This window comes from Phyllobates terribilis, unplaced genomic scaffold, assembly GCF_046119375.1.
Source record: "Phyllobates terribilis strain yellow unplaced genomic scaffold, ASM4611937v1 Scaffold_3__8_contigs__length_932513732, whole genome shotgun sequence".
Classification (NCBI taxonomy): Eukaryota; Metazoa; Chordata; class Amphibia; order Anura; family Dendrobatidae; genus Phyllobates; species Phyllobates terribilis.
Genome location: NW_027362763.1, coordinates 293,688,834 through 293,749,781, shown reverse-complemented (window position 1 = coordinate 293,749,781; position 60,948 = coordinate 293,688,834). Strand labels below are relative to the sequence as shown.

At 43.6% G+C, this 60,948-nt stretch overlaps 1 protein-coding gene across 1 annotated transcript; it reads left to right on the top strand.

Moving 5' to 3' along the window:
- The first annotated feature begins 508 nt into the window (after positions 1-508).
- NCEH1 (neutral cholesterol ester hydrolase 1) lies at positions 509-48,128 on the top strand. Its single transcript, XM_073674908.1, has 5 exons — positions 509-851; positions 29,474-29,702; positions 31,140-31,209; positions 38,074-38,245; positions 42,859-48,128. Exons 1-5 carry the CDS (start codon positions 693-695, stop codon positions 43,474-43,476), a joined length of 1,248 nt encoding a protein of 415 aa, XP_073531009.1. The 5' UTR covers positions 509-692; the 3' UTR covers positions 43,477-48,128.
- Positions 48,129-60,948: the final 12,820 nt, after the last annotated feature.

Genomic DNA, 60,948 nt, shown 5'->3' with positions numbered 1-60,948 from the left:
TGTCTAATAGTGGAAACACGTTATCTCCTATCCATAGGACAGGTCCTACTGATTGGTTCTCCCTAATTAAGCACTTTTCTCCCCTTTCTACAGAGGCGTGGCAGGTCTGACACCCGACCACCGCTCCATGTATAGGGCTGTCAGAAAATGCCAAGCGCAGCGCTCTGCAGCCCCATAGGGAATGAGTGGGGGTGTTCGGGCATGCGCACTGATCAGGAATTCAGGGTAGCAGTGCCCCGTTCTGCTGATCAGGATCCCACTGATCAGCACGTTATCATCTGTGCTGCGGACAGGGGATAACGGGTTTCTGTTGTGTTCCTCACATGCTGATCTTGTATGTTCCTGCGGGGCTGTGCCCTCCTTCCCTGTCAGTGTTGCTGCACATATTATTGCGCTCATGTATGTCTGGGGTCTCCTAAGTATGGCAGACGCACTGGGCGGAGCCTCGTCTTCCTGACCACGCCCCAAGACTATGAGCTAGGTACAGTGGACCAGTACACAGTCAACCACGCGGTGGCGCTGCTGAGCACATGTGGCCGCAGTTCTACATTGCACAAGGACGTGACACTGGCTAGCTTCCTTATCTACTGCCCTCTGATTGGCTGGCTTTTTTTCTGCTGCCCTCTGATTGGCTTTTGCCTGACCAGCTTGTTCAATGACACCAACACAAACTTGCGTTGTGAGGAGTTCGGATGTGCAGAGCGGCCGCCAGCATGAAGCCTGTGCCGGCCCTGCTCACTGCACTGGCGGCGCTCACTGCCTACTATGTGTACAGCCCGCTGCCCAGCACCCTGGCCGAGCCCTGGAAGCTCATGCTGCTGGATGCCACCTTCAGATGTGCGCAGGATCTGGTGAGTACACGGCAATGTACGGGCGCAGCTGTGACCACAGGAGCCCGCACTGCCTGCACTGAGCTGATAATGCCGACCAGGGATGTAGGTCACACCGGGCTGTCTGATGGCAGAGGAGACAGATGGGGCACCCCGGGCTGTCTGATGGCAGAGGAGACAGATGGGGCACACCAGGCTGTCTGATGGCAGGAGAGAGATGGGGCACCCCGGGCTGTCTGATGGCAGAGGAGACAGATGGGGCACACCGGGCTGTCTGATGGCAGAGGAGACAGATGGGGCACCCCGGGCTGTCTGATGGCAGAGGAGACAGATGGGGCACCCCGGGCTGTCTGATGGCAGAGGAGACAGATGGGGCACCCCGGGCTGTCTGATGGCAGAAGAGACAGATGGGGCACACCGGGCTGTCTGATGGCGGAGGAGAGAGATGGGGCACACCGGGCTGTCTGATGGCGGAGGAGAGAGATGGGGCACACCGGGCTGTCTGATGGCGGAGGAGAGAGATGGGGCACACCGGGCTGTCTGATGGCGGAGGAGAGAGATGGGGCACACCGGGCTGTCTGATGGCGGAGGAGAGAGATGGGGCACACCGGGCTGTCTGATGGCAGAGGAGACAGATGGGGCACACCGGGCTGTCTGATGGCAGGAGAGAGATGGGGCACACTGGGCTGTCTGATGGCAGGAGATAGATGGGTCACACCGGGCTGTCTGATGGCAGGAGAGAGATGGGGCACACCGGGCTGTCTGATGGCAGAGGAGAGAGATGGGGCACACCGGGCTGTCTGATGGCAGAGGGGACAGATGGGGCACACCGGGCTGTCTGATGGCAGAGGAGACAGATGGGTCACACCGGGCTGTCTGATGGCAGGAGAGAGATGGGGCACACCGGGCTGTCTGATGGCAGGAGATAGATGGAGCACCCCGGGCTGTCTGATGGCAGGAGATAGATGGGGCACACCGGGCTGTCTGATGGCAGGAGAGAGATGGGGCACACCGGGCTGTCTGATGGCAGAGGAGAGAGATGGGGCACACCGGGCTGTCTGATGGCAGGAGATAGATGGGTCACACCGGGCTGTCTGATGGCAGAGGAGACAGATGGGGCACACTGGGCTGTCTGATGGCAGAGGAGACAGATGGGTGACACCGGGCTGTCTGATGGCAGGAGAGAGATGGGGCACACGGGGCTGTGTGATGGCAGGAGATAGATGGGTCACACCGGGCTGTCTGATGGCAGGAGAGAGATGGGGCACACCGGGCTGTCTGATGGCAGAGGAGAGAGATGAGGCACACCGGGCTGTCTGATGGCAGAGGAGAGAGATGAGGCACACCGGGCTGTCTGATGGCAGAGGGGACAGATGGGGCACACTGGGCTGTCTGATGGCAGAGGAGACAGATGGGTCACACCGGGCTGTCTGATGGCAGGAGAGAGATGGGGCACACCGGGCTGTCTGATGGCAGGAGAGAGATGGGGCACACCGGGCTGTCTGATGGCAGGAGAGAGATGGGGCACACCGGGCTGTCTGATGGCAGAGGAGAGAGATGGGGCACACCGGGCTGTCTGATGGCAGGAGATAGATGGGGCACACCGGGCTGTCTGATGGCAGAGGGGACAGATGGGGCACCTTGGGCTGTCTGATGGCAGAGGAGACAGATGGGTCACACCGGGCTGTCTGATGGCAGGAGAGAGATGGGGCACACCGGGCTGTCTGATGGCAGGAGAGAGATGGGGCACACCGGGCTGTCTGATGGCAGAGGAGAGAGATGGGGCACACCGGGCTGTCTGATGGCAGGAGATAGATGGGTCACACCGGGCTGTCTGATGGCAGAGGGGACAGATGGGGCACCCCGGGCTGTCTGATGGCAGAGGAGAGAGATGGGGCACACCGGGCTGTCTGATGGCAGAGGAGACAGATGGGGCACACCGGGCTGTCTGATGGCAGAGGAGAGAGATGGGGCACACTGGGCTGTCTGATGGCAGGAGATAGATGGGTCACACCGGGCTGTCTGATGGCAGAGGGGACAGATGGGGCACCCCGGGCTGTCTGATGGCAGGAGATAGATGGGTCACCCCGAGCTGTCTGATGGCAGAGGGGACAGATGGGGCACCCCGGGCTGTCTGATGGCAGAGGGGACAGATGGGGCACACCGAGCTGTCTGATGGCAGAGGGGACAGATGGGGCACCCCGGGCTGTCTGATGGCAGAGGGGACAGATGGGGCACACCGAGCTGTCTGATGGCAGAGGAGAGAGATGGGGCACACCGGGCTGTCTGATGGCGGAGGGGACAGATGGGGCACACCGAGCTGTCTGATGGCAGAGGAGACAGATGGGGCACACCGGGCTGTCTGATGGCAGGAGAGAGATGGGGCACACCGGGCTGTCTGATGGCAGGAGAGAGATGGGGCACACCGGGCTGTCTGATGGCTGATGGGGCACACCAGACTGTCTGATGACAGGAGACAGATGGGGCACACCGGGCTGTCTGATGGCCGAGGAGAGAGATGGGGCACACCAGGCTGTCTGATGGCCGAGGAGAGAGATGGGGCACACCGGGCTGTCTGATGGCCGAGGAGAGAGATGGGGCACACCGGGCTGTCTGATGGCAGAGGAGAGAGATGGGGCACACCGAGCTGTCTCATGGCAGAGGAGACAGATGGGGCACACCGGGCTGTCTGATGGCAGAGGAGACAGATGGGGCACACCGGGCTGTCTGATTGCAGGAGAGAGATGAGGCACACCGGGCTGTCTGATTGCAGGAGAGATGGGGCACACCGGGCTGTCTGATGGCAGATGGGGCACACCAGACTGTCTGATGGCAGGAGACAGATGGGGCACACTGGGCTGTCTGATGGCCGAGGAGAGAGATGGGGCACACCGGGCTGTCTGATGGCTGAGGAGAGAGATGGGGCACACCGAGCTGTCTCATGGCAGAGGAGACAGATGGGGCACACCGGGCTGTCTGATGGCAGAGGAGAAAGATGGGGCACCCCGGGCTGTCTGATGGCAGGAGACAGATGGGGCACCCCGGGCTGTCTGATGGTAGAGGAGACAGATGGGGCACACCGGGCTGTCTGATGACAGAGGAGACAGATGGGGCACACCGGGCTTTCTGATGGCAGAGGGGACAGATGGGGCACCCCGGGCTTTCTGATGGTAGGTCACATTTTGTAAGTGCTGCTGGGTATTGTGTCTTACACTAGACAAAGGATTTTGGTTCTCTGTCCTGGGGGTGACCTAAGTGTGGTGAGCAGCCTATGGGAGCCGTTCTACACTGGACCTGGTAGGGCAAGTGTACTCACTAGATGGCAATGCCATATGTCAGTTGATGCACCTGCCACCTTTATCCTCCCTGCAGAAAGCTCTCCTGACTCACCATAGCACCATAGGGGATTCACAGTAGTTTTAAGCTTTTTTTTCTAAACATTTTGATGAAGCTTTTAATGGTGTTTTTAGTAGAATAAACACTGCAGCCATAGAGATGATATATCCATAGTAGCCTCTATTACATTCCAATTCTGCACAAAATTGTGCCCTCCAGTTCATATCTGTAGGATAAGTGCCAACACTGTTCTTCCCAATGCATGGCATTTGTCAGAGGCGTCTACAATATATGTTCAGCTGTATTAAATACATACTTTCTTTTTTTCTTTTGTTAACATCTTGCACCTTCCATCATGGGATATTTTGTGCTTACAGACAAGTTAGAGGGGTTGTCTTTGACTTGCATATTGATGACATATGTGTGAGATTGGTGGTGGTCTGACACCTCCACAGATCAGCAGATATGAACAACGTATGGAGTGGAGCACCACAGCACGTCCGGTGTCTGCTGATCCTCGGGGGTGCCGGATGTAGGATCCCACCTCTCATATTCATCACCTCTTCATCGGATACAAAGTCATTATAGTCTTTAATTTATCATCTGTATGTGACATCTCTGGCAATTATGGAACATCTTGCATACAGCTTTCTTGTTTGAGGCTTTGGCATGTTTCTCTTCGGCTTTTTTTTGTAGGAATTGATAAATGTATGTTACAAATATAACAATGGTTATTTTAATCGATCTGTTCTCATACAGCATGTGTATCGTTGGCAGCACACCTTCTGCAGACATGGCTTGGTGTGCAGCTGACAATGAGAATGTCAGGGGCCTCATAAATGATCCAATCAGCCAATGAACGTTTTGGTGATTGTGGCATATTTATACCTTGCGATTATCAGCCCCTCTAAAAGGGCCTTGAGTAAAGTCCCCATACCTTGTTGACATTGACGGGTTGTTCAGCCAACAGTCTAATGTGTATGGGGGATTCTCTTCTTACATATGATGCCATGGGAGATGGAGATCCAGCATGTCTGATCCTTTTGTTCTTCAAAAGGACTCTGTCAGCATAGAATGACTGTTCAAACCAAGAACAGGTGCTCGGTGCACAATGGCGGGGCCATTCATTTATGTACACCTTCCCACCTGCTTGTTTTCCATCTATCTCCTCCCTCCTGTGGCTGTATGAAACCAGAGCTGTCAATCAGAGAGGAGAGGGGGTGGAGACAGATAGAAATGAAGCAGATGGGAAGGTGTATATAAATGATTGGCCCCGCCATGAAGCACCGAGTGGTGGGACTTTGTCAGCATAGGATGACTGTTCAAACTGAGTCCCTTTAAACCCTTAACGAGCACCAATACGCATTTATAATGGCGACTGTAAAGGGAACTTATTTCTGACCACCGTTTTAAATCGGTGATCAGGAATAAGTTAATAAGTAGCTGACACCCTACTGTATCGGCCCCGACCGGTTTTGGAACCCATTGGGGCCGATTAACCCCTTAAATACTACAATCAATCGTGACAGCGGTATCTAAGTGGCTAAAAGAGGGTTAAATACCCCCAATGGCAGGATTGATCCCCTGTGATCGTAATCGCGGATGCCAATCGTTGCCATGGTACCCTGAGGTCATCTGATGACAACAGGGTACGGTGGCCTGTGAGAGCTTGCTGTAAGCTGGGTCTTACTGACTGTGTCAGTGACTCACTGACAGTCTTGAGCACTGCAGTACACGAACACTGCAAAGTATGAGACCAATGATCAAAGTAAAAATTATATCCCACAGTGGGACTAAGCGAAAAAAAAAAAAGATTACATAAAATGCGTAAAAAGGTTTAAAAAAAAACAAAAACGCACCCAATCACGAAAAGTCGTTTCATCACTAAAACTGCAGAGTTTGCATTAAAACAAAAAAAAATAAACAAAAAAACGATTGCTGCATCCGGAGCGACCTGATCTATAAAACTGCTGAGTTATTTATTCCTTACTGCTAACACCGTAAAAAGAAACTCCAAAAATGTTGCTTTTTCATCATACTTGCACGCAAAAAAAATGCATAAAAATCAATCAAAAAGACATGTAAAAAAAATGGTAGAAATGAAAACGCCAAACCGTTCTGCAAAAAACAAGCCCTAAAATGGCTAATTTGGGCAAAAAAAGGTCATAGCTCTCAGAATATGATGATGCAAAATCAAATTCATTTTTGTAAAATATTGTTTTTAGTCTGCAAAAGTAACAAAGCATAAAAATCCAACCCAATGGACAAATCTGTCTAATCACTTTTACCGCACAGTGAACCGTGCACAAAAAAAACAAATAAAAACATTAATTGAATTGATTGCTGGTTTTTGTTCATTCTGCGTCTAAAAAAAATCTGAATAAAAAGTGAACAAAAAATATTATGTGCCCCAAAATGGTAACAAAAAACATTTCCAACTCGTTGCACAAAAATAAGCCCTCATACAGCTGTTTGCCAAAAAATAAAAAAAGTTACATCTCTCCGACACAAAAAAAATGTATAATAAATATGTTAGCAAAACATGAAAAAAAACACAATATGAATCTGGTATCGCTGTAATTGCACCGACCCGAAGAATAAAGTCATCTTATTACTTATACCGCTATCGTGCAAAAATAAAAATAATAACTATTCTGGTACTGCTGTCCATTTGTTCAGTCTGCCTCCCAAAAATCTGAACAAGCCTCAGCTCACATTTATCCTGCGCTCTCCGCTGAGCGCTGGGGGCACGGTTACAGCCACAGCTCTGTATTCTCAGAGCCGTGACTGAAACCACGCCCCTGGACTCACACTGGCTCTCCATTGCAGCAGACTATCAGTCAGGCTGGGGGCGCAGTTACAGACCCCTTTCTGAGTGGTGTCTGCATCTGCACCGCCCCTGCCTTCATGACTGAACACTGAATACTTGTGGGGGGAATAAAGTTAATTTTCTCCCTGCTGCATTCGGCTGTGTGAAGCATAAGAACGCTATTAACCGCATATCTGCAGGTTAATAGCGTTATTTCTGGTGACAGGTTCCCTTTAAGTTTCCATATACCACTAGATCTCCAAATGAATGGTGTTTTGTTTTTGATCCTGGCACACGGTATTTCAGGCTGCATGTAGCAGTGTAGCCTACGGCTATGTCACTCCGTGTAATCCGGACACACAATTGTGTTAGCTAATGGCTGTACAGTAGACACACTAATGGCTGTACAGTTATTCCTGTGCTCGCAGCACTGGCAGTGCTACTGTGTACATAAATCAGGTTTTGTCAGCCAGTAGGCAGAGAAAAATTGTGCTATTACAAATCCACAGCTAAGTATCTTGGATATGGTTTAGAAAGAAACTGCAATACCAGTCACACCCTATAAGCAAGAGTGGCGCTGTTTCTGCTCAGCATGTATCTGGAATGCATTGTAATAAGTGCAGATTTCTTGCATCTCTGTCCTGACCTTAGCATCTGGAAACCTAGAGAAATGATATGCCATTAGGGTCCGCCAGCCGGGGGCATGGGTCCGGAGGGTCATTGACCTGTCCCCGTGGTGCTGCCTCTGAGTGCACTCTGCGCACACTGGATTGTCAGAAGGGAATTTCTTCATCTTTCAGCCAGCTGTGGTTTTAGGTTGTGTTGGATTTTGCAATCCCTATTACAAAATAGAATGGCACATTATGGAGGAAATACCACGGTGCCAGTTATCTGTAATCCTCGGGAATATAACCCGGTGTTCTGTATATTCTCACAGTAGGGTGATGGACTGTAGACACGTTGTGTCCTCCCTGTGGACGGATGCCTGACTCTGGTTCACAGCTCCTGATCCATGTACAGTGACCTTTCCCCTACTTCTCGCACGCTCACCACATAGCTCGCACACGGAGCTGTGGTCACAGGACAAGAGGACGTGGAGTAGGAGGTCACACGCAGTATGGCCAGTTATACCCAGAGTTATGGCCCATACGTCTCATCAAATGTCCCATAATCGCTCCTGCCAGTATTAATTCCTTTACTCTGGCATCTGATGGTCCAGTACAGCGCAAGACTAGGCACTCTCTATGAGATGCCTGATAGTAAGCTACAAGAAGTGTCTTCTATCTTTTACAAGTAAAGTTTGGTTCTGTTATAGGATCAGAAATATACAAATAATGGAAGTGGCACTCGCTGCTGGCTGGGCACCATCGGCACTAGATGGACCACATTGACTATAAGGTCCTGTTACCTTTTATTGTTTCCAGCAATCTGTTCTAATTTGTTGGCATATTTTTTGTCCGGATCTGTTCCAATACAGGGTTGAACAGACCCTAAAATAACCGTAAACAAAAATGCCTTGTGTCTGGACCTGCAATGTTCTTCTATATTTTATAACAGAATTTTTCAACCTGCAGCACAAGTGCCAAAGGAGTCCATACTGCCCGCTCGGGGGTACACGATGGGACGGGACTAAAAAAGGACGCTTATACATTTTGCAGCTATGAACGCTGTGTTGCTGGATGCTAAGATACAGACCAGTGAGCAGACATTCACGTCTGCCCTCTCCTCCCTCTTGTCACTTTTGCATTGCCAGACCATACGCAGACTCTTCCACCACAGACAAAGGGACGCCTGCGGACAGTAGTAGTTTAGTATCTTTATGCATATTTTATTATTATTGGTAGGAAGGTACGGTGAAGGCTGGGATACTGCAGATATGGGTCCATGCGATCACTAGGAATGATGGTCTCCAGGGGACTATTAGGGTATGTGCCCACGTAGCGTTTTACAAGCGTATGTGCTCCGGAATTTCCGCAGCGTAAACGCTTGTGAAACGCTTGTTAATCCGTCCCCCATGGTCCCCAATGAGAATCAGCAATTTCAATGCCCATGCTGCGGATTTTTCCGCATCGTTTATGCTGCGCTCAAAAATCTGCAGCATGTCCATTAATTTTGCGTTTATGCATGCGGGATTGCCTTGTCAATGCAATAAAAAACGCAAGGCAATTCCGCATGTCCCAAACGCATCATAAACGCGCGAAAAACGCTTGCCAAATTCCGCAAGCGTTTTTCCGGGAGAGGACATGCGGGTATGAAGCAGAAATTTTCTGCTTCATTTCTGCAACGTGGGCAGATAGCCTAACAGTAGGCCTTCTTTGCAGGGACAAGCCCAGCTTTGATATCAGTTAGCACTGGACTTGCTGCTGTGCCACACTCTTCAAATACAGAGTAGACTCGGCGGCATCTTGGATCCCAGGCGGTGGCCAGCTCATACTCATTTATTGACTGTCCCTAGCCAGAATTGTCTCTCCAAAAGAGGCTCAGAGTTATATCCTCCATTTTAGAGTTAACCTTCGTCTTGTGTTAGGGTCGTGACCGACCCGTTTTAGGTTTTAAATGCATACAAATTCTACATACATTTGTTTATTGCATCAAGACTTTTTGACTTTTTCAGGAATTTATTTTTAAACAAAATACAATAAATAAAACTATTTTACTAAATTGTAAAAATGCTCTTATTAAAATTATAACATTTGTGTTGTTGGGGTCAATTTCGACCCAGGTCTAATATAAGAGTAAAAAAACAATAATAAGTCCCAAAACTGAACTCATAAACACAATATAAACCAACAGCCCACAGCCAGCTCTACCTCCAACAACTTGAGTTAGGGACATGTCCAGGCAAGTATGGCCAAATCAGCTTAGAGTTGGTACTTTGCAGAGTATACATCTCCAGTTTACACATGCAACAATGAGGAGAAGATTTGATGTAAGCCAAATTCTGGATTATATCTTAGATGATAATGAATCAGAGGACACACAGCAGAAAACTGATACAGATGAACAGGTTTCTGAGGAGGAAGATGATGTGGAGTATCAACCGGAAGACACAGACAGTTCTGATCAGTCTGATGAGGAGGTCACTGGTGCTGAAGCTGCTCCCGCTGAAAGATTCAAATCCAAAAGTGGCAAGATCAGTTGGAGCTCAGTACCTCCAGATGTACATGGCAGGGCAGATGCTGCAAATGTCATAAAAATGACCCCTGGGATCACAAGGTTTGCTGTGACGAGAGTAAGTGACATCAAGCCATGTTTTGATCTGTTTATGCCATTGTCAATAAAAAAAGTCATTATTGCTATGACAAACCTTGAAGGAAAAAAAGTCCACGGCAACATGTGGAATGACCTTCATGATGATGTCTGGATGCCTACATTGGTGTTCTTCTCCTTGCTGGAGTGTACAAATCCTGCAATGAGGCCACTGATAGTCTCTGGGACGCATCGACAGGCAGGAATATTTTCCGGGCAACAATGTCACTTCAAAATTTTCAAATGATATCAAGAGTCCTCAGATTTGACAACAGAGACACCAGAACAAAATCTGACAAACTTGCTCCCATCAGGGATGTTTGGGAGAAATGGGTGCAGCTCCTTCCACTGATGTTCAACCCAGGGCCAGAGGTGACAGTAGACGAACGTTTTCTCCCTTTCCGCGGAAAATGCCCCTTCCGGCAATACATGCCAAGTAAGCCAGGCAAATACGGCATAAAAATTTGGGCATCCTGTGATGCAAAAACTAGCTATGCATGGAATCTACAGATTTACACAGGCAAGTCTGCAAGCGGCATCCCTGAAAAAAAACAAGGAAAACGTGTAGTCCTCGATATGACTACTGGAATGCAGGGTCACAACATTACTTGTGACAATTTTTTTACCAGCTATGACCTTGGACAAGAACTTCTCAGGAGGAAAATCACCATGGTGGGCACAGTGAAAAAAAAACAAACCTGAGCTGCCCGCTGAATTGTTGCAGATGAAGGACAGCGCTCCACTTTCCTCAAAGTTTGTTTTTACAGACACCACCACTGCTGTTTCATACTGCCCCAAAAAACGACGGAATGTGGTACTGATGTCCACACTTCACAAAGATGCAGCTGTGTCATCAGGAAGTGACAAAAAGCCCAGAATGATCCTGGACTATAACAAAAACAAAGGAGGAGTGGACAACCTGGACAAGCTGACTGCCACCTACACTTGCCAGCGAATGACTAGGAGATGGCCAATGGTTGTATTTTACAACATCCTTGATGTGTCAGCATGCAATTCATTTGTGTTGTGGACCCACATTCACCAAGGATGGAATTCAAAGAAAAAACACAAGCGGAGGATGTTTCTTGAGGAACTAGGAAGATCCCTTGTCAAGGCGCACTTTGACCAAAGGGAAAGAGTGCCCCGAGACCCAGCCGCTGCAGCCTTGGTCCGACAACTCCAGAGCTCAACAAGTGCTTCGTCCACACCCACAGCAACACAAAGAGCATCATCACCAGCATCCTCCTCAACCAGGCCTGCCTCAACATCAAGCACAACAGCCACAGCCCCAGTAAGACCACCTGATTCTAAAAGAAAGAGGTGTCAGGTCTGCCCTAGCAATAAGGACAGAAAGACAAGCACATCATGCTTCGGCTGCAAAAAATACCTCTGCAAAGAACACACAAAAAGTGTCACTTTTTGCCACACATGCATCTAAAAACTAGTACTTGATTTCTGTTGATTTGCTTGATTGATTGTTGTTTGTTTGTTTGACCTAGAAAAGCTACTTTTTATTATTATTGCTATTAATGTTAATATAATTTTCATCTTTTATTTGTATTAAAGTTCTATAAAAAAAATCAGTTTTTTGCCTTTTTCATAAAGTAGTTAGATATGGGTCAAAATTGACCCGTAACACCATAGATGTTACTAGAGTTAATAATATAAAATATATATATATATATATATATATATATATATATATATATATATATATATGTGTATATATATATATATATATATGTATATATTTTTTTTTACATTTAAGAAATGTGTTCTAAAACCCTTCAGTAATAGTCAGTCAGGTAATATAACAAACTTTTTTAAGTTTATATTATTTTCTTGAGGTTCATTTGACAATATTTTTATATTGAAAATGAAGGGTATGCTCTCAAATGAAAGGCCCAGGGGGCCACAACAAAAATATTAAAATCAATCCTTCCATGGATGAGAAACCCTAACAAGGTAACTAAGAGATAAGAAACAAATTGGATCATAAATAACTGTTTTTAGGGTATCCTAGGGGTGATTTAAGACACGGGTCAAAACCAACCCGTTAACATAAGAAAGAGTAACAGAAAGCTAACACAAGAGGAAGGTTAATCCTAGCTAGTGATCCTGCTGATCCATCAATGGCCGCACATGAGTGTGAGATGATGGGCCTGGGAACTACGATGGCGCTGAGTATTATCTGTATGTTGCACTAGAAGAAAGGAGGAGCAACAGCAGCAAGGTATTGCTGAATGGTGGCAGCACTGCAGCCAAGCAGATACCAGCGCGCACACACAATCACTCTGGAGGTTTGCTTGTAAAAAGGAGGGTAATAGTTAGTAATTACCTTCTTTTTAGTAACCATCCTACCTAACTAGTATGGTGCCGATATTAGCTTGGCTGCAGAGTTAAAACACAATTGTGAGATGGCGAACGACCTGGGATCCAAGATGGCGCTAAGTCTCCACTGACCTCTGTAATTTCATCTTGAAGAGTAGGGGGCAGCAGGCAGCTAATTAGCTGCCAACCCATCTTCCATTTCAATTATTATAACAGTTCAAGAATATTTATCTTGTTTTAAAGTGATAGAACAACACGGATTAACTTGATTCCCGCTGATGTTACTTGACCGATCTCTCCCTTGGTTGAAACTTTTTATCGCTAGAAGATGCATGGCATCAAAGGGTTAAAAAGAAAAAGTTTTGGAACTGTGTTAGCAAGTTGGAAAAAAGAATTATCTCAGTAAGAGAAACAAAATAGTGATTTTGTCGATATGAAACCTTGTAGTGCCTAACAAAAATAAAATAAGTGATGTTACAAAGTAAGCTTTCAAGACTACTTAAGCACACAGACAGCTGACCGGTATATAGAACTACACCAAACTAGTTGAATACTCAGCTCCAAAATATATAGGAGAGTTGAAAAGGGTCATCGGAGGCCGGGGTACAGATTCTACAAACCTTTTAGACTTAATACCTGAGAATTTTAAAATAGGAATTTTTTTTACATTCTTCCCAAGATCTATAGGCCAGGTAACCCAGGGAGGCCAATCATCTCTGGATTGGAGACACTCACTGAGACAGTGTCCTTAAACCACTAGTAAAAAAAAAAAAAAAAAACAGCCAGCCATCTGCGGAATACCACAAACCTCATAGGACCCCTCCCTGAGGATGCCATCCTAGCCTCTATGGATGTGGAATCCCTGTATTCTAACATCCCACATGAAGATGGACAAATCATCTGCCAGCTGTATCTGGAAACCAATAGGATCCCCTTTGAGTCTACTACATCTTACCAGATTTATCCTCATGCATAATTTTTTATCTTTTGGTGAGGAGCTATATCAACAAGAAGAGAAAAGGACGTAGGGCACAACAAAAAGCCGTGCACTCCCAGATATAATGCAAAATGTCAAAAAATCTTTACATCAGCAACACACAAGCAAGCAGATTTCTTTTAAAAACAATTAAAACGCATATCATGTACAAACCATATTCAGATACAAGAGGTATGGGCAAAATAGCCCAAAAATTCAAAGAAACCTCTTAACTTTGTAGGCACTGTGAAAAATCCTCTACTTGTTAAGTCCAGATAGAAGACAACACCTTAGATCACTGACCACAAGGTCAATATATTAATAAACGATCAGTGTATGCGGTAACAACGTGACCTAGGTGGAAGAAAAAACTATATATAGAATTAATGCATATAGTTACCTGCAAAGTGATTAGACCCAACGCGTGTCGCTGTTCGTCAGGGGTAATGAGACAGTGCGTCGCTCATGTTTAAATACCTCAGATAAGAAGAACATGTGACCATTATCAGGTGTAATAGATTAGGGGGGAGGCATTTGCGGTCCTGGTACAAGTGTGCGTACCAGGACACAGACCGCAGGGCATAAGTAACCCGCCGTGGAGGTAGCAGCCGGAAGTACCATGCGTTCCACTGTGTATCGCGGTGCAACGCAACCGGAAATGACGATCCAACGTCACTTCCGGTCTCCTTGTGTCTGAAGCGCCTGCGTTCCACATGCTAGCCGCAGTGGAACGCAAGCAAAGAAGTATGATGATTGACACCTGCAGTTCGGTAAAGAAAGGGGGGGGGGGTGATGGTGTGTCCGCCAGGTAAGTAAAAAATATGTACAACACTTATAAAGTGGAAAAATGTGAATTAAATACAAGATCTGAAAAAAACATAAAACAAATGCAATTTAGTGGCCTCTCTTTATGTATATTGTTTATCTGACTGTCTAATGGGAGTTTTTCAATTTTTTGGCTTAACATATATACACTGCTCAAAAAAATAAAGGGAACACTCAAATAACACATCCTAGATCTGAATGAATGAAATATTTTCATTGAATACTTTGTTCTGTACAAAGTTGAATGTGCTGACCACAAAATCACACAAAAATCATCAATGGAAATCAAATTTATTTACCAATGGAGGCCTAGATTTGGAGTCACCCTCAAACTTTAAAGTGGAAAAACACACTACAGGCTGATCCAACTTTGATGTAATGTCCTTAAAACAAGTCAAAATGAGGCTCAGTATTGTGTGTGGCCTCCATATGCCTGTATGACCTCCCTACAATGCCTGGGCATGCTCCTGATGAGGTTGTGGATGGTCTCCTGTGGGATCTCCTCCTAGACCTGGACTAAAGCATCCACCAACTCCTGAACAGTCTGTGGTGCAATGTGACGGTGGATGGAGCGAGACATGATGTCCCAGATGTGCTTAATCGGATTCAGGTCTGGGGAACGGGCGGGCCAGTCCATAACTTCAATGCCTTCATCTTGCAGGGACACACTCCAGCCACATGAGGTCTGGCATTGTCCTGCATTAGGAGGAACCTAGGGCCAACTGCACCAGCATATGGTCTTACAAGGGGTCTGAGGATCTCATCTCGGTACCTAATGGCAGTCAGGCTACCTCTGGCGAGCACATGGAGGGCTGTGCGGCCCTCCAAAGAAATGCCACCCCACACCATTACTGACACACTGCCAAACCTGTCATGCTGAAGGATGTTGCAGGCAGCAGATCGCTCTCCATGGTGTCTCCAGACTCTGTCACGTCTGTCACATGTGCTCAGTGTGAACCTGCTTTCATCTGTGAAGAGCACAGGGCACCAGTGGCGACTTTGCTAATCCTGGTGTTCTGTGGCAAATCCCAAGCATCCTGCATGGTGTTGGGCTATGAGCATAACCCCCATCTGTGGACGTCGGGCCCTCATACCACCCTCATGGAGTCGGTTTCTAACCGTTGGTGCAGACACATGCACATTTGTGGCCTGCTGGAGGTCATTTTGCAGGGCTATGGCAGTGCTCATCCTGTTCCTCCTTGCACAAAGGCGGAGGTAGCTGTCCTGCTCTGGGGTTGTTGCCCTCCTACGGCCCCCTTTACGTCTCCTGGGGTACTGGCCTGTCTCCTGGTAGCACCTCCAGACTCTGGACACTACGCTGACAGACACAACAAACCTTCTTGCCGCAGCTCGTATTGATGTGCCATGCCGGCTGAGCTGCACTACCTGAGCAACTTCTGTGGGTTGTAAAGTCTGTCTCATGCTACCACGAGTGTGAAAGCACAACCAACATTCAAAAGTGACCAAAATATCAGCCAGAAAGCATTGGTACTGAGATGTGGTCTGTGGTCCCCCCTGCAGAACCACTCCTTTATTGAGGGTGTCTTGATAATTGCCAATAATTTCCATCTATTGACTATTCCATTTGCACAACAGCATGTGAAATTGATTGTCAATCAGTGTTGCTTCCTAAGTGGACAGTTTAACCCCCTTCCTTTGTGTCTGATCTATTTAACCGCTTCCCGACCGCCCACTGTAGATAAACGTCCGCGCTGCCTGGGCTCTGTGCAGCGCGGACGTTTAAAAACGGTGGGTGGTCCTAAAGCGCTCAGGACCCCCAGGGTCCTGCAAGCGCTGCAGGAGCGGTGCAGAGCGATAGCTCTGACAGGGAACATCATCGGGACCTGATTAGATCAGGTCCCAGTGATGTTAACCCTTTGCTGTCTTCTATATGCCGCAATCTATAGTGATCACGGCATATAGAAGACAGTAGGAGGAGAGGGGGTCGTCCACTTACCTCTCGACGACCCCTGATACCTTCCAGGACCTTGGGTTGCTATGGCAGCTGGAGGTCACATGACCGCCTCCAGCTCTGCCATATATGGTGTCCTGCCTGGCTCAGCCTGCAGCTGAAGCCAGGCAGGAGACTCTGACTGTGAAACAGTCAGTGAAGATCTCATGTAATGTAATATATGTCTATTACATTACATGAGATCAGGGATCAGAAAAATAAAAATTAATGTCCCATACAGGGACTAAGTAAAAATGTAAAAAAAAATGTTTTGAAACTGTTAAAAAAAAAAAATACAAAATAAATTCAAATAAATAAATAAAATATTAAACCGATAAATCCGTATATTTATGCAAAAATAAAAAAGTACACATATTTGGTATTGCCGCGTCCGAAACAACCCGAGCTATAAAACTGTCACACTAATTAACTCCTTCTGTGCACACCGTAATAAAAATAAATAAAAAACGGAGCAAAAAACTATGCTTTTTCCTCATATCGCCAAACAAAAAGTGGAAAAAAATGCGATCAAAAAGCAAAATGGAAATAAAAATGGTACCGCTGAAAACGTCATCTTGTTCCGCAAAAAAAAGCCGCCATACAGCTCCATCAGCCGAAAAATAAAAAAGTTATAACGCTCAGAATAAAGCAATGCAAAAAAAATATTTTTTCTATAAAATTGTTTTATTGTGTAAAAGCGCCAAAACATAAAAAAAACATACAGTAAGTGTAGTATCGCTGTAAACGTACTGCCCCGAAGAATAATGCTGCCTGATCACTTTTACCACACGCAGAACAGCATAAAAAAAAACCTCAAAAAACAATTCCTGAATTGTTGGTTTTTGTTAATTTTACCTCCTAAAAAACGGAATAGAAAGCGATCAAAAAATGTCCCGTACCCAAAAATGGTACCAATAAAAATGTCAACTCGTCCCGCAAAAAACAAGCCGTCACATGACTGTCGGCCGAAATATGGAAAAATTATAGCTCTCAAAATATGGCGATGCAAAAACTAGATTTTGCAAAAAAAAAGCGTCTCTTAGTGTGTGACAGCTGTCAGTCATAAAAACCCGATATAAATCTGGTATCTCTGTAATCGCACCGACCCGAAGAATAAAGTAATCTAATCAGTTATATCACACTAGGAACAGAGTAAAAAATAAATAAAACCAATTCTTCACCTGCTACTGATTTGTTTATTATGTCTCCCAAAGATCGCAGTATGGCTCTGCCCACATTTATCCTGCGCTCTGCGCTGAGCACTTACACCAGAGTTTCCGTGTAAATCTCTGAAATACTTGATTCAGACGGAACCCATGACGGAAGATTCCCTGTAATGAGGCAGATATAGGCCACTGTGGATGCCGTCTGGCCTGTGATCCCACGGTGTCATTTGTTTTAGGCGTGCATAAAAGTGCGGTTGGCCACAGTTTTGTGCACTTCTGAAAAAAAGGACACCACTAAACAGAGGCCAGACGGAGTCCAGAGTAACTCTGCTGCCTCATTACAGTGAATGGATCCCGCAGGGGTTTCATCTGAATTACATCACTTGGAAATTTAGATGGAAACCCCGATGTAAGTGCTCAGCCTAGAGCGCCGGATAAATGTTACGTAAAATGTTCCCAATAAAAGCTTCAACTCAGTCCTCAAAAAAAGCTAGTCCCCACTCAGGTCCGTCATCTGTTAAAAATATAAGGGACTTCCAAGTTACTGGTAGCAGAAAGGCTCTGGAAAAGCAAAATGGCCCTTGCCCCCCAAAAGAAATTCAGAAAATTTTGTGCTCCCAAATCCAAATGCCTATTCTACAATAATTTGTTCTCCAATTGGCAAATAGCGCTCCGTCCCCCCCAGATCTCGCCGTATGGCTGAGTGGTACGATACAGCCACATATGGGGTATTGCCACTTTTAGAAGAAATTGTGTGACATATTTCGGCACCATTTTTACCCATTGCCCTGTGTGAACATGTAAAATCTGAGGGTAAAACATTTTTTTGTGGTAAAAATATAATTATGCTTTTTTCACTGCCCAATGGTATAAATTTAAAAATTAAAAAATACTCACTACTTCCCTAGATGAATTCCTTGAGAGGTGTAGTTTACAAAATGGGGTCACTTGTGGGGGTTTCTGCTGTTTCGGCATGTCAGCGACTCTTCAAATGTGACATGGTGTCTGCTGCCTATCCCAGCCAACATAGCGCTCTTTTCTCTTCCGAACCCTGCCGTACACCAAAGCAGTGGTTTTCCCCCACATATGGGGTATCGGCGTACTCAGGAGAAGTTGTACAACAAATTTCATGGTGCAATTTATCCTGTTACCCTTATGATAATGCAAAATTAGGGAATGAAAAACATTTTTTGTGGGAAAAATGTGAAAATTTTATTTTTATGGCTCAATATTATAAACTTCTGTGAAGCAGCTGGGGGTGCAAGGTGCTCACCACACATCTAGATAAGTTCCCTAAGGGGTCTAGTTTCCAAAATGGTGTCACTTGTGGGGGGTTTCCACTGTTTAGGCACATCAGGGGCTCCCCAAATGCAACATGGCGTCCGCTAATTATTCAAACAAATTTTACATTCAAAAAGTCAAATGGCGCTCCTTCCCTTTCAAACCCTGCTGTGCGCCCAAACAGTGGTTTGCCTCCACATATGGGGTATCGGCGTGTTCAGGAGAAATTGCACAACAAATTTCATGGTGCAATTTATCCTATTACCCTTATGATAATGCAAAATTAAGGGATGAAAAACGTTTTTGTGGGAAAAATGTGAAAATTTTATTTTTACAGCTGATTATTCTAAACTTCTGTGAAGCACCTTGGGGTTCAAGGTGCTCACCACACATCTAGATAAGTTCCCTAAGGGGTCTAGTTTCCAAAATAGTGTCACTTGTGGGGGGTTTCCACTGTTTAGGCACATCAGGGGCTCCCCAAATGCAACATGGCGTCCGCTAATTATTCAGACAAATTTTACATTCAAAAAGTCAAATGGCGCTCCTTCCCTTTCAAACCCTGCCGTGCGCCCAAACAGTGGTTTTCCCTCACATATGGGGTATCAGCGTGCTCAAGAGAAATTGCACAAAAAATTTTGGGGTCCATTTTTTCCTGTTACCCCTGTGAAAATAAAAAAAATTGGGTCTAAAGTAACATTTTTGTGAAAAAAGTTAAATGTTAATTTTTTTCTTCCACATTCCAAAAATTCCTGTGAAGCACCTGAAGGGTTAATAAAGTTCTTGAATGTGGTTTTGAGCACCTTGAGGGGTGCAGTTTTTAGAATGGTGTCACTTCTGGGTATTTTCTGTCATAAAGACCCCTCAAAGTGACTTCAAATATGATATGGTCCCTAAAAAAATGTTTTTGTAAATTTTGTTGGAAAAATGAGAAAACGCTGGTCAAATTTTAACCCTTATAGCTCCCTAACAAAAAAAAATTTTGGTTCCAAAATTGTGCTGATGTAAAGTAGACATGTGGAAAATGGTATTTATTAACTATTTTGTGTGACATATCTCTCTGATTTAAGGGCATGAAAATTCAAAGTTTGAAAATTGCAAAATTTTCAAAATTGTCGCCAAATTTCCGATTTTTTTCACAAATAAACGCAAGTGATATCAAAGAAATTTTACCACTATCATGAAGTACAATATGTCACGAAAAAATAATCTCAGAATCAGGGGAATCCGTTGAAGCGTTCCAGAGTAATTACTTCATAAAGTGACAGTGGTCAGAATTGAAAAAATTGGCCCGGTCACGAAGGCAAAAAACAGGCTCTGGTGCGAAGTGGTTAAGTTGTTGATTGAGTTATAATTTCATTTTTGGCTCCCGATGGTAGGTGTATATACCTGTGTATATGTTGTTTTGTTGAGTTCTTCTCTCCTGGGGCATTGATTTATATCCACACGATGGGTGATATTTTTGTATTGTTTCCTTGCATTTGTTTTATGTTTTTTTCAAATCTTGTATTTTGTTCACATTTTTCCACTTTATAAGTGTTGTACATATTTTTTACTTACCTGGCGGACGCGGCATTCCCCCCCCCCACACTCGCCCCCTTTTTTTACCGAACTGCGGGTGTCACCCAACATACTTCTTTGCTTGCGTTCCACTGTGGCTAGCATGTGGAACGCAGGCGCTTCAGACACAAGGAGACCGGAAGTGACGTTGGATCGTCATTTCCGGTTGCGTTCCACCGCGGTACATGGTGGAACGCATGGTACTTCCGGCTGCTACCTCCACTGCGGGTTACTTATGCCTTGCGGTCTGTGTCCTGGTACGCACACTTGTACCAGGACCGCAAATGCCTCCCCCCTAATCTATTACACCTGACAATGGTCACATGTTCTTCTTATCTGAGGTATTTAAACATGAGCGATGCACTGTCTCATTACCCCTGACGAAGCTGCTGGTGAGCAGCGACACGCGTTGGGTCTAATCACTTTGCAGGTAACTATATGCATTAATTCTATATATAGTTTTTTTTCATCCACCTAGGTCACGTTGTTACCGCATACACTGATCGTTTATTAATATATTGACCTTGTGGTCAGTGATCTAAGGTGTTGTCTTCTATCTGGACTTAACAAGTAGAGGATTTTTCACAGTGCCTACAAAATTAAGAGTTTTTTTTGCATTTTTGGGCTATTTTGCCCATACCTCTTGTATCTGAATATTGTTTGTACATGATATGTTTTAATTGTTTTTAAAAAAAAATCTGCTTGTGTGTTGCTAATGTATTATTAATAAAGATTTTTTTTTACATTTTGCATTATATCTGGGAGTGCACGGCTTTTTGTCTTGCCCTACGTTCTTTTCTCTTCTTTATACCAATTGATCCCTAGCGTGGGTTTATTGTTGCACCCCTTCATGTATCTATATATCTAATTATTAAGCTGTGCCCGCCAACTGCGTCGTGTAGAGCTATATCAGCAACACACCAAAAATGCTACGGGCAGCAAAATGGCACCCGAGTGTGCCAACTTCTTCATGGCTAAGCTGGAAAGTGACTTTTTAGCTTTTCGCTCCATCAAACCCTTGGGCTATTTCTGTTACATCGATGAAATCGTAATAATCTGGACTGATTCAATGCATTTCATCCCACCATAAACTTGACATTGGAACACTCATATACAGAAATCACCTTTTTGGATACCACCATAAAAATTAAAAATGGTTCAATCCAGACATCCGTGTATCGTAAACCAGTTGACCAATGTACATACCTCAGATGGGACAGCTTTCACCTGAAATAGACTTTTTAATGTATTGTCTACAGCCAAGCCATCAGATATAATCGTATCTATTGCTGTCCAGCACACAATGAAGAACACTTCATCCTTCTTAAAAAGACATTTATATTTACATATACATATATATTCACACTGACCCGAAGAATAAACTCACGAGAAATGGCATAAAAAATAAATAAAACCAATTTTTCACCTGTTGTTGATTTGTTCATTCTGCCTCCCAAAGATCGCAACGTGGCTCGGCTCACATTTATCCTGCGCTCTACGCTGAGTGCTTACACCAGGGTTACTGAGTAAATCTCTGAAATACGTGATTCAGACGGAACCCCCGGTTGAAAATTCCCTATAATGAGGCAGATGGAGGCATCGTGGACACTGTATGACCTGTGATCCTGCGTTGTCCGGCTTTTTTTAGGCGTGCACAAAAGCGCAGTCTGCCACAGTTTTGTGCACTTTTGAAAAGGACACCGCTGAACAGAGGACAGACTGAGTCCAGAGTAACTCTGCTGCCTCATTATAGTGAATGGATCCCTCAGGCATTCCATCTGAATCACGTCATTCGGAGATTTAGATGGAAACCCTGATATAAGTGCTCAGCGTAGAGTACAGGATAAATGTGATCCCAAGCATTATGTAAAATGTTCCCATTAAAAGCTTCAACTCGATTCACAAAAAAAGCAAGTCCTCACTCAGGTCCAGCATCTGTCAACGGAAATATAGGGTCTTCCATGTTACCAGTAGCACAAAGGCACTGGAAAACTATGACTCCAACCCCCCCAAAAGAAATACAGCGAATTCAGTACTTCCAAATCTTAATGCCCCCCTCCCTTCTGAGCACCACTCTGTGACTAAACCGCAGTTAGCATTCACGTTTGGCATTTCTGTAGCGATGAGAGCCCAATTAATTTATGGGGTGTATGCCTCCAGAAACACAAGCTGGGCACAATGTACGAGCACTACAGTGGACGGGCACTACAATAGCAGATTTGCAATTTTCACTCTGCAACATCCACTACTGTTTGTTTCTGGTAAACACCCATGGAGTCAAAATTGTCACTACACTTGAGGGGTGTAATTTCCAAAATGTGGTCACTTGAGATGGGATTCTGCTTTTCTGGCACTTAGGGGCTCTGTATATAGAGTTACGGTTTCTACAAAAATATGTTCTCCAAGAATAAAATAGCGTTTCGTCCTTCCCGTGTCTCTCCGTGCGGCTAAGCAGTACTGTACGGACAAATATATGGGGTATTTCCACGTTCAGCAGAAATTTTGTGACATATTTTGGTGCCATTTTTAACTATTTCCCCATGTGAAAATGTGCAGTTTCAAAAATGTCACTTGTTGGGTTTTAGGCACATCAGGGGCTCTGCAAACACGACATGGTGTCTGCTATCTATTCCAGCCAATTTTGCATTTCGTAAGTCAAATGGTGCTCCTTCTCTTCTCGAGCCCTGCCGTGCGCCCAAACTGTAGTTTTCCACCACATATGGTGTACTAGGGAGAAATTGCACAACAAATTGCATGGTCCATTTTCTCCTGTTACCCTTGTCAAAATGCAAAATTTGGGGCTAAAGCATCATTGTTGTGGGAAAAAGTAAAATTCTAAATTTTTTTCATTCCAAATTGCTTGATTTCCTGTGAAACACTGGAAGGCTTAATAAACTTATTGAATGTGCTTTTGCTCACTTTGAGGGGTGCACATTTTAAAATCTTGTCACTTTTGGGTATTTTCTGTCATATAGGCGCTCAAAGTCACTTCAAATGTGATGTGGTCCCTAAAAAAAAAAATAATTATGCAGATGTATGTTATTTATTAACTATTTTGGGCAATATAACTCTCTCTGGTTTAAGGGCATAAAAATTAAAAGTTTGAAAATTGCGGAAAATTCTGATATTTTCACAAATAAATAGAAAATATATTGACCTAAATTTACGACTGACAAAGTACAATATGTCACAAAAAAACAATCTCAGAATCGTGGGATCCTTTGAAGTGTTCCAGAGTTATTACCACATAAAGTGACACTGGTCAGAATTGTAAAATTTGGCCTGGTCCGGAAGGTGAAAACAGGCTGGGGGATGAAGGGGTTAACCCCTTAAGGATCCATGGATTTTCCGTTTTTGATTTTCGTTTTTTGCTCCCCATGTTCCCAGAGCCATAGCGTTTTTATTTTTTGGTCAATATGGCCATGTGAGGGCTTATTTTTTGCGGGACTAGTTGTACTTTTGAACGACATTACTGGTTTTACCATATTGTGTATGGGAAAACGGGAAAATAATTCCAAGTGCGGTGAAATTGCAAAAAAAAGTGCAATACCACAGATGTTTTTTTGTTGTTGTTTTTTACAACGTTCACTGAATGCTAAAAAAGACCTGGCATTCTTGTTCTACAGGTCATTACGAGTGTGTAGATATCAAACATGTATAGGTTCTTTTTTATTTAAGTGGTGGAAAAAAAAATCCAAAGTTTGCTAAAAAGAAAAAGTGGCTCCATTTTCCGAGACCCGTGGCATCTCCATTTTCGGGATCTGGGGCCGGGTGAGGGCTTATTTTTTGCTCGCCGAGTTGACGTTTTTGATACCATTTTGGGGTAGATCTGATGTTTTGATCGCCCTTTATTGCATTTTATTGCAATGTTGCAGCGACCAAAAAACGTAATTCTGGCGTTTAGAATTTTTTTCTCGTGACGCTGTTTACCGTTCAGATTAATTATTTTTTTATATTGATAGATCGGGCGATTCTGAACGCGGCAATACCAAATATGTGTATGTGGGTTTTATTTTTTATTATTTTATTTTGAATGAGGCGAAAGGGGGGTGGTTTAAACTTTTATATTTTTTTAATATTTTCAAAAACCTTTTTTTTTTTTTTTTTAACACTTTTTGCTTGCTTCAATAGTCTCCATAGGAGACTAGAAGCAACAACTGTCCGATCGCCTCTGCTACATAGAAGTGATTAGCAGATCACCTCTATGTAGCAGAAATGCTCTTGTGCTATGAGCTCCGACCACTAGGTGGCGCTCATAGCGATCATTACATGACAACCACTGGGGTCTGCTGCAGACCCAGGGTTGTCATGCCCACCCATCAGTGACCCGCGATCAGGTGACGGGGTCACCGATGGGCGGGGTAAGTGACGCGCTTCTAGCGTGGCGCTGTTAAATGCTGCTGTCAGAGATTGACAGCGGTGTTTAACTGGTTAACAGCCGCGGGTGGATCGCGATTCCACCCGCGGCTGTTGCGGGCACATGTCACAGAACCGGTGGTGATGGCCTGGGGCGTACTAATACGCCCCAGGCTTTAAAAGGGTTAAAGCACTACCTCCGTAATTTTTTTTTTTTTGCCTTCTGCTAGTTGTGAACTAGTCAGTGTAAGTCTATCTGTATGTGAGCCAGAACAAGGCTCTTGTAGACTTGCATTGAGAGCTTGAGACTTGTCAGGAGCTGCGGTCACAAGATGGCAGAGCGGGACTGGAAAGGCGCTTGGAAAAGGCGCTGGCAGCTGGAAAGTGGTGCTTTAATTGTGTGCATTAAGGCTGAGTGCACACGATGCGGTTTTTATGCGTTTCCGCGGCAGTTTTTCCGCCGCGAAAACTCATTAAAACCACTTGGTAATAGGTCTGCCATGTATAGCAATGGTAATCCGCATGTGCTGTGCACATGATGCGGAAATTTCCGCTCCGGATCATCATTGCGGCAAAAACCGCAGCATTACCGATTCATGCGCGATTCCGCGGCGAATTCGCGCCCATTGACTTGCATTGAATCGCAGCAAACTCGCATATATGATATATACAGTACAGACCAAAAGTTTGGACACATCTTCTCATTTAAAGATTTTCTGTATTTTCATGACTATGAAAATTGTACATTCACACTGAAGACATCAAAACTATGAATTAACACATGTGGAATTATATACTTAACAAAAAAGTGTGAAACAACTGAAAATATGTCTTATAGTCTAGGTTCTTCAAAGTAGCCACCTTTGCTTTGATGACTGCTTTGCACACTCTTGGCATTCTCTTGATGAGCTTCAAGTGGTAGTCACCGGAAATGGTCTTCCAACAATCTTGAAGGAGTTCCCAGAGATGCTTAGCACTTGTTGGCCCTTTTGCCTTCACTCTGCGGTCCAGCTCACCCCAAACCATCTCGATTGGGTTCAGGTCTGGTGACTGTGGAGGCCAGGTCATCTGGCGTAGCACCCCATCACTCTCCTTCTTGGTCAAATAGCCCTTACACAGCCTGGAGGTGTGTTTGGGGTCATTGTCCTGTTGAAAAATAAATGATGGTCCAACTAAACGCAAACCGGATGGAATAGCATGCCGCTGCAAGATGCTGTGGTAGCCATGCTGGTTCAGTATGCCTTCAATTTTGAATAAATCCCCAACAGTGTCACCAGCAAAGCACCCCCACACCATCACACCTCCTCCTGCATGCTTCACGGTGGGAACCAGGCATGTAGAGTCCATCCGTTCACCTTTTCTGCGTCGCACAAAGACACGGTGGTTGGAACCGAAGATCTCAAATTTGGACTTATCAGACCAAAGCACAGATTTCTACTGGTCTAATGTCCATTCCTTGTGTTCTTTAGCCCAAACAAGTCTCTTCTGCTTGTTGCGTGTCCTTAGCAGTGGTTTCCTAGTAGCTATTTTACCATGAAGGCCTGCTGCTCGAAGCCTCCTCTTAACAGTTGTTGAAGAGATGTGTCTGCTGCTAGAACTCTGTGTGGCATTAACCTGGTCTCTAATCTGAGCTGCTGTTAACCTGCGATTTCTGAGGCTGGTGACTCGGATAAACTTATCCTCAGAAGCAGAGGTGACTCTTGGTCTTCCTTTCCTGGGGCGGTCCTCATGTGAGCCAGTTTCTTTGTAGCGCTTGATGGTTTTTGCAACTGCACTTGGGGACACTTTCAAAGTTTTCCCAATTTTTCGGACTGACTGACCTTCATTTCTTAAAGTAATGATGGCCATTTGTTTTTCTTTACTTAGCTGCTTTTTTCTTGCCATAATACAAATTTTAACAGTCTATTCAGTAGGACTATCAGCTGTGTATCCACCAGACTTCTGCACAACACAACTGATGGTCCTAGCCCCATTTATAAGGCAAGAAATCCCACTTATTAAACCTGACAGGGCACACCTGTGAAGTGAAAACCATTTCCGGTGACTACCTCTTGAAGCTTATCAAGAGAATGCCAAGAGTGTGCAAAGCAGTCATCAAAGCAAAAGGTGGCTACTTTGAAGAACCTAGAATATAAGGCATATTTTCAGTTGTTTCACACTTTTTTGTTAAGTATATAATTCCACATGTGTTAATTCATAGTTTTGATGCCTTCAGTGTGAATGTACAATTTTAAATGAGAAGGTGTGTCCAAACTTTTGGTCTGTACTGTTTATCTGCAGATTTGCTGCGTTTCAATCACAGTCAGTAGGCGCAAATTCGTGCAGGAATCGCGCTGCGGATTGGGAGAGGAGACTGCTACTCCTCTCATCCAACCGCTGCTCTGGCTGGTAACAGTGAGAGCAGCGTGGATGGGAGGAGCAGCAGTCTGCTCTTCCCAGCCCACGTGCCCGCAGTAGTAAAAAAAAAAAAAAGAATAAAAAAGTCAAAAAAAAAAAAACAAACCTTTTATACTCACCTGTCCGGTGGCCCCCGGCGAAGATCTTCTCCTCCCGGCGGCCAGCGGTACACTGCATGGCGCGGGCTCATGCCCTGCAGTGTACTGCCAGAACCTGCGGTTACGTCACCGATCAGCTGATGGTCACGTGACCATCAGCTGATTGCTGACACCGGTAATCAGCTGATCGGTCTCGTGACCGATCAGCTGATGCTCACCGTGGGAGCATTCTCAAGAATGTTCCCACGGTGGTTAGCTCATCGGGGCTCATCAGCTGATGAACCCCAGTGACCTCCTGCAGCCTTTATACTGACAGGGGGTGATTTTACACCCCTGTCAGTATACAGTGCTGTATTCTACAGCTGTGGCATCAGTGATTTCTGATGTCACAGCTGTAGAAGTGACTCGGAATTAATAGCCAGGGAACATTTTTGGCTAATGGTTCCTTCCGCGGCTACTAATATCAGCCTCCAGCGGTCGGCTTTCCCTCTGCTGGTTCTAAAAAATTATGCTTGAGCCCACGCCATTTTTTTCTAATTTTAGGCTCTGTGCCCATAATTCAGACGTAGCACCGCTTTGGACCAAATTTTTGCTGCGGCCAAAACGACATTGCATTCTATTGAATGCAGGTAAATCCACATGTGTTCACTGAACCATGTGGATTTACCGCATTCAATACATTCTAGAGGGCAAATTTCTGTTGCGGACACTAGCAACTCCGCAAGAGAATCTGACATGCTGCTGTCCTGAAAGACGCGCTACATGTCGGTGTCCAGGGGTGATTCGCAGCCTCTGATGCACGCGTAGCGGACATGGGATTTCTAGAGATCCCATCCACTATGCTGTAACATCTGGACGCTGCGGGTTTGACATGGTATAAACACGCAGCGTCAAACCTGCAGCGGCTCCTGATCGTGGCCATGTACCCAAACTTACCCGAAGCGTATCAATTTCTGTATCGGACACGCTAGTCTCAGCTGCAGATTTTGACCGATTGAAGTGTCATTATATGTGGTGGATTCACATGTACCAACAACAAAAGTGTGACATTAGAACATCCCGTTTTGGATGCAACATAAATATGTTGTGTCAAATGCGCTGCTGAGTGCTGATCAGGGGATGTAGCGGCTAACGAACCAGCTGTGAGATGTTATTTAATGGCCTGGTACCATGTTTGCCTAATGGTACCTTCCCAGGCTTAAAAAAAAAACAGCTCACAGCAGTCGCATAAATTACATGAATAGAAATGCTAATGAAGATTGGGTGAATGGGACTAGCTGACACCCAGCTCTTTTGTTTGGTGATGTCAAGGTGAAACACACAGACACAGTGTAAACACTTTATTTGAAATACAACAGACCCATTCTTTAATCATTTAAATGAACCAATATACTCACCCCAGTTCTTATGGTAATCCAAGAGCTTAAGCAATGTCCCACCAAATAAATTTATATAGCTCCAAAAAGCATTCATTGATGTACAAAAACGCTTAAAAAAACGCATTTAAAAACTCGTCAAAAACGCATGTAAATCCGCATACGTTTTTTTTCTGCCAGGGAGAGGCAAAAACGCTCAGGAAATTTCTGGTTCAAATCCTGAACGTGTGCACATACCCTAAATGTCCTACTTGGGGTCTCTATCTTGGAGAAAAGAGACAAACTAAGAACAAAGATGAAGTAAATCATCCAAATACAGACAAAAGACCCATCTTCCTGTGGCTAATGATTTCTGTTTTCCAGGACACACCATAAACCTTATAAATGTTGTGAAGTTGCCTTTTATTTTTTGACATCACAAATAGAAGATGACACTCCACACAGGATTTATGTCTTACTACAACATCTGAGGAATCTGCTCCAAAGTTGAGGGCTTTAGGTCTCTGATCTTATGTAAATTTTGGGACAATAAAACTTTCCCACCACTTATCTAGACTAATTTTAGTATTTACTCTCCAAGCTCAGTTTTTTTTTTCTTTAAGTGTCAATTTATTACACCATGTCCCTGCTGTTTGTGTGTGTGTGATATATACTGTTTCTTCAGATACATTGTTATACCATGCCTGATGAAGACCTAAGTAGTCTCGAAATCTTGCTCTGTAACATCCTGTCTTTTATTTTTGTTAGTCATTACGAGGTTTCATATCTACCAGGTTATTATTTTGTTTCTGTTACTGAGAGCCATCAATCATGGAAGGGTTAAGAAACTTAGCCTTATAAGACTGTCTATAGGCGACCATGTAAATTAATATGTAATGTCCATTATTGTTTTAAAAGTAAACCTTTCATATTATTTCTTGTCTTGATTTTTGTAGTGCAACTTTGCCCACTATGTGGGTCTTGGTCACCACTTGCGAGTCCTAAATTTTGTGTCCAGCTACTTTGACAAGTTGGACCCAACATCATCTGCTCATTTAACAGTCACAGACACTGTGTTTGATGGAGTGGAAGTCAGAATCTTCGAACCCAAGAAGGAGCTACATGGTTCATTGCATCGCAGCATCATCTATGTCCATGGGGGAGGATGGGCGCTTGGAAGTGCAAGTATGTTTGTGTTCTGGGATTTGATTAGCATGCATGTCATAGGAAGGTGAGTTAAAAAGAGAGAGTCCGTCAGCACAAAACGACTGTTCAAACCCAGCACTTGCACTCTCGTGCCCCTTTCCCACCTACTTGTTTTCTATCTATCTCCACACTTCTCTGGCTCTATAAAGCCAGAGCTGTCAACGTAATTAGTTTGAACAGTCATTTTGTGCTAACAGACTCTCATTATAGGGAGTCTATCAGCACAAAATGACTGTTCAAACTAAGCACAGGCACTCCTGATTGTTTTCTGTCTACCTCTGCTCTCCTCTTCCTTGATTGACAGTTCAGGCTTTACAGGGGAGTAAAGATAGGTAGAAAACGAGTAGGTGTGAAGGTGCATTGAACTGCTTGGAAGCACCTGTGCTTGGTTTGAACAGTTATTTTGTGCTGATAGACTCTCTTTAAAGGTGCAGCTGCCATATATACTAAAACTGCTAAAAAGTAATTTGCAAGTGTTCATATACTTCCTTCTGAAATGAAGATTCGTGTTTTATTTTCTTATTTACAAGGAATCTGTCAGAATGACCAACTCCCCCTCAGTAGTTTATATGGGCATGGAGGTCAGTGAAAGCTAAACTCATGGGTACCCTTTATATCTGCTATCCATTGCCTAAATTTGGAGAAATCCACAATTTTTGCAGTGTGCTTATGAGGCGTTAAATGCTTTCACACCCATAGTACTTAACCTCAGGAGGCAGAGTTTCATTATTTTCACCCATAGGGCCCCCTCTCTCTGGACAGATAGCTCAATATGTTTGTGACGTCAGGCACCAGCCAGGAAATCTAGATTACTGCTCTCCTTGCTTCTCTGCAGTAAGGGCCCTGATAAGTGCACTGGCATGCACTGCCCAGACACCCTGTAAATCCTGAAGAAGAGCAAGGAAGACGAGTACAACATGGTTGGTCGACACATGTTGAGTAGAATGCTGAAGCCAGCGCACTTGGCAGGGCTCAGAAGTGAGGAGAGCGGTGATCTACGCAGGAGCTAGATTTCCTGCCTGATGTCAGACATATTGAGCTAACGCTCAACAGAACGAGAGAGGCGCTAAGGATGGAAATAACCTCAGGAGGCGGGGTTTATTAAGTGCTCTGGGAGGGACAAAGCACTTGCATATTGCAGAAATGGTGGCATTTTCTGGATTCAGGCAGCAGATAGTGTATATAATGGCACCAATGTGTTTATCTTTCACTGACCTATATGCCAATATAAATGGGTTGGGGAAGTTGATCTTGCTGATTACCTTTTCCTGCACAGTGTATTAGAATCAGTGAGAGGATTTCTGCATGTTTTATGATGGAAAGTATTTTGCTCACTTCAGCAGGGCTCAGCATTACCTAGCACACTTTGTTCCCCCCTCCCCGTACTGATTGCATTTCTTATCATGCTCGTTTTAGGAATGAGATCTTATGACAGCCTGTGCCGAAAAATTTCTGAAGATGTGAATGCAGTTGTCGTGTCTATTGAGTGAGTATGAACACTGACCTTCTGGTTTCATTCTTCAGAGCACATTTACTGAAATAAGTGACCTGAATTCTAATTGCATCTAGATATGAATCCTATTTGCATTCTTCTTCTCACACCCAGTGTTGAAATGTGTTCAGCTCTGTCACATCTTGTTAGTTAAGTGTTAAATGAATTAAATGTTTGGTTACTGATGCGTGAAAAAGTGAAGTAAACCTTGAGCATGGTGGGGCCAGTCCCTTTCATATGTATCCAGTGGCCTTTACTTCTTATTATAGGTGAAGTGGAGCATAGACAGAGATTACAGACATTGGGCCCGATTCATCAAAGCTTTGAAAAGTCACAAAATTTAGGTGCAACTCTGAATCCAGTACCTGACTGGAGTGAGATTTTTGGCATACCACATGGAGGCTCACACCACTCGTCAGTCGATCCAGATTCATTGACTAGCCGTGCACCTCTTCATGAATCAGGAGGATACCCCTCATCAAGATCGGCATGACCAATGCCAGCCTAGATGAATCTGGCCCTATGGGTGTAATGAGCAATCTGCGGCTCGCAAGCTCTTGTGAATCATATTCTGACAGCCGGGCTGGGTGTAAAGTTACACAATGGCTCTAGAACTTCAGCTTACAGTCCTCTTCTTCGCACTAACCTACAGCCAATGTAAGATTATTTTAGACCTTCAGTCTAAACTGACCTTAGTCAGTTGCACACATGATAAGGTTAGATACACGGCTCTGCAGAAACTTATAGTATATACGATAGTATTAAATACATGGACAGCATAACACACAATAGGATTAGATTAATGGATTGTATCTCACATGATGGGATTAGATGCCAGGACTGTATCACATGCCCAGATCAGCGGACAATTGCTGTGATCTGACCAGAGCCGTCAGTCATTGTAGCTGCTGTGCTCAGACCACAGTAATAACCCGTGAGCGTAGGTCTGGGCACCAGGGCTGTGAGTGATTTTGTTTAGTTGCGTACTACTACTCAGTGCTGGATGAAGTCCTCGTTGCAGAGCTGGTGCTTACTCTTATTTCCTCGTACTGCATGCTGCTTATCTCATCTCACTCCTTTCCTATCATTCTCTGACAGACACACGCCTCATGGTGCTTATATTATTGACAAAATCCCGATGTGCCCACTGCACCAGAGTCCTGTCAACTTATTTGTTAGATATAATAGAGAGCAAGTTAGTTTCTGATAGGTAAATTAGTGAGCGCATACACTATTTTTAGGGAAATAAAAGGATTTCTGTCAAGCTGGAATGTAGTAAGGACTATTTGACCACTGCAGTGGAAGGAGACTATACAGACAGTAATGTGGCAGCTGAGCCAGTGAAGAGGCAGCTGCTGTTTAAAGTTATCCACTTTCATCTTTTTATATGAGCATCTATCCCTGTTTAGGAGCTTTTAACAACCAAAATGGGTCGTCGCACAGCCACTTTTAACAATCTTTTACTGTTCAGAGTTAGTGAAAGTTGTAGATTTATACCTTTGAGTCTGATTTATCCCTTGATAGGTCAGGACATTGTATGAACATGGACCGGTTGTCTCTTGCTCCAGGTTTACAGCTTGGTCGTCCTCATATGTATATTTGCTATGTTCCCTTTTTCAACATATCTGACTAATTTTTTTTCTAGTTGCTTAATATTTGGCTAATAAGTATAATATTTTAATTCAACTTTTGTCCTATGTCTCCTTTTGTATGTCTGTGTATATGTTGTACATAGGGCTGGCATTTTGTTGGACATCTTTTTGGAGTTTCTATATATATTCTCTGTGTTAGTGAGTTATTCTGCTAATTGCTCTGTGTAAATAGATCAGTAGGCCAGAGATGTGAATCACTGCACCAGATCCACCCAGATTGAGCCATGTATCACTGTATGTCCTAATAAAACATTTCTATATAGCTACTAGTCACCCATTATAAAAAGTGTCATTGTAAAAGTACAATCCCAATTTCAAGAAAGTTACGACGTTGTGTAAAATGTAAAGAAAACAAGAATGCAATGATTGGAAATCTCTTATAGTCGTATTTTATTCTATTCACAATAGAACAAATATCAGCAGGTGAAAGTTATACATTTTACATTTAATTTAAAAAAAATAACTCCTCTAGAAATTGATGTCAGCAACATATCTCAGAAAGGTTGGGACAAACGACAGTCTGTAAACATATGGGGAGTGAGCAGGGCTGTGGAGTCGATAAGCCAAACCACGACTCCTCAATTTCCCTGACTCCAGACTCCACAGCCCTGCCTCACTACTGAGCGTGTACATAAAGTGCAGCACTGCCTCACTACTGAGCGTATACATAAAGTGCAGCACTGCCTCACTACTGAGCGTGTACATAAAGTGCAGCACTGCCTCACTACTGAGCATGTACATAAAGTGCAGCCCTGCCTCACTACTGAGCATGTACATAAAGTGCAGCACTGCCTCACTACTGAGCATGTACATAAAGTGCAGCACTGCCTCACTACTGAGCGTGTACATAAAGTGCAGCACTGCCTCACTACTGAGCGTGTACATAAAGTGCAGCACTGCCTCACTACTGAGCATGTACATAAAGTGCAGCACTGCCTCACTACTGAGCGTGTACATAAAGTGCAGCACTGCCTCACTACTGAGCGTGTACATAAAGTGCAGCACTGCCTCACTACTGAGCATGTACATAAAGTGCAGCCCTGCCTCACTACTGAGCATGTACATAAAGTGCAGCACTGCCTCACTACTGAGCGTGTACATAAAGTGCAGCACTGCCTCACTACTGAGCATGTACATAAAGTGCAGCACTGCCTCACTACTGAGCATGTACATAAAGTGCAGCACTGCCTCACTACTGAGCATGTACATAAAGTGCAGCACTGCCTCACTACTGAGCATGTACATAAAGTGCAGCCCTGCCTCACTACTGAGCATGTACATAAAGTGCAGCCCTGCCTCACTACTGAGCATGTACATAAAGTGCAGCCCTGCCTCACTACTGAGCGTGTACATAAAGTGCAGCACTGCCTCACTACTGAGCGTGTACATAAAGTGCAGCACTGCCTCACTACTGAGCGTGTACATAAAGTGCAGCACTGCCTCACTACTGAGCGTGTACATAAAGTGCAGCCCTGCCTCACTACTGAGCGTGTACATAAAGTGCAGCCCTGCCTCACTACTGAGCGTGTACATAAAGTGCAGCACTGCCTCATTACTGAGCATGTACATAAAGTGCAGCACTGCCTCACTACTGAGCGTGTACATAAAGTGCAGCACTGCCTCACTACTGAGCATGTACATAAAGTGCAGCACTGCCTCACTACTGAGCATGTACATAAAGTGCAGCACTGCCTCACTACTGAGCGTGTACATAAAGTGCAGCACTGCCTCACTACTGAGCATGTACATAAAGTGCAGCACTGCCTCACTACTGAGCATGTACATAAAGTGCAGCCCTGCCTCACTACTGAGCATGTACATAAAGTGCAGCACTGCCTCACTACTGAGCATGTACATAAAGTGCAGCACTGCCTCACTACTGAGCGTGTACATAAAGTGCAGCACTGCCTCACTACTGAGCATGTACATAAAGTGCAGCACTGCCTCACTACTGAGCATGTACATAAAGTGCAGCCCTGCCTCACTACTGAGCATGTACATAAAGTGCAGCACTGCCTCACTACTGAGCATGTACATAAAGTGCAGCACTGCCTCACTACTGAGCATGTACATAAAGTGCAGCACTGCCTCACTACTGAGCATGTACATAAAGTGCAGCACTGCCTCATTACTGAGCATGTACATAAAGTGCAGCCCTGCCTCACTACTGAGCGTGTACATAAAGTGCAGCACTGCCTCACTACTGAGCGTGTATATAAAGTGTAGCACAGATTCATCTCAACTAAAAGCCGAGATCCTTAGATCAGGAACAGAGCAGACATTTATAGGACATTTCAGAACTTTCCCAAATTTTTATGAAAATATTTACAGCACTGAATTACTGTACCCAATATATTATATATTTTAGGAGTCGGTGTATTTTATACCAACTCTGACTCCACCAAAATGGACTCCGACTCCATAGCCCTGGAAGTGAGGAGACCGATTGCTGGAGGAAGGTTGTGCCATTCTCGTCTGATATAGGATTCTAGCTGTGCCACAGTCCTGGGTCGTCTTTTCCAGATTTTTAGTTTTATAATGAGCCAATTGTTTTCGATTAGTGAAAGGTCTGGACTGCAAGTGGCCAGTTCATCACTGTTCTAGCTTTTGTGCTGGATGCAGTGTGTGGTTTACCATTATCTTGCTGAAATATACAAGGCCTTTCTTAAAGGGGATATCTGGAACTTAGAAAATAGCAAAAAAAATGTGCCTAAGCACTAACAGGTATGTAGTTGCTAACAGAGGCATCTACCTGCCTGTTGAACCCAACGCCAGTCATTGACCACTTCTGCTGGAGTTTCAGCTTCTCCCTGTCAACAGAGCAGTTTATTTTCCTGTGGACCGGACAGGACTACTGGCGTCATGCTGACTGACAGCCGGCTTCCCCCAATAGGCAGCGGAGAGCTCGCTGTCAATCAGCATGACACTAGTAGTCCAGCCCTGTCAACAGGAAAATAAACTACCGCGCTGTTGACCTGTCAGCAGAACTTTGTGACGGCTCTGTGCCAGCGGGCACAACAGGCAGGCAGGTGGATAGCATTGATGGTGCCTTTAATGATGTGCAGGCTGCCCATGCCATAGACACTAATGCCGCCCCTTATCATCAGAGATGCCGGCTGATGAGCTCTGCGCTGATAGCAGGCTGAATGGCCCCCTTCTTGAGTCCGCAGGACTTGGTATCTGTGGTTTCCTTAAAGAATTTTTTACATTTTGATTCATCTGACCACAAAACAGTTTTCCACTTTTCCTCAGAACATTTTAAATGAGCTTTGGTCTAGAGAAGGAAACAGCGATTCTGGACTGTGTTAATATATGGTTTCTTCCTTGCATGATACAGTTGTTGTTTTTTTGCATTTGTGAATAGCACAGCAAACTGTTCACAGACTGTGGTTTCTGGAAGTATTTCTGAGCCCATGCAGTGATTTTCATGACTGAATCTCGCCTGTTTTTAATGCAGTGCTGTCTGAGGGCCCGATGTTTCGAGCTTCCAGTATTGACCGTCAGTCTTGTCCCTTGGGCACATGGATTTCTCCAAAATCTCTGACTCTTTTAATGATATTATGTACTGTAGATTGTGGAATATTCAAAGTCTGTGCAAGTTTATGTTGAGGATCAGTTTTCTGAAATTGTTCCACAATTATTAAACCTAGTTGTTGACTGATTTTTGAATTTCTGACCATCTTTGCTTCTGAGAGGCTCTGCCTGTGTAATGCCCTGCCTGTGTAATGCTCTGCCTGTGTAATGCTCTGCCTGTGTAATGCTCTGCCTGTGTAATGCTCTGCCTGTGTAATGCTCTGCCTGTGTAATGCCCTGCCTGTGTAATGCTCTGCCTGTGTAATGCCCTGCCTGTGTAATGCTCTGCCTGTGTAATGCTCTGCCTGTGTAATGCCCTGCCTGTGTAATGCCCTGCCTGTGTAATGCTCTGCCTGTGTAATGCTCTGCCTGTGTAATGCTCTGCCTGTGTAATGCTCTGCCTGTGTAATGCTCTGCCTGTGTAATGCCCTGCCTGTGTAATGCCCTGCCTGTGTAATGCCCTGCCTGTGTAATGCCCTGCCTGTGTAATGCCCTGCCTGTGTAATGCCCTGCCTGTGTAATCCTCTGCCTGTGTAATCCCCTGCCTGTGTAATGCCCTGCCTGTGTAATGCCCTGCCTGTGTAATGCCCTGCCTGTGTAATGCCCTGCCTGTGTAATGCCCTGCCTGTGTAATGCTCTGCCTGTGTAATGCTCTGCCTGTGTAATGCTCTGCCTGTGTAATGCTCTGCCTGTGTAATGCCCTGCCTGTGTAATGCCCTGCCTGTGTAATGCTCTGCCTGTGTAATGCCCTGCCTGTGTAATGCCCTGCCTGTGTAATGCTCTGCCTGTGTAATGCTCTGCCTGTGTAATGCTCTGCCTGTGTAATGCCCTGCCTGTGTAATGCCCTGCCTGTGTAATGCCCTGCCTGTGTAATGCTCTGCCTGTGTAATGCTCTGCCTGTGTAATGCTCTGCCTGTGTAATGCCCTGCCTGTGTAATGCCCTGCCTGTGTAATGCCCTGCCTGTGTAATGCCCTGCCTGTGTAATGCCCTGCCTGTGTAATGCTCTTTTTTACACAGTCATGTGACGAAGTTGAAAAATTGACCCTCCAGCTGTTTTTATTAGCAATATATTCTTCCAGCCTGTCATAATAACTTTTTTTGAAATTTGTTGCTGCCATCAATTTCTTAGTTATTGTTCTATTGTGAGTAAAATATGGTGATAACAGATTTCCAAATCATTGCATTCATCATTACATTATACACAACGTCCAAAACTTTTTAGGAATTGGGGTTGCAGTTTAATACTTCTTATACACTAGAAAATTGGAAATTCATAGCCTAGCACACCATGTGTAATGCACGTAAAAATGTTGTGTCTTTTCTGTGATCTGACTATAGGCTGAACCCATGGCCAATTTCAGGAAGACTTCTTGTACCTTACTGAGTAAAATAGTGTATCCCCTAGCCGAGATGTGTTTTTATTATCAGAAAACATGCTTTGCCATCTATATAGACTTCTATGGGCTCTAGTGACTTCAATGGATAGCTGGAGTGCTACTTTAATGTCACTTGTCTGAAGATTATTATTCAGGGTGGATGGTGAGGTATCCTCCTGAGCTCAGGTCAGCTCACTTGGCTTTCACCGCACATTTAGGGACGTATGTATTGATTTATATTGTGTTTTGTTTGTAGGTACAGACTAGTACCAAATGTGCATTTTCCAGAGCAAATAAATGACGTATATGCAGCCGCTAAATACTTCTTGCAACCAGCGGTCCTCGCCAAATATTCTATAGATCCGCACCGGATTGCTCTCTCTGGAGACAGTGCTGGAGGAAACCTGGCCGCAGCCGTATGTCAGCAGGTAAGGAGTAGATTTAGTACTTATCTTCTTTTACTTCATACATTGTTAGAGGATTTACATTTTTGTGACTCCAGATCCATTCTGGAAAAGGGTCACTTCAATGATAAACCTATGAACGTCTGCAAGATAACAGGAGAATCGCAAAAAATTCTGCACCAAAATCTGTTGTATGTGACGCCAGGAAAACTGCTTCAGAATTTTTCTTTCCATAGAAAAGGGAATGGTTTGGTGGATTAATTCATCAGCTTGTCTCCCTGACACCAATGTCGATGTCATTACTTAAAGCTGGTTAAGATATATAAAGTTTTGAAAAATGGTTAAGGATTAAAGAGTGTTCCCGTAATTTAAGCATTTTTGCAATTTACGGTTTATTAATATCTCGAAAGAGACTGCAAATATTATCATTTCTGTTATTTACAACTCACTGTCTAGCTTATCAGCGCTTCGCTGAATCTGGCCAGGATTGGGAGCTAACAGTGTCTTCTAGCAATCATGGCAGCACTTACAAGCTCAATAGAAAAGAGCTTGTGAGCACTGTACATGTTGGCCACCACTGCTACACAGTAGTGGTGATCGGTCTCCAAGGCAGGGAGCTAAACAAAAGGAGGATTATTATCTCAAGAACGCCTGCAAATTTTAATAGACTGGAAATTGCAAAAGTGCTTGTTTTTTTCAAGCACTATCCAACAAAACCCATCTATGAATAACTCTTTAAAGGAGTTGTCCCATAAATAACAAATACCACCTGTCCATAGGACATATGTTAAATGTATAATCTCTTGGTTGCCGCTGCTAAGACTCCCATTCATCATGAGAACATACATATTCATTAACACAGGATGATTTAGGTCCCTCCATTCTCAAGATCAGTGAGGGTCTTGGTAGCCAAACCCCAGTGATCATGCATTCACGATCTATCCTGTGGATGGGTGATACATGTTTATTGGACACCCCAAGTAAGGCTTTTTGCATATTTTAGCTCGCTAGAGACCATGCTAGTGGGAACTTCACTGATCACTAGGGGGACCAAGGTACTTTGTCCCTGATCACTAGGGGGACCAAGGTACTTTGTCCTTACCAGTCCATGAAGTGTTTGTCTATAGCAGTGGTCAAACCTATATGGAAATACTCAGTGGGAGGTATAAAAATATCTGCATGAAAGCAATTTTAACTTTTAATTGTGACAAAAAAAAGCTGTAAAACATTTTTTTTTCACTAAAAGAATGAAACTCCAAAATAGATATTCACAAGTTACAAGCAGCCATCCCTCTGCTGACCACTAAGTGGCACTGTTGGTTATCTGCAAATTGTACAGTAACCCCAGATGATGGAAGTGCCCCCCTTTTATAATACACCTAATATAACTACGTATTAGTGCTATGAGTATATCGTTCAGAAGAGAAAATTATTTTCTTAAATCTTTTTTTTTTCAATATTTGGATTTGAATCCGCTCTTCATCCATTTCATATGCTCAAATCAACTTTAATCTGATTTATACTCTGACAGTCACTAAGAGAAGATTATTCTCAAATTATAAAAAATAAATAATCTTCTTATGCAGCATACGTATTTACTTTTATAAGGCTATGTTCACACTAAGTGTTTTTTCTGCGTTTTTTTATGCCTTTTTGTATGAAAATTTTCAGCTGCGTTTTACAGTACCAGCAAAGTCTATGAGATTTCAGAAATCTCATGCACACACATTGGTTTTTGTGTCATCAGTATTTTGTGCTTTGCATGTATTTTTGCACAATAGAGCATGTCACTTCTTTCAGCGTTTTTCACCCATTGAAAGCAATGGGTGGTGAAAAAATACTTGACAAAACGCCTAGTGTGAACATAGCTATCAGGTTTTGCTGCATTTTTAGTGAAAAAAGCAAGTAGAGATGTATCTGAAACTCATTTATTTTTGTGACTTTACCTTCATGTCTTGGTCACCTGAGATGGCAGTTTGGATTAGGACAGTTTAATTAAATTAGTGATGTGTAAAATGTAAACATTGGCTGAGCTAGGTGTGAGATTGAACAATACCTGTGGCCCACAGAGAGGTGAAATTGAACAATCTCTGAGCAACTCAATGGCATACCCCATAGTGTGAAAATAAATAGTGTCCTACAAACTCAATGCACTGCCAATGTCTTAGAAAAACTATTCATGAACAATTCACCTCCCCCCGTTACATTTGTAACTCTGGTTAATATGGTTTAACATACAGTGGTGAAAAAAAGTATTTAGTCAGCCACCAATTGTGCAAGTTCTGTCACTTAAAAAATGAGAAAGGCCTGTAAATGACATCATAGGTAGACCTCAACTATGAGAGACAAAATGAGAAAACAAACCCTGAAAATCACATTGTCTGATTTGGAAAGAATTTTTTTTTAACATTTTGGTGGAAAAAAAGTATTTGGTCACCTACAAAAGTTCATCTCAATACTTTGTTATATATCCTTTGTTGGCAATGACAGAGGTCAAACGTTTTCTGTAATTCTTCACAAGGTTGGCACACACTGTTGCTGGTATGTTGGCCTATTCCTCCATGCAGATCTCCTCTAGAGCAGTGATGTTTTGGGGCTGTCGCTGGGCAACACAGACTTTCAACTCCCTCCAAAGGTTTTCTATAGGGTTTAGATCTGGAGACTGGTTAGGCCACTCCAGGACCTTGAAATGCTTCTTACAAAGCCACTCCTTCGTTGCCCTTGTGGTGTGCTTGGGATCATTGTCATGCTGAAAGACCCAGCCACGTTTAATCTTCAATGCCTTTGCTGTTGGAAGGAGGTTTGCACTCAAAATCTCACAATACATGGCCCCATTAATTTTTCCATGTACACGGATCAGTCGTCCTGGTCCCTTGACAGAGAAACAGCCCCAAAACATGATGTTGCCACCCCCATGCTTCACAGTAGGTATGGTGTTCTTTGGATGCTACTCGGCATTCTTTCTCCTCCAAACACGATGAGTTGTGTTTCTACCAAACAGTTCTACTTTGGTTTCATCTGACCATATGACATTCTCCCAATACTCTTCAGGATCATCCAAATGCTCTCTAGCAAACTTCAGATGGGCCCGGACATGTAATGGCTTAAGCAGGGGGACACATCTGGCACTGCTGTATCGGAGTCCCTGGCGGCGTAGTGTGTTACTGATGATAGTCTGTGTAACGTTGGTCCCAACTCTATGCTGGTCATTCACTAGGTCCCCCCGTGTGGTTGTGGGATTTTTGTTCACCGTTCTTGAGATCATTTTGACCCCACAGGGTGAGATCTTGTGTGGAGCCCCAGATTGAGGGAGATCATCAGTGGTCTTGTATGTCTTCCATTTTCTAATTATTGCTCCCACAGTTGATTTCTTCACACCAAGCTGCTTGCCCATTGCAGATTCAGTCTTCCCAGCCTGGTGCAGGGCTACAATTTTGTTTCTGGTGTTCTTCGACAGCTTTTTGGTCTTCACCATAGTGGAGTTTGGAGTGTGACTGTTTGAGGTTGCGGACAGGTGTCTTTTATACTGATAACAAGTTCACACAGGTGCCAGTACTACAGGTAATGAGTGGAGGACAGAGGAGCCTCTTAAAGAAGAAGTTACAGGTCTGTGAGAGTCAGAAATCTTGGGTAATCAGACAATGTGATTTTCAGGATTTGTTTTCTCACTTTGTCTCTCTTAGTTGAGGTCTAACTATGATGTCAATTACACGCCTCTCTCATCTTTTAAGTGGGAGAACTTGCACAATTGGTGGCTGACTAAATACTTTTTTCCCCCCACTGTATGTCTTGCATTGGTGACCTGTGTTCATGCTTCTGTGGTGGAAGCAAAACTGAACCTGCTTTTTTGACGCTTGATTTATTTGTTTTCCTGTACTTTGTCTAAAATATCTTTTACAGAGGACCTGACTCTACTCATGTCTGGTTTAGAAAAAAAATTTATTCTGATACATCTTTTGGAACTCCGGTCCTCTGTCATTTCTCCTGTGAATGAATAAATTGACAAGTGGGATTTACCATTTCCCTTGTGCAAGTGGCACTAATTATTTTGGATTTCACCCTGTACTGTACAACCTCTGTTTAGCTTTCTGTATCTGCCTGATATTCCAGACTTAGGCCAACCATACACATTAATTAGAAGACTGTTGTCCGAGCCAACGGCCATCTCAGCCGACTCTCCCATACACAGGAGTGGTCGCTCAGCCGAGTTCTCCTGTGTTCTCTATTAGAAAACCACTGACCAATATATCTGACTGCGGCTTATATCCAGGAGAACAAAGCGATCGGCAACTCAAAATCAGACCTGACTGATGGACATCTCTTCCATGCCTCAATACACATCAGTGTCGGCCAAACTTGTTGAAATCGGTGGGTTCGGCTTGACATTGGTCTAATTTGTACGGGGGCCTTTAACCTTCTACAACTACCTGTATATATTGACAAAATCAATGGTAACACCAAGTTGTCTTTTTATTTTTCTCATATATTTCCAGGATGAATAATAGAGGTACAGCATAAAGCTGAGTTCTAAATCTCATAACGCTCCATCATCTTTGTTACGCGAGGTCGAAGTTATTAATGCCATAATACATTTAACATAATACTTATGTTCCTCTTTCTGTTTGCTTCTTATATAGCTTATACAAGATGAGAATGTAACCACCAAAGTAAAACTGCAAGCTCTGATTTATCCAGTACTCCAAATATTAGATTTTAACACCCCCTCCTACCAGCAAAATATGGATATGCCAATCCTTTCCCGCTATGTCATGATAAAGTTCTGGCTGGACTATCTTAATGGGAGCCACACTTTTGCCCAGGCCATGCTGGTTAACAATCACACCTCTTTAGACGTATATGAAGCCGTTGCACTTCGGCAACTTTTGAACTGGAATTCATTGTTGCCTTTGAGCTTTAAAAAGAACTACATGCCTCTGATACAAACTATAGGGAACCCCAGGATTGTTCAAGAGGTACCAGCTTTATTTGACACCCGGGCTTCTCCATTGATTGCACACAAGGAGACCCTTCAAAAGCTTCCAAAAACCTATATCTTAACCTGTGAACATGACGTCTTGAGGGATGACGGGACCATGTATGCAAAACGGCTGGAAGAAGCTGGTGTTGACGTCACTCACGATCATTATGAAGATGGCTTCCATGGCTGTATGCTCTTTGCTACCTGGCCAACTTATTTCTCAGCTGGTGCCAGAACAAGAGACGGCTATATCAAATGGCTTAGTGAGAACCTTTAATGAACATGACATACCAAATTTACAGGGACTATGAAGTTAGCTCTGGAAATGAAAATGCAAGACTTTCATTTTAGATTTGAAGGACTTTTCTTTAATTAAAAAAAAAAAGAATCACTCCAGCAATTTTGTTTTGCCTATATAGTTCAACATAGGCTATTAAGGCATAGACAAGAGCCTCTGTATTCTTTGTGTATAGCAATTTTAGTTGATGTGCCGTTTTTATTCATTTCCTACTGAGATGCAGCCTACATATCCCATTCTGGCATTATTGAGACAGAGGAGTCTTCTCACATTGTGCCAGCCCTGAGTCCTTTCTCACAGCGGCTGTGATAGATGAGGGGCATAGAACTGCTTACTCACACTACTGTGTATTCTCTGTCTCCTCTGACTTCTGCTTGTGATGAGTTCCTCACTGTCACCTTTTACAAGATTTACACAACATTCGTAGATCATATAGACAGTGTGCCTCAGTACAGTTTTATAACTGCAGCTAGTCATTGTATGAACATGTCTACTGTATCATTGCTTTTCTATGAAGCATAAATGATATATTGAGTGGTGGGGGAAGACGTGCAGAGAAACAGGGAGGTCAGAGCTAGGTGGGGTATGTGAGCTGCCATGGGTGATTTTAACAGGTGATGTCACCATGTCGTCCTGAAGTCAGAAAGTGACTTTCTGTGTAGACATGGGAGAATGGACTGGACTGGTTGTCAGAGTGGAGATCACCTGTTACAGCTGCCATAAATGGGAGGTTTAATATGTATGGGAGCCACTATAGTAGGATAAAATAAATTTCACTTTGAGAATATTGCTGATGACTAAGCATATCTGCAAAAATGCTAGAGCACTTCGTTAACTAAAAGGAAATGTCTTTTCTGTATTTATTTAAAGTATCTACTAGGATAACCACAGAAGAACTGGAATTGTAGTATAGTCTGTTACATGCTTCACCACTGTGTATTACTTAGGTTGCTGGACCCGTTCGGTGGCCCCGTCGGGGCTTACGTCTGAACGCCCCCGCAAAACGGGATTCGGACTTATGCGCCGAGGGGTCTATTGACCATAATGGTGCCAGCAGAGTTAATGTGCACTCTGCCATGCATCATTTTTGAGTGTACACGCCTACTGGAGACGGACATTCAGACGCAGTCTAGTATGTCTGAGTGTCCGCCTCCAGTTGATCTACATACCTGAAAATGATGCACGGCGCTCTGCCAGCACCATTATAATCTATGGCCCCATCGGTGCATAAGTCCGAATCCAGTTTTGCTGGGTGTTCAGACGCAAGTCCCGACGGAGCCACCGAATGGGTGCTGGAACGCCATCTTGTTATTACACTTGAAATATATTTCTGCTGTAGGCCTCAATCTCCTTTGTGTGTTGACTACTCTGCACGTACTGAGCAGTTGCAGCGGTGACACCTTTCATGTCTTGCACGGATCATTACACATGTTCTATGGGATGAAATGTCGCTCTCCATATTCCCCTGTAGACTCTGCTTCTATACCGTGCATTATACACGACCCCTATAGAACAGTACTGACTCCATTGCCTTACAGACCAAAGTTCACACACGTGAATCAGGCCTTAAAATAGCAGGTGGGCTCTGCAATATTGCTCATGTTCATGGAGCGGCGTTATAGTTTTCTCTGCTCAGAAAGTGTAAGTGATTTTACCAACAATCCAGCACTCCTTGCCAAGCACACCAAGGAATAAGGCAAGGAATGCTCATTAATCACTTGGTAGCTTTATTTTACCCTCTGCGGCTTTCGCCTGTAACAAACATTCACTGTAGAAATATTCTGTGCTGTAATGAGTTTGCTGAAAATCATTGCAGATACTTTGCACTAACCTCTACTGACCCTCATTGTCCTAAAAGTAAAAGAAAACGCCCGTGTCTGGCCCTTGTCCAGCGCCTGTGTGCTCTCTACTGACTCGCATCATAGCTTTTCTAGGAGCTGTGTGTGGGGTTTCTTGTTGTTTTTTAATTGTTTAAAGCTATATGGGAAGGTTGTTACCTCCAGGAAAGGAAATCCGTGTAATTATATGTTCACTTTCAGTAGTATTGGTGTTAGCAGGAACACAATTTAGTATTGCTTTGTGGATTTAGATTATCTTGGACTGAGTTTTCCAGCTGCATTATATTAAAATCTGATCCAATGTTTTTTTTTTCTAGTACTGGACATGCTTTTATATCTCCGCACTGGATGTAGGATTTATACGCTTTTAATTACTTAGTGGAAAACTGTTGTTAACGGGATCATCTCCTGCGTGCAAAGAAGCAGCTGTGCCTTACAGGGTATATGGTGTATGTGGTGCATTGATGTCAATACCCGGTGTAGAACTTAATGCACATTTACCTTTTTTTTTCACGCAGAAGATCCAGTTTGCAGCTGCTTTTGCTGTGGCACACTCGGCCCATCTATGTGTTCAGATACTTCCACACTGGACATGTTTTTTGTGGAACTTCCGCAAATTTGTGATTGCAGAATTAACACAACATTTTTGCAGTTATCATAATGGTTTCCACTGCGTAATGCCACAGATATACTGCTGACTCTACTCTTTTTGCATTGTGAAGGGATCTAAGGGGTAAGGTTTCTCTTGTGGAGAGTGACATGCCAGATATGGCATGCCAGTATGAGGAGACTTGTATGCCTTCCATGCTCCTCTGGGAAATTAAATATGCAAATTGTCTCTTCAGAGAGGAAGAGGAATAGAACTGTAGCTCAATCTATTGGAAGTAGCAATCCTAAAAGTTCATATCTAATTTCCCAGAACAGCATGCAAGGTGTTTAAGTCTCATCATACTGGCGTGCCAGACCTGGCATGTCACTCTCCACAAGGAGAAACCTTATCCATTCGATCCCAGTCTTAGCCTCTCACCTATTACGGATTTTCCATCCAGATAATCCAGATGAAAAATGTACTGCAAGAAGGAAAAGAACACTTGGAGAAGCGGAATAGAGCGGCCTGTTACGCATGTGCCATGCTGCTGCTGCTGCATTAACTATAGGAGTGGGTTAAAGGGAATCTGTTAGTAGGAACTATCCTCCTAAACTGTATATATGGGCACACAGGTTATAGGAAGCTGAACAAAATTATACCTGCAATCCGATGCCTTATTCCAGAGAAGTTCACATTTTTCTAATGGGTAAATTAGCAGTTAAGATCTATGGGCCGGACGCTGATCTCACTGAGAATCTGCCTCCAAGAGATTATTTTAACTGAAAGGGGACATTACCAGTGTGAGACCTGTAGCTAAAACAGGACAGTAGGACTGAATTTTGTCTCCTTACCAACACATTAGCAGCTGCAGCTCTGCTGTACTGCAATAATATAGCAACAATGGTTGCTTGTGAGATGGAAGTTGAAGCCCTGAGAGGACACTTGTAGATGTGTAAGTAAGGGCTTGTGCACATGACTTTATTTTCAGTCCGAGTTTGATCCGACAACGTTATTCTATGGGTCCGTAACACATGTCCTCTTCTTTTCTCTCAGACAAAAAATCGCAGCATTCCTGAGTTTGAGCCGATATTCGGATCGCACTCGGTCATACAAGTCAATGAGTCCATGGAAACCATCTGACAGCACTTGGATGACATCTGAGTGCAGTCCGATTTTCATAGACAGACAGAAGGGAGAAGATGGAGATTTTTTTTTTCCATCTTCTCCTCATCCCAGAGAATGGGATCACACTGTGTTCAGTTTGATCAGAGTGAGATTAGCATAATGGGCCTGATTCTCTCAGATGAGAGAATATACACTGGTGTGACCCTAGCCTTGTAATCACACACAGCTCTGTCGTGAGATCAGGAGAGCCGTCATTACACCTCACACTGACATCCATTGCATCACACAGTTAATGCCCCTTTCATTTAAACTAAGTTGTGGAGGAAGATGCTCAATGTAGATCAGTGTCCGGCCCGTAGGAGAGGTCATTTCTATATAGGAAAAGTGTTGATTTCTCTGGAATAAGACATCGGATCGCAGATATCAAGGTATCATTTTATTCAGCTTCCTATGACCTACATGCCCATATAGACTGCTTGGGAGGGTTGATCCTACTGACAGATTCCCCTTGATGTACACTTAAGCTTTCTGTTTATATTATTTCAAGCTGTTTTTCGTTTGTTTTAAAATACCCATTCCTAATGTTGGCTTATAAACAAATCTAATCTTCTTGGTGTGTGTTTGTGTGTATGCTTTTACAGCATAAGAAAGTGTATAATATATATTGCCGTGACTGCACAGGTCTCCTACCCAAGTTACTGAGGGCTACGCTGTGGCCTGAACAGTATATGTGGCAGGATCTCCTACTAATTCACTGTCGGCCCTTAGAGCCACCGAAGGAAATGATGTCACAGTTCAAAGTGAAGTGACGATGAATCGTCTCACTCCAAGTGCTGTTCTCCCCTCTGTCTGTGTTGGCGACATCACAAACCACTCCTTACAGTAGTAAAATGTGGCCATATTTTCCATAATATAATGTTTGGCAGTTAATTCTGTATTAACTTATATTGTTATGTATTGATCTTAGAAAAGTCATTAATACCATATTTTTTCTGAATAATTGCCATATTGTACTTCACACAACTGTCAACAAACATTTTAAGAATATTTATCAAAAATAATAAAATTTAATGTGAAAAGATTTCAGAATCACGTTGTTTTTTTTGTATGTTATTTCTTATTATTGTACATATACATGTGTTAGTCTATATTCACACATCCGTATGACGCGTCCTAGTGCCGTCCGTTTTTTTTTTTTTCCCCCACAGACAGCACACTGACCCATAATTTCATCGATCCTACACATGTAAAAATGTACCCGTGTCTCTAGTTCTTGAGACTAATGGTGACATGTCCTATTCTCGTCTGTATTGCTGGTCAGAGTCGGCCATTAAAGTCTGTTTGGGTCCATGTCAAAAGGAGGACACAATGAAGACATATTTTTGTACTTGACTGTTTCATCCAAATTTAATTTGTTTTCTTTTTTTTTTTTTCTCGTGTGCTTTTTACATTTTTTTTATTCTATTCTTTATTTTACTCACTCCTATAGCGCCATGTGTTATATGGATGGGTGTAACCTAGACTCTACAGGACCTATGACACCCCGTCAGCAGTCTAGTGGGCACCTATCTACTGATAATTTTCATTGACATTTCTAAGTGCTGTAGACAAAATATCTGACTCTTTTTTTTCATAAGAATGTACTTGTACCGCAAAAAATGATATCGCCACACAGTACAACTGGCCGGACGACCAAAACTCTGCTAATGAGTGCACAGTTTTGTCTTAGTGAGCAGATGGAGTATTGGTCTTTCATCCAGCTCGCCCTACATTTAAAAAATAAAAAATTTCGTCCTTTAGTAGGTATTTATAGCGTACCACAGAAAAATCCACAACATGTTAATGGTATAAAGCCACAGTGAAAGGATTTATGGATAATCGTGGGATGGGCATCGCAGAGAAACCATAGAAAAATACAAAAGAAAATATGCGACGTAAAGGCCCACAATGTACTTAAAAGAGTAAAAATACAATCTTTATTAGTTATAGGTCGATAAAAGATCAATAAGGTTACACACGGAGCACAGCACACAAATGTTCATGTACAAGATTGAAAAAAAGGGGTACCTCAAGCCCCCAGCATAAAAGGCCCCACAAAAAATAGTGAAGGTACGTTTACTGAAACATGGTCTTCAATTTTGAAAAAACTGACATAAAAAGCAATGTATATAAGACCAGTTAGAGACAGAGTACAAATACATAGATAGTAGATTAGTCAGCCCAACTAGCTATCATGTAGAATAATATATATAAAGCCAATATAGGCAATCACACAACAATATCTTCATGTAATTTTTAGGCAAAAAACAGGGTCTTCAATTGTTTTATATATATATATATAGATATATATATATCTTGCAAAATATAATGAACAGTTGAGTCGGACGAAGCTGCCATAAAAGCAGTATATACAAGACCAGTTTAAAGTAAAGAGCACATGCTCATAGATAGTGAGCTAGTACCATATAGGGCAGTATATACAGAGACAATGTGGATAAATGCCTATCAATACCTTCAAGTCCAATGTAGACAGTGGGCCAAGAGCTGGGGGGTGAGTACCCACCCCAACGCGCGTTTTGGCGAGCCTTCCTCAGGGGGTATGTCACTGCATGTCAACAGTCCTTTTTATATATGCAAGGGGAGCTTCCGTTGGACGCCGCACAGCGGTTTCCACTCAGCCTTGAGGACCTGTGATGACACTTATCGCGTCACGATGGGCGGAGCGAGCCGCGGCGTCGGCATCACGTGATACCCACGTGACGGTCAGCTGACCGTCTCGCAGGTCCTCACAACAAGACGCCGAGAGCCGGGGAGCGCGCAGCCAACGTGACACGCAAGCGTGCTTGGTCGTCAGGGCAACCATGCAGTGGCTAATCGGGTGGATAGTCAAGGAAAATATAACTGACCCGCATGCTTATGGTATAAATAGGTAGGAGAACATTCATCTCAGAACAAGCTCAAAGCAATTCATATACCTGGCAAAGAAACATCAAAAGGGGCTCACTGGAAGTAGAACAGTAAACAAATCACATATATACAGATGTGGCAGCAGAATATACAATGTTTACAAATAACGGGATGAATAATATCCCAATATATATTAGATACATTCAAAAATAATACATAATAATTTCAAAGAAAATAAACAGGTATAGTAGAATGTATCAACAACCACAAAAGGTAATAATAATAGTATTTCTTCAGTTCAAAGCACACAGATATCGATTTTACGCAGCCATAGTAGATGCAGTGTAGATAAGTATATCTTCATAGAAGAGATTGCTTATATCTTCATAATTGGAGATGGATGTAAACGGAGGCAGATCATATATTGCATATATAGCAAGATGGGAAAAAAATAATGCCCACAATATGTCTGAACGGGACATGCAGATAAATGTACGAACATCTAGGATAGATTAAAAAACACAAATGAATAAAAAAAATGATAAAACAATGATAAAATAATACAACGATGCACATGAGTCAGCAGTGGGCGATCACAGAAAAGGGACGAAACTGAGGTGTTCGTTTAACCCTTTGGGATGGACAGTATCCAGAGCCCAAATCCAACGGGCTTCTAATTGTGCCAAACGTTGACTCATCTTTCCACCTCTGGCAGTATTTGTAAGCTAATCTTTACCCCGCAATTTGAGAAGTGTGCCGTCATAGTCATGATGTAATTTAAAGTGACGGGGAATGGTCCTAAGTGTGGATACATCCGAGTGACCAACTGCCGCCTGAATGCCCAATACGTGCTCACGAATCCTCACTTTGAGCTGGCGAGAAGTTAGGCCTACGTAAATGAGACCACACGGACATGTAGCAAAATAAATCACATATCTAGATGTTCAGTTAATAGGTCTACAGATGTCATACACCTTAGTCCGTGAGGAATCATAGAACTGAGTAGCACATTCAACATTAGGGCAGGCTATGCAGTGGCCACACGGTCTGCATCCAGGCGCAGGACCAACCCCATCAATAAAGGCCCCTTCCTGCGTAGTCTGATAATGACTACGTATAAGATAGTCCTGTAAATTTTTTGATCTCCTAATAGTGATACTGGAGTAGGAGGTAAAAACTTAGAAATGGTAGGGTCTGTCTGAAGAATAGGCCACGCTTTAATTAGGCAAGATCTCATACGGGATAATTGAGCATGGTAATTGGTAATGAATCTCACTTGATTAGTATCATTTATGTTCTCTCATTTTTTATACAGTAAATCTGAACGTCTAGAATATCTTGCCCGATTGAACGCCCTTTTGACTACTCTCTTGCTGTAACCCCTCTCGTAAAAGCGAGATTTTAATTCCTCAGCTTGCCTGATAAATTCTTGATCAGAACAAATTCTACGCAAGCGAAGAAATTGTCCTACTCCAACGGATTGGATCATATATTTTGGATGCGCTGAAGAGGCATGTAATAGAGAATTGCTAGCTGTGCGCTTCCTAAAAATCCCAGTCTGAAGAAAATCATTGACATCTCTACGGATGGTCACATCAAGGAATCTAATCTTGTTCATATCGAATTGATAACGCAAATAATGTGAATATTTATATTACTTAAGAGACTGCATAAATGGATGCAACTGTCCCTCAGATCCCTGCCAGATCAGAAAAATATCGTCAATGTAACGCATTCAGAGGAGGACGCGATCCATTGACGACTGCCTATCGTGTAGGTTGAGGTCTCTCTCCCATAACCCCAGGAGCAGATTGGCGTACGAGGGGGCGAAAGAGGCCCCCATGGCTGTTCCCTGGAGCTGCAGGTAGAAAGACCCTTTGAAAGTGAAAAAATTATGGGTTAAAGAGAGCTCAAGAAGTTCCAATACAAGTGCCACAATGTCAGCTGGTAAATTTGAACTTGAAAGAAAAAATCTAGTGGCCCTAATTCCATCAACATGCCTGATGCTGGTGTAGAGCGACTCAATGTCGCCCGCCACCAGCATCAAATCTCTGCCTATGCTCAGGCCATCCACCCTTTTCAGGAGATCCCCAGTATCCAACAAAAAAGACGGTAGCGTCTCCACAAGCGGTTGTAGCTTGGAGTCTATCCATAAATTTACGTTTTCCAAGAAGTTACCTGTGCCAGAAATAATCGGGCGCCCCGGGGGGACTTTTGAATTTTTGTGTAATTTTGGAAGGAGGTAAAGGGTTGCTATCGAGGGCTTCACGACCTGTAGCGCCGAAGCCAGCTCCCTAGTTATAACCGCATTATCAACCGCTGTTTTGATAATTTTAGAAAGTTTCAAGGTAAATGATTGGAGTGGATTGAAGGTAAGACGTTTATAACAGGATGTGTTATCGAGCTGATGGTATGCTTCTTTTTCATATAATGTGGTAGGCCATATTACAATATTGCCGCCATTATCAGCTGGCTTCAGCACCACGTCAGGGAGCCCCCGAAGCAACCGCAACCTCTCTCTTTCACTAATAGTCAGGTTATCATGCTCAATATGTTGGGGAATTTGATTAAATTCCTTGGTTACCACCTGTACAAACATATCTATACTGGCACATGAAGCAAATGAGGGAAACTTCTTGGACCGAGGTTTGATGGAACTGGGGATCTTACCTCCTTCAGCTAGTGAGGATTCGTGAGCACGTATTGGGCATTCAGGCGGCAGTTGGTCACTCGGATGTATCCACACTTAGGACCATTTCCCGTCACTTTAAATTACATCATGACTATGACGGCACACTTCTCAAAGTGCGGGGTATAGATTTGCTTACAAATACTGCCAGAGGTGGAAAGATGAGTCAACGTTTGGCACAATTAGAAGCCCGTTGGATTTGGGCTCTGGATACTGTCCATCCCAAAGGGTTAAACGAACACCTCAGTTTCGTCCCTTTTCTGTGATCGCCCACTGCTGACTCATGTGCATCGTTGTATTATTTTATCATTGTTTTATCATTTTTTTATTCATTTGTGTTTTTTAATCTATCCTAGATGTTCGTACATTTATCTGCATGTCCCGTTCAGACATATTGTGGGCATTATTTTTTTCCCATCTTGCTATATATGCAATATATGATCTGCCTCCGTTTACATCCATCTCCAATTATGAAGATATAAGCAATCTCTTCTATGAAGATATACTTATCTACACTGCATCTACTATGGCTGCGTAAAATCGATATCTGTGTGCTTTGAACTGAAGAAATATTATTATTACCTTTTGTGGTTGTTGATACATTCTACTATACCTGTTTATTTTCTTTGAAATTATTATGTATTATTTTTGAATGTATCTAATATATATTGGGATATTATTCATCCCGTTATTTGTAAACATTGTATATTCTGCTGCCACATCTGTATACACTGTGTTCCAAATTATTATGCAAATAATATTTTCTTAGATTTTCCCAAATTACCTATATGAATTGCAGTCATTGTAATTTTCCAGTCAAATAACTATTAGAGTACAATTGAAAAGTTTTTGTACAAACTGCCTATGATAACAGTATATTTAAAAAAAAATAAAACACTCAAACTGCACTCAAAATGCATGTTCCAAATTATTATGCACAGCAGAGTTTTCAACCTTTTCATTTTAATAATGAACAAAAAAATGGTCATTTTTGAAATTATAAGCATTAGCAGGTTATTACAAACTGAAATCAAACAGTTTTCAACTCAAAACTTTATTTTAGGTGATGTAACATTTGTACATAGGACCCCTTGTTCAAAAGGAGCTTCTGAACTCTCTCATTCATTGAATTTGTCAGGTTTTGGATGGTTTCTGCTTCAGTTGTTTTGCATGAGGACAGAATACCTTCCCAGAGCTGTTGCTTAGATGTGAACTGCCTCCCGCCATCATAGAAACTCCTTTTGATGATGCTCCAGAGGTTCTCAATGGGGTTGAGGTCAGGGGAGCATGGGGGCCACACCATAAGTTTGTCCCCTTTTATGCCCACAGCAGCCAGAGATGCAGATGTGTTATGTGCAGCATGAGACGGGGCATTATCATGCATGAAATAATCTTGATGGTCCAGATGGATGGAGTGGAGGATGGCTGGTTGATGGACACCCCATGCAAACACGGCTACGGCGCCAACAAGGAGGAGGTGGAGTAATGTTTTGGGCTGGAATCATGGGGAGAGAGATTGTCGGCCCTTTTAGGATCCCTGAAGGGGTAAAGATGAACTCCATAATGTATGTTGAGTTTCTCAAACAGCACTTCCTGCCATGGTTCAAGAAGAAGAACCGTGCATTCCGCAGCAAGATCATTTTCATGCATGATAATGCCCCGTCTCATGCTGCACATAGCACATCTGCATCTCTGGCTGCTGTGGGCATAAAAGGGGACAAACTTATGGTGTGGCCCCCATGCTCCCCTGACCTCAACCCCATTGAGAACCTCTGGAGCACCATCAAAAGGAGTGTCTATGATGGCGGGAGGCAGTTCACATCTAAGCAACAGCTCTGGGAGGGTATTCTGTCCTCATGCAAAACAATTGAAGCAGAAACCATCCAAAACCTGACAAATTCAATGAATGAGAGAGTTCAGAAGCTCCTTTCGAACAAGGGGTCCTATGTGCAAATGTAACATCACCTAGAATAAAGTTTTGAGTTGAAAACTGTTTGATTTCAGTTTGTAATAACCTGCTAATGCTTATAATTTCAAAAATGACCATTTTTTTTGTTCTTTATTAAAATGAAAAGGTTGAAAACTCTGCTGTGCATAATAATTTGGAACATGCATTTTGAGTGCAGTTTGAGTGTTTTATTTTTTTTTAAATATACTGTTATCATAGACAGTTTGTACAAAAACCTTTCAATTGTACGCTAATAGTTATTTGACTGGAAAATTACAATGACTGCAATTCATATAGGTAATTTGGGAAAATCTGAGAAAATTTTATTTGCATAATAATTTGGAACACAGTGTATATGTGATTTGTTTACTGTTCTACTTCCAGCGAGCCCCTTTTGATGTTTCTTTGCCAGGTATATGAATTGCTTTGAGCTTGTTCTGAGATGGATTTTCTCCTACCTATTTATACCATAAGCATGCGGGTCAGTTATATTTTCCTTGACTATTCACCCGATTAGCCTCTGCATGGTTGCCCTGATGACCAAGCACGCTTGCGTGTCACGTTGACTGCGCGCCTCCCGGCTCACGGCGTCTTGTTGTGAGAACCTGCGAGACGGTCAGCTGACCGCCACGTGGGTATCACGTGATTCCGACGCCGCGGCTCGCTCCGCCCATCGTGACGCGATAAGCGTCATCACTAGTGTTGAGCATTCCGATACTGAAATATCGGGTATCGACCGATATTCGCTGTATCGGAGTTCCGATACTGAGTTCCGATACTTTTACAATATCGAATACCGGAATCGGAAGTTCACATAATGCCTGCGCTCTGCAGTGTCTCCGAAGGATGACAAGCTGGATGGCAGCGCTCAGCTGCGATCCAGCCTGTCATTAGAATGCCATCCCAGCGTGGGAGAATTCTCCTGCTCAAGCGCTGACATTACATTATCTCCCTTACATTACAATTAAATGGAATAGCAGGAATTAATATTTTTTTAAGACTTTAATGCCAAGGCCATGGTGGTTGTGGCATTACAGTGGTTGCCCAAATCGATGGGAACAGTGCTCACAGTGAAACATGAAAAGCCGGCAATTCAGCAGCGGCATACACCGGTTCCCGACAATTTAGAACAGAAAGAATAGAGCTTCACACATAGATTAGATAGATAGAAACATGTCAGTCACATATATAAGAAGTACAGTGACAGTGTTGGTTACTGTACTTGTCATTTTGTGTTAAAGGATTTATTTAAAAAAATAATAGTGTTTTCATGCACCGTCTCTTTAAAAAAGCCGGCCGGCAATTCAGCATCGGTACCCGACAATTTAGAACAGAAAGATAGAGCATCACACACAGATTAGATAGATAGAAACATGTCAGTCACATATATAAGAAGTACAGTGACCGTGTTGGTTACTGTACTTGTCATTTAGTGTTAAAATAAAGGATTTATTAAAAAAAAATTGGCGTGGGGTTCCCCGTAATTTTAGTCTCTAGCGGAGGTTAAGCAGACGGCTGGGGCAGATGTTTGAAGCCTGGGAAGGGGGTAATACCCACGGAGCTTCCCAGGCTACTAATATCAGCCCCCAGCTGAATACCTAGCCTTTACTAGCTATTAAAATGGGGGACCCCCAAAAAAATGACGTGGGGTCCCCCCTATTTTAATAGCTAGCAAAGGCTAGGCAGACAGCTGGGGGCTAATATTAATAGCCCAGGAAGGGTGCCATGAATATTGGCCCCCTCCCAGGCTAGAAACACCAGCCGTCAGCCGCCCCAGAAATGGCGCATCCATAGGATGCGCCAATTCTGGCACTTAGCCTCGCTCTTCCCAATGCCCTGTAGCGGTGGCAGTGGGGTAATAGGGCTGGGGTTGATGTCAGTTTATAATGCCAGCTGACATCAAGCCCAGGTTAGTAATGGAGAGGCGTCTATAAGACACCCCCATTACTAACCCCATAGTCAAAGTTAAAAAAAAAACACAAACACCCAGAATAAAGTCCTTTAATTGAAATAAACACACAATTCTTTATTGTTCTAAGTTAAACCATACTTACCGTCACACCCATTCCAGCTGAAGCCAACGATCTCTTGCAATAAAAGTAAAATAATAAAGCAACATCATCCTTACCTTTCCTTGGTTCCCAGGACGGCTTCAGCTCTGCTACATTCACATGACAGGCTGGATCGCAGCAGAAAGCTGCCATCCAGCCTGTCATGCCGCAGGCAGACACTGAGAAGCGCAGGCATGCTTGCGCTCCTCAGTGTCAGGCTGTGACGGCATCCAGATGAGCCGACCATTAACTCAGCTCACCTCATGCACGTCACTGACAGCGTGGGAGAATTCTCCTGCACATGTGGTGAGCGTGAGAGACTCGGCTCATCTGGATGCCGTCACAGCCTGACACTGAGGAGCGCAAGCATGCCTGCGCTTCTCAGTGTCTGCGGGATGACAGCCTGGATGGCAGCTTTCGGCTGCGATCCAGCCTGTCATGTCAATATAGCAGAGCTGGAGCCGTCCTGGGAACCATTGAAAGGTAAGGATGATGTTGCTTTATTATTTTTCTTTTATTGCAGGAGATCGTTGGCTTCAGCTGGAATGGGCGTGACGGTAGGTATAGTTTAATTTAGAACAATAAAGAATTGTGTGTTTATTTCAATTAAAGGACTTTATTCTGGGTGTTGTGTTTTTTTTTAAATACTTTACTAGAAATTCATGGCGGTCATGTCTAATATTGGCGTGACCCCATGAATTTCGGGCTTAGGGCCAGCTGATAATACCAAGCTGGCCCTAACCCCTTTATTATCCAGTGAGCCACCGCACCAGGGCCCTGGATGAGTTGGGTAGAGCGCCAGAAGATGGCGCTTCTATGAACGCGCCATTTTCCGGGGTGGCTGCGGACTGCAATTTGCAGCGGGGGAGGCCCAGAAAGCTTGGGTCTCCCTGCGCTGCAGATTCCAGCCCCCAGCTGCCTAGTTGTACCTGGCTGGACACAAAAATAGGGCGAAGCCCCACGTATTTTTTTTTTCAATTATTTCTTGAAATTCATGAAATAATTAAGAAAAAAAGGGCTTCCCTATATTGTTGTGTTCAACCAGGTACAAATAGGCAGCTGGTGGTTGGGGGCAGCCCGTTCCTGCCTGCTGTACCTGGCTGGACACAAATATAGTGCGAAGCCCCACGTCAATTTTTTTTTAATTATTTCATGAAATTCATGAAATAATATAACAAAAAGGGCTTCCCTATATTGTTGTGTCCGGCCAGGTACAAATAGGCAGCTGGTGGTTGGGGGCAGCCCGTTCCTGCCTGCTGTACCTAGCTGGACACAAATATAGGGCGAAGCCCCACATCAATTTTTTTTTTATTATTTCATGAATTTCCTGAAATAATTAAAAAAAATTTACGTTGGGCTTCGCACTATATTTGTGTCCAGCCAGGTACAGCAGGCAGGAACGGGCTGCCCCCAACCACCAGCAGCCTATTTGTACCTGGTTGGACACAACAATATAGGGAAGCCCTTTTTTTTAAATTATTTCATGAAATAATTTAAAAAAAAAATACGTGGGGCTTCGCCCTATTTTTGTGTCCAGCCAGGTATAACTAGGCAGCTGGGGTCTGGAATCTGCAGCGCAGGGAGGCCCAAGCTTTCTGGGCCCCCCCCCCCGCTGCAAATTGCAGTCCGCAGCCACCCCAGAAAATGGCGCGTTCATAGAAGCGCCATCTTCTGGCGCTGTACCCAACTCATCCAGGGCCCTGGTGCGGTGGCTCACTGGGTAATAAAGGGGTTAGGGCCAGCTTGGTATTATCAGCTGGCCCTAAGCCCGAAATTCATGGGGTCACGCCAATATTAGACTTGACCGCCATGAATTTCTAGTAAAGTATTTAAAAAAAACACAACACCCAGAATAAAGTCCTTTAATTGAAATAAACACACAATTCTTTATTGTTCTAAATTAAACCATACCTACCATCACGCCCATTCCAGCTGAAGCCAACGATCTCCTGCAATAAAAGAAAAATAATAAACCAACATCATCCTTACCTTTCGATGGTTCCAAGGACAGCTCCAGCTCTGCTACATCGAGATGACAGGCTGGACCGCAGCAGAAAGCTGCCATCCAGCCGGTCATGCCGCAGGCAGACACTGAGAAGCGCAGGCATGCTTGCGCTCCTCAGTGTCAGGCTGTGACGGCATCCAGATGAGCCGAGTCTCTCACGCTTACCGCATGTGCAGGAGAATTCTCCCACGCTGTCAGTGACGTGCATGAGGTGAGCTGAGTTAATTGTCGGCTCATCTGGATGCCGTCACAGCCTGACACTGAGGAGCGCAAGCATGCCTGCACTTCTCAGTGTCTGCCTGCGGCATGACAGGCTGGATGGCAGCTTTCTGCTGCGATCCAGCCTGTCATGTGAATGTAGCAGAGCTGAAGCCGTCCTGGGAACCAACGAAAGGTAAGGATGATGTTGCTTTATTATTTTACTTTTATTGCAAGAGATCGTTGGCTTCAGCTGGAATGGGTGTGACGGTAAGTATGGTTTAACTTAGAACAATAAAGAATTGTGTGTTTATTTCAATTAAAGGACTTTATTCTGGGTGTTTGTGTTTTTTTTTTTTACTTTGACTATGGGGTTAGTAATGGGGGTGTCTTATAGACGCCTCTCCATTACTAACCTGGGCTTGATGTCAGCTGGCATTATAAACTGACATCAACCCCAGCCCTATTACCCCACTGCCACCGCTACAGGGCATTGGGAAGAGCGAGGCTAAGTGCCAGAATTGGCGCATCCTATGGATGCGCCACTTCTGGGGCGGCTGACGGCTGGTGTTTCTAGCCTGGGAGGGGGCCAATATTCATGGCACCCTTCCTGGGCTATTAATATTAGCCCCCAGCTGTCTGCCTAGCCTTTGCTAGCTATTAAAATAGGGGGGACCCCACGTCATTTTTTTGGGGGTCCCCCATTTTAATAGCTAGTAAAGGCTAGGTATTCAGCTGGGGGCTGATATTAGTAGCCTGGGAAGCTCCGTGGGTATTACCCCCTTCCCAGGCTTCAAACATCTGCCCCAGCCGTCTGCTTAACCTCCGCTAGAGACTAAAATTACGGGGAACCCCACGCCAATTTTTTTTTTAATAAATCCTTTATTTTAACACTAAATGACAAGTACAGTAACCAACACTGTCACTGTACTTCTTATATATGTGACTGACATGTTTCTATCTATCTAATCTATGTGTGATGCTCTATCTTTCTGTTGTAAATTGTCGGGTACCAGTATATGCCGCTGCTGAATTGACGGCTTTTCATGTTTCACTGTGAGCACTGTTCCCATTGATTTGGGCAACCACCTCCCCCAATACATTCTACATTATTGTTAGTTGTTTTCCTTCATGTAGAAGTAACCTACAAGGAAAGAGAGGATTTATTTTCATTCCGATATTTGTGTCCCATTGACTTGCATTGGTTTCCGGTATCGGAATCGGCGATATCCGATACTTTTTGGGTATCGGCCCGATCCAATCTGATCCGATATTTCCTGATATCGGAAGGTATCGCTCAACACTAGTCATCACAGGTCCTCAAGGCTAAGTGGAAACCGCTGTGCGGCGTCCAACGGAGGCTCCCCTTGCATATATAAAAAGGACTGTTGACATGCAGTGACATACCCCCTGAGGAAGGCTCGCCGAAACGCGCGTTGGGGTGGGTACTCACCCCCCAGCTCTTGGCCCACTGTCTACATTGGACTTGAAGGTATTGATAGGCATTCATCCACATTGTCTCTGTATATACTGCCCTATATGGTACTAGCTCACTATCTATGAGCATGTGCTCTTTACTTTAAACTGGTCTTGTATATACTGCTTTTATGGCTGCTTCGTCTGACTCAACTGTTCATTATATTTTGCAAGCTATATATATAACAATTGAAGACCCTGTTTTTTGCCTAAAAATTACATGAAGATATTGTTGTGTGATTGCCTATATTGGCTTTATATATATTATTCTACATGATAGCTAGTTGGGCTGACTAATCTACTATCTATGTATTTGTACTCTGTCTCTAACTGGTTTTATATACATTGCTTTTTATGTCAGTTTTTTCAAAATTGAAGACCATGTTTCAGTAAACGTACCTTCACTATTTTTTGTGGGGCCTTTTATGCTGGGGGCTTGAGGTACCCCTTTTTTCAATCTTGTACATGAACATTTGTGTGCTGTGCTCCGTGTGTAACCTTATTGATCTTTTATCGACCTATAACTAATAAAGATTGTATTTTTACTCTTTTAAGTACATTGTGGGCCTTTATGTTGCATTTTTTCTTTCGTATTTTCCATCTGTCCTTTAGTAGATGTAGTACT

Coding starts and splice junctions, on each gene's coding strand:
- NCEH1 (XM_073674908.1), top strand. CDS start 693: ATGTGCAGAGCGGCCGCCAGCATGAAGCCTGTGCCGGCCCTGCTCACT. Junction 31,210..38,073: donor GCAGTTGTCGTGTCTATTGA/GTGAGTATGAAC, acceptor TTTTGTTTGTAG/GTACAGACTAGTACCAAATG. Junction 38,246..42,858: donor CCGCAGCCGTATGTCAGCAG/GTAAGGAGTAGA, acceptor CTTCTTATATAG/CTTATACAAGATGAGAATGT.